At 30.9% G+C, this 60948-nt stretch overlaps 1 pseudogene across 1 annotated transcript; it reads left to right on the plus strand.

Annotated features, from left to right (window-relative positions):
• The first annotated feature begins 12814 nt into the window (after positions 1-12814).
• LOC143242317 (dual 3',5'-cyclic-AMP and -GMP phosphodiesterase 11A-like) lies at positions 12815-58011 on the plus strand (annotated as a pseudogene). The gene is made up of 20 exons (XR_013022581.1): positions 12815-12821; positions 13546-14203; positions 15160-15315; positions 18337-18426; positions 19251-19394; positions 22250-22317; positions 24343-24445; positions 27091-27166; positions 27472-27539; positions 30864-30956; positions 31379-31429; positions 35498-35644; positions 44026-44133; positions 45141-45250; positions 45870-45960; positions 46427-46527; positions 50572-50713; positions 51777-51851; positions 55689-55772; positions 57209-58011. The product of XR_013022581.1 is annotated as a dual 3',5'-cyclic-AMP and -GMP phosphodiesterase 11A-like (transcript).
• The last annotated feature ends 2937 nt before the right edge of the window (positions 58012-60948 follow it).

Raw genomic sequence — 60948 nt, forward strand, 5'->3', positions numbered from 1 at the left:
TTATTATTATATCATTTGTTATTTAATATTATTATATCATTTGTTGTTTAATATTATTATATCATTTGTTATTTATTATTATTATCATTTGTTATTTAATATTATTATCTAAGATAAACAAGGTTCTATATAATTTGTATGGTAAGCCTTAAAAGTCACGACCATATGCATGTTTCTTCATTATTAAGGACAAAAGTGCATAATGGGCTATCTGTGCTCTGCCCACTATAGGTATGGAAACACAGTTTCTTGAGTTGCAAATCCGCAGAAATCAGGTCTGCATGAAGATATCTCGTTGATAAATCTCTGTAGTTTGATAACATTTGATTTGTTTAAGTATAAAACAACAAATAAAACACATGCTTGTTTAATGATTTAGCGATTCGTGCAGAGATCACAGATAAGACATCTACATACCAAACATACAAAGTTAATAACTGTTTATTGAAATATTGCATCATTACTCAGAGTGTTTTTTGACTGATATAAACCTTGTTCGAGTTTGATATAAATGTTTTTTTTCTTAGCCGTGATGGACAATCTCCTTGTAGTTTGACGCTCATAGATATGAATGTCCTGTGTTAATGTGTTTTTCCGTTACTATCTGTTTAGGCTTCAATGGTGTTACAAGTTATGAAGGTGTGTTTGTCGTACTTGACTTGAACGGTGTTACAAGTTATGAAGGTGTGTTGGTTTATTGTTTTTAATTTCGAGCAAAGTTACTCGTGGTCTATCAGCGCTAGTTGTCCCTAATTTAACAGAGAGATACAGTATTCAACACTTACTCGTGGTCTATCAGCGCTAGTTGTCCCTAATTTAACAGAGAGATACAGTATTCAACACTTACTCGTGGTCTATCAGCGCTAGTTGTCCCTAATTTAACAGAGAGATACAGTATTCAACACCACCCACTGCCAACTACTTTTACTTTAAACCAACAAATAGTGTAATTGCTCGTCACGGTTGAAAGAACGAGCGTGTTGGGATTCGAACCCGCGACACAGAGTCGAGTGTTCTTAACCACTGAGACATGATGGAGCACATGAAACAGAATTGTTTGTAGTTTAGATTATAGACGGCGATATATTCAACGATGAGACGAGTAACCAGGTAGACTGAACATGGTACAGTCCGTAGTTGTTGTTGTTCAGTTGATTCGCTGATATAAACAGCGCCTTAAACTATACTATGCTGCCGGTTTAATAGTTCCAGTATTAGGAGAAAGGCCTCACCCGCACTGGATATAACACATACAGTGAGGTTTACATATTATTATACGTTCGACTTTACTTTTACTCAATTTTTGATAGTAACTATCGTATAGCCAGTCAAAGATGACAGGATAAGTACCATAACCTCCGACCCAACAGTATGCTCTAACTTCATATTTCATAGCTAACTGAAATTTTGTGAAATCCAGCCTGATCAACAAAAGTGTGACGTAATATTGTTGTTAGTTTATGTACTGAAAGTTTAGAATGAAATACATAGACAACAAAACTGGAACAGTATTTGTTGTTTTGTTTATTTAACGTGTCCATCGATTAAAAGAGATTTTTTTTTTTTATTTATAACATTGGTTATAACATAACTTTGGTTACAACATAACTTAATCCAGAAACGACTTAACTTTAAAATTGAATCGATATTTTTACCTTCATGTTAAATTGTTTACACTTGGTTCAAAGCTAGGTCATCACACACTTCGTCTTTATTTTATACCAACACTCGCAACACTTTCAACTTGTATAGGTTAGATATTCAAAAGACAACTCCTATTAGATGAATCTTTACGTTTCTTTGTACACGTGACACGTATTGATCTCCAACCATAAAAGACATAAATTACTAGTTCTCACAGTTTTGGTTTTGTTGCTCGACGTATCAGTTTCAGTCTAGAGCACAATTTTCTCTCGAGATTTCTTTACTTCGTATATTGTCAAAATCATTCAAATTCATCTCACTAGGCAATATTTCATGTCTTCTTTTGGCTTCATTAACGTCAGTTCCTGAAATAATCTGTTCACTTTTCTGACATTGCTAGGAGGACTTTCTTTTTATTTGTTCTGACTCATGGGCTTCACATATTCTCGTTGCGTGTTCGAAAACATTCGCTCTCTCAGCTGTAACAATGTTATGATGTGCCGGTCTATCCTTTTTTAATTTGCGAAAAGTAGCTCGTGATTTGAAGATGACAAGTTGTTTTCCCTGTACTCTATCACTTCAAAATTAGGAACGGTTAGCACATAACAGGAAGTTAAGAAACGATATCTTACTGTGTTCTGATTTGTCATGAGTACTTTTATGTTTCTTTTAGTCCTACAACAGTTTCTTTTAACAAATTCTTATAACAAATTTTTTATAACAGGTTCTTCTAACAGATTATTGTTACATATTCTTATAACAGATTCTTATAACAAATTTTTATAACAGGTTCTTCTATTAGATTCTTGTTACATATTCTTATAACAAATTTTTATAACAGGTTCTTCTGACAGATTATTGTTACATATTCTTATAACAGATTCTTATAACAAATTTTTATAACAGGTTCTTCTGACAGATTATTGTTACATATTCTTATAACAGATTCTTATAACAAATTTTATAACAGGTTCTTCTAACAGATTATTGTTACATATTCTTATAACAGATTCTTGTTACATATTCTTATAACAGACTCTTATAACAAATTTTTATAACAGGTTCTTCTAACAGATTCTTGCTACATATTCTTATAACAGATTCTTGTTACATATTCTTATAACAAATTTTTATAACAGGTTTTTCTAATAGATTCTTGTTACATATTCATATAACAGGTTCTTGTTACATATTCTTATAACAAATTTTTATAACAGGTTCTTCTAACAGATTCTTGCTACATATTCTTATAACAGATTCTTGTTACATATTCTTATAACAAATTTTTATAACAGGTTTTCTAATAGATTCTTGTTACATATTCATATAACAGGTTCTTGTTACATATTCTTATAACAAATTTTTGTAACAGGTTCTTCTAACAGATTCTTGCTACATATTCTTATAACAGATTCTTGTTACATATTCTTATACCAGATTCTTGTTATATATTTTTATAACAGATTCTTATAACAAATTTTTATAACAGGTTCTTCTAACAGATTCTTGCTACATATTCTTTAACAGATTATTGTTACATATTCTTATAAAAGATTCTTGTTACATATTCTTATAACAAATTTTTATAACAGGTTCTTCAAATAGATTCTTGTTACATATTCGTATAACAGGTTCTTGTTACATATTCTTATAAGAGATTCTTATAACAAATTTTGTAACAGGTTCTTCTAATAGATTCTTGTTGCATATTCTTATAACAGGTTCTTCTAATAGGTTCTTGTTACATATTCTTATAACAGATTCTTATAACAAATTTTTATAACAGGTTCTTCTGACAGATTATTGTTACATATTCTTATAACAGATTCTTATAACAAATTTTTATAACAGGTTCTTCTAACAGATTATTGTTACATATTCTTATAACAGATTCTTGTTACATATTCTTATAACAGACTCTTATAACAAATTTTTATAACAGGTTCTTCTAACAGATTCTTGCTACATATTCTTATAACAGATTCTTGTTACATATTCTTATAACAAATTTTTATAACAGGTTTTTCTAATAGATTCTTGTTACATATTCATATAACAGGTTCTTGTTACATATTCTTATAACAAATTTTATAACAGGTTCTTCTAACAGATTCTTGCTACATATTCTTATAACAGATTCTTGTTACATATTCTTATAACAAATTTTTATAACAGGTTTTTCTAATAGATTCTTGTTACATATTCATATAACAGGTTCTTGTTACATATTCTTATAACAAATTTTTTGTAACAGGTTCTTCTAACAGATTCTTGCTACATATTCTTATAACAGATTCTTGTTACATATTCTTATACCAGATTCTTGTTATATATTTTTATAACAGATTCTTATAACAAATTTTTATAACAGGTTCTTCTAACAGATTCTTGCTACATATTCTTTTAACAGATTATTGTTACATATTCTTATAAAAGATTCTTGTTACATATTCTTATAACAAATTTTTATAACAGGTTCTTCTAATAGATTCTTGTTACATATTCGTATAACAGGTTCTTGTTACATATTCTTATAAGAGATTCTTATAACAAATTTTTGTAACAGGTTCTTCTAATAGATTCTTGTTGCATATTCTTATAACAGGTTCTTCTAATAGGTTCTTGTTACATATTCTTATAACAGATTCTTATAACAAATTTTTTATAACAGGTTCTTCTGACAGATTATTGTTACATATTCTTATAACAGATTCTTATAACAAATTTTTATAACAGGTTCTTCTAACAGATTATTGTTACATATTCTTATAACAGATTCTTGTTACATATTCTTATAACAGACTCTTATAACAAATTTTTATAACAGGTTCTTCTAACAGATTCTTGCTACATATTCTTATAACAGATTCTTGTTACATATTCTTATAACAAATTTTTATAACAGGTTTTTCTAATAGATTCTTGTTACATATTCATATAACAGGTTCTTGTTACATATTCTTATAACAAATTTTTATAACAGGTTCTTCTAACAGATTCTTGCTACATATTCTTATAACAGATTCTTGTTGCATATTCTTATAACAAATTTTTATAACAGGTTCTTCTAACAGATTCTTGCTACATATTCTTATAACAGATTCTTGTTACATATTCTTATAACAAATTTTTATAACAGGTTTTTCTAATAGATTCTTGTTACATATTCTTATAACATATTCTTATAACAAATTTTTATAACAGGTTCTTCTAATAGATTCTTGTTACATATTCTTATAACAGATTCTTATAACAAATTTTTATATCAGGTTCTTCTAATAGATTCTTGTTACATATTCTTATGACAGGTTCTTCTAATAGAATCTTGTTAATACAGTTAATATCTTATATACACAAAACTAATACCGTTAATATCTTATATAGACAAAACTAATACCGTTTGTACTTTATATACACAAAACTAATACCGTTAATATCTTATATAGACAAAACTAATACCGTTTGTACTTTATATACACAAAACTAATACCGTTAATATCTTATATAAACAAAACTAATACCGTTAATATCTTACATACACAAAACTAATACCGTTAATATCTTATATACACAAAACTAATACCGTTAATATCTTATATACACAAAACTAATACCGTTAATATCTTATATACACAAAACTAATACCGTTAATATCTTATATAGACAAAACTAATACCGTTAATATCTTATATACACAAAATTAATACCGTTAATATCTTATATAGACAAAACTAATACCGTTATATCTTATATACACAAAACTAATACCGTTAATATCTTATATACACAAAACTAATACCGTTAATATCTTATATAGGCAAAACTAATACCGTTAATATCTTATATAGACAAAACTAATACCGTTATATCTTATATACACAAAACTAATACCGTTAATATCTTATATACACAAAACTAATACCGTTAATATCTTATATACACAAAACTAATACCGTTAATATCTTATATACACAAAACTAATACCGTTAATATCTTATATACACAAAACTAGTACCGTTAATATCTTATATACACAAAACTAATACCGTTAATATCTTATATACACAAAACAAGTACCGTTAATATCTTATATAAACAAAACTAATACCGTTAATATCTTACATACACAAAACTAATACCGTTAATATCTTATATACACAAAACTAATACCGTTAATATCTTATATACACAAAACTAATACAGTTAATATCTTATATACACAAAACTAATACCGTTAATATCTTATATAGACAAAACTAATACCGTTTGTACTTTATATACACAAAACTAATACCGTTAATATCTTACATACACAAAACTAATACCGTTAATATCTTATATACACAAAACTAATATCGTTCGTACTTTATATACACAAAACTAATACCATTAATATCTTATATACACAAAACTAATACCGTTAATATCTTATATACACAAAACTAATACCGTTAATATCTTATGTACACAAAACTAATGCCGTTATATCTTATATACACAAAACTAATACCGTTAATATCTTATATACACAAAACTAATACCGTTAATATCTTATATACACAAAACTAATACCGTTAATATCTTATATACACAAAACTAATACAGTTAATATCTTATATACACAAAACTAGTACCGTTAATATCTTATATAAACAAAAATAATACCGTTAATATCTTATATAAACAAAACTATTACCGTTAATATCTTATATACACAAAACTAATACCGTTGATATCTTATATACACAAAACTAATATTGTTAATATCTTATATACACAAAACTAGTACCGTTAATATCTTATATAGACAAAACTAATACCGTTAATATCTTATATACACAAAACTAATACCGTTAATATCTTATATAGACAAAACTAATACCGTTATATCTTATATACACAAAACTAATACCGTTAATATCTTATATACACAAAACTAATACCGTTAATATCTTATATAGACAAAACTAATACCGTTATATCTTATATACACAAAACTAATACCGTTAATATCTTATATACACAAAACTAATACCGTTAATATCTTATATACACAAAACTAATACCGTTAATATCTTATATAAACAAAACTAATACAGTTAATATCTTATATACACAAAACTAATATCGTTCGTTCTTTATATACACAAAACTAATACCGTTATATCTTACATACACAAAACTAATACAGTTAATATCTTATATACACAAAACTAATACCGTTAATATCTTATATACACAAAACTAATACCGTTAATATCTTATATACACAAAACTAATACCGTTAATATCTTATATACACAAAAACTAATACCGTTAATATCTTATATAAACAAAAATAATACCGTTAATATCTTACATACACAAAACTATTACCGTTAATATCTTATATACACAAAACTAATACCGTTGATATCTTATATACACAAAACTAATATTGTTAATATCTTATATACACAAAACTAGTACCGTTAATATCTTATATAGACAAAACTAATACCGTTAATATCTTATATAGACAAAACTAATACCGTTATATCTTATATACACAAAACTAATACCGTTAATATCTTATATACACAAAACTAATACCGTTAATATCTTATATAGACAAAACTAATACCGTTATATCTTATATACACAAAACTAATACCGTTAATATCTTATATACACAAAACTAATACCGTTAATATCTTATATACACAAACTAATACCGTTAATATCTTATATACACAAAACTAATACCGTTAATATCTTATATAAACAAAACTAATACAGTTAATATCTTATATACACAAAACTAATATCGTTCGTTCTTTATATACAAAAAACTAATACAGTTAATATCTTATGTACACAAAACTAATACCGTTATATCTTACATACACAAAAACTAATACAGTTAATATCTTATATACACAAAACTAATACCGTTAATATCTTATATACACAAAACTAATATCGTTAATATCTTATATACACAAAACTAATACCGTTAATATCTTATATACACAAAACTAATACCGTTAATATCTTATATACACAAAACTAATACAGTTAATATCTTATATACACAAAACTAGTACCGTTAATATCTTATATAAACAAAAATAATACCGTTAATATCTTACATACACAAAACTATTACCGTTAATATCTTATATACACAAAACTAACACCGTTGATATCTTATATACACAAAACTAATATCGTTCGTACTTTATATACACAAAACTAATACAGTTAATATCTTATGTACACAAAACTAATACGGTTATATCTTACATACACAAAACTAATACAGTTAATATCTTATATACACAAAACTAATACCGTTAATATCTTATATAGACAAAACTAATACCGTTTGTACTTTATATACACAAAACTAATACCGTTAATATCTTATATAAACAAAACTAATACCGTTAATATCTTACATACACAAAACTAATACCGTTAATATCTTATATACACAAAACTAATACCGTTAATATCTTATATACACAAAACTAATATTATTAATATCTTATATACACAAAACTAATATCGTTCGTACTTCATATACACAAAACTAATACAGTTAATATCTTATGTACACAAAACTAATACCGTTATATCTTACATACACAAAACTAATACTGTTAATATCTTATATACACAAAACTAATATCGTTCGTACTTTATATACACAAAACTAATACCGTTAATATCTTATATACACAAAACTAATATCGTTAATATCTTATATACACAAAACTAATGCCGTTAATATCTTTTATACACAAAACTAATATCGTTAATATTTTATATAAACAAAACCGTTACTGTTAGTACCTAATATAAACAAAACCGTTGTTGTTGGTACCTAATATAAAATAAAACGGTTATTGTTAGTACCTAATATAAACAAAACCATTACTGTTAGTACCTTATATAAACAAAACCGTTACTGTTAGTACCTAATATAAACAAAACCGTTATTGTTAGTACCTTATATAAACACAATCGTTACTGTTAGTACCTAATATAAACAAAACCGTTATTGTTAGTACATAATATAAACAAAACCGTTATTGTTAGTACCTTATATAAACAAAACCATTATTGTTAGTACCTAATATAAACAAAACCGTTATTGTTAGTACCTTATATAAACAAAACCGTTACTGTTAGTACCTAATATAAACAAAACCGTTGTTGTTGGTACCTAATATAAACAAAACCGTTATTGTTAGTACCTTATATAAACAAAACCGTTATTGTTAGTACATAATATAAACAAAACCGTTATTGTTAGTACCTTATATAAACAAAACCATTATTGTTAGTACCTAATATAAACAAAACCGTTATTGTTAGTACCTTATATAAACAAAACCGTTACTGTTAGTACCTAATATAAACAAAACCGTTGTTGTTGGTACCTACTATAAACAAAACCGTTATTGTTAGTACCTTATATAAACAAAACCGTTACTGTTAGTACCTAATATAAACAAAACCGTTGTTGTTGGTACCTAATATAAACAAAACCGTTATTGTTAGTACCTTATATAAAACAAAACCGTTATTGTTAGTACATAATATAAACAAAACCGTTATTGTTAGTACCTTATATAAACAAAACCATTATTGTTAGTACCTAATATAAACAAAACCGTTATTGTTAGTACCTTATATAAACAAAACCGTTACTGTTAGTACCTAATATAAACAAAACCGTTGTTGTTGGTACCTACTATAAACAAAACCGTTATTGTTAGTACCTTATATAAACAAAACCGTTATTGTTAGTACATAATATAAACAAAACCGTTATTGTTAGTACCTTATATAAACAAAACCATTATTGTTAGTACCTAATATAAACAAAACCGTTATTGTTAGTACCTTATATAAACAAAACCGTTATTGTTAGTACCTTATATAAACAAAACTGTTACTACCTACTATAAACAAAACCATTATTGTTAGTACCTAATATAAACAAAACCGTTATTGTTAGTACCTTATATAAACAAAACCGTTATTGTTAGTACCTTATATAAACAAAACCGTTATTGTTAGTACCTTATATAAACAAAACCAATCCATTATAACACTTCATTTTTAAAGTGTTTATTTTACGAACAACCAGGTAACATCTTCTAGAAACATGGTACACCAAACACAGAAAACCCTTTTAAAGTTTCTTACAGACAATCAGAACACTTTTTTGTACAAACGCAGGAGACTTTTCTAAAGATTCTATTTTACAAAAACAAAGATTTTAGAAAGTTAAATTGTATGGAAGCTTCACTCATTAACGAAAAGAATCCAAACACTAACAGACACAATTGGTGGAACGTATAACTGAACTGCCAATCACTAGTACACCTGGCATTATTACCTTCAGTTTAACACTTGTTGTAGTTATCATTATTTTTATATCTCATAAAATAATTAAATATATAATATTATAGTACATGTATATACTTAGTATTACAACTATATTATGACAGTAAAATAATGAGATAATATTTATATATTATCACACGGCAGACTCAAGAACTAGAATATCACAAGTAGTTCTATAATCTACCAAATATTATTATATCAAACAGGTGTGTGTACTAATTCTGACAATGGTGGTTAAAATATTAAAATGTTGTATATATATCTGTTGTATATATATAAGTTTTTTAAAACTTTTTATTAACATTTTAAAGTAGGGGCTTGAATGAACTATTATTTTTAATGTCAAGATGACATTTAGAAACCTTCAATTTGTGTTGTTTTTTTTTATCTTTCACAAACCAATCGCCCGTACACAGTCCTAGTGGCTAGGAGGCAAGGTTTACAATACGGATAGCCCAACTGTGTTGCTCGGGGCTAAACAAAGAAACAGAATAAGCTTCATTAGAACACACACGAGAATATCCCAACCTTTCATTCAATGACTAATACGATTTACTACATACACATACCTGGTTCACCAAGTGTGTAATATATACATATAGGTAGTTCACCAAGTGTGTAATATATACATATAGGTAGTTCACCAAGTGTGTAATATATACATATAGGTAGTTCACCAAGTGTGTAATATATACATATAGGTAGTTCACCAAGTGTAATATATACATATAGGTAGTTCACCAAGTGTGTAATATATACATATAGGTAGTTCACCAAGTGTGTAATATATACATATAGGTAGTTCACCAAGTGTGTAATATATACATATAGGTAGTTCACCAAGTGTGTAATATATACATATAGGTAGTTCACCAAGTGTGCAATGTATATATATAGGTAGTTCACCAAGTGTGTAATGTATACACATACCTGGTTCACCAAGTGTGTAATGTATACACATATCTGGTTCACCAAGTGTGCAATGTATATATATAGGTAGTTCACCAAGTGTGTAATGTATACACATATCTGGTTCACCAAGTGTGCAATGTATATATATAGGTAGTTCACCAAGTGTGTAATGTATACACATATCTGGTTCACCAAGTGTGCAATGTATATATATAGGTAGTTCACCAAGTGTGTAATGTATACACATACCTGGTTCACCAAGTGTGTAATGTATACATATAGGTAGTTCACCAAGTGTGCAATGTATATATAGGGTAGTTCACCAAGTGTGTAATATATACATATAGGTAGTTCACCAAGTGTGTAATATATACATATAGGTAGTTCACCAAGTGTGCAATGTATATATATAGGTAGTTCACCAAGTGTGTAATGTATACACATACCTGGTTCACCAAGTGTGTAATGTATACACATATCTGGTTCACCAAGTGTGCAATGTATATATATAGGTAGTTCACCAAGTGTGCAATGTATAAACATATCTGATACACCAAGTGTGCAATGTATACACATATCTGGTTCACCAAGTGTGTAATGTATACACATATCTGGTTCACCAAGTGTGCAATGTATATATATAGGTAGTTCACCAAGTGCAATGTATATATATAGGTAGTTCACCAAGTGTGTAATGTATACACATATCTGGTTCACCAAGTGTGCAATGTATATATATAGGTAGTTCACCAAGTGTGTAATGTATACACATACCTGGTTCACCAAGTGTGCAATGTATACATATAGGTAGTTCACCAAGTGTGTAATGTATACACATATCTGGTTCACCAAGTGTGCAATGTATATATATAGGTAGTTCACCAAGTGTGTAATGTATACACATATCTGGTTCACCAAGTGTGTAATGTATACATATAGGTAGTTCACCAAGTGTAAATGTATACACATATCTGGTTCACCAAGTGTGTAATGTATACATATAGGTAGTTCACCAAGTGTGTAATGTATAAACATATCTGGTACACCAAGTGTGCAATGTATACACATATCTGGTTCACCAAGTGTGTAATGTATACATATAGGTAGTTCACCAAGTGTGTAATGTATACACATATCTGGTTCACCAAGTGTGTAATGTATACATATAGGTAGTTCACCAAGTGTGCAATGTATAAACATATCTGGTACACCAAGTGTGCAATGTATACACATATCTGGTTCACCAAGTGTGTAATGTATACATATAGGTAGTTCACCAAGTGTGTAATGTATACATATAGGTGGTTCACCAAGTGTGTAATGTATACATATAGGTGGTTCACCAAGTGTGCAATGTATACACATAGGTAGTTCACCAAGTGTGCAATGTATAAACATATCTGGTTCACCAAGTGTGTAATGTGTACATATAGGTAGTTCACCAAGTGTGCAATGTATATACATATCTGGTTCAATAAGTGTCTAGTGCATACATATATATATATATAGGTGGTGAATCAATGTTCTTAAATTATGTATATCCTAAAGAAACTGTAGACCAAAATTTGTTTTATTTGCCATTGTAAATTTGTGTGTGTGGTTGAATGAATATAAGACTAGAAACCTAAACAAAGGCTAACCCTAACTTGTCCTAACTGTACTTTGTAAATTACTTATTATCACTGTTGAAAGATTAACATTTTGTTTAGTTATATTTACTTCCATGGTAATGTGCTTCCATCTTCCATCGAAGGTTTGTTCTTATATCAAACCATGACACACACATTTATGAACAAACTTCTGTTAACAAAGCACTAAAACACGTGCTCAAATGACATAGTTCAGGCACGCTCTTAACATGTCACGTAAGAAACTTTCTTATGTCCAATGAAGTTCTAGACCTCTGGAGTAATTACTGATTCATAAAATGAGTTTAGCGATTCTAAGTACGTTCGTACAATTACATAACACTTTTTCCATGCGAACTAGAATATGTTATTCATATGATCGAATATTAGGGTTAAGTTTTGTGCTACGTAGCAGCACTCTTTTGGTCTTCTTAGTTTGTACTTTGTTATTAGTAATGGAATCCGCACATATTTATTAGTAATGGAGTTTACACGTATTTGTTTGTTAATTAAGTCCATTAATTAGGTTTAATTGAGTAACTTATTACGAATTTCTCAACACGTTTCTGGTAGCTTTTAGTTATGTGTGTGAGTATTATGTTTCACATATTTATTTCTCTATCTTATAATTATCGTTACAGCAGTAACATGATTACCACCTAGCAAATCATCTTTACCGTAGTTGAGAAAATTATTTGTACGTCTTGACTGAAAAACTTGCGAAATAAATGACCTCAATGCCATCGTGGCGGGTCGAGGTCACGTGTGACGATGGCCAGGTGTTAAATGACGGACATATATCGGATAAAACGGACACGAACCTGTCCTTCTCACAGGTGGAAGAGTGGTTGGATGACCATCAAGAAAATGCAGTGGACTATTTCCTTCGAAAAATGGATATTACGTTTATAAACCGTTGGCTAATGATCCACGGATTTTTGTCTATCCGGGAATACGTCAGTTCTCGGCGAAATTCGGAGACATTGGCCAATAGTGACGAGCCGTCCCCCGTCGAAAGAGCTTCAGGCTACTTCAGCGACGGGCCAGACACAACCTCCAACAGGCGGACAAATTCAAAAAATATTTACGTCAAAATTTGCTCGATCAAAGAAGATTGGCAAACAATATAAGTGCGAGAAGATAAGTCAGAGCGCCGACAGTCCCACCCACGTCCGGAGAAGCAGTTTACGGGACTTACGGAGGTTTCTCTCTCTACCTTCCCGATCTATTTACATGTTGAATCTCCTCACTGAATCCAAGGTTCGAATACCGCGATTACCCTCAAAAGGTTTGGACTCGAAACGCGAGCTTCGATTTTTAAACGAAAGACAGTTCTTTCTGGAGAGTGTTCAGGAGATAGCCCATGACCTAAATGTCACGAGCTTAACCCACAAAATTACCACCAATTTGGCTGTATTTGTGGACTCAGACTGTGCTTCACTGTTCCTCGTCGAAGGGACAAAGGACAGGCGACTGCTCGTCTCCAGGAGGGACAGCGGGATAGGCAGTCTTATGATTAACTCAGGAAAAACAACCAAATCAAAGTTCCTTTGGGAGCAGGGATTACGGGTCACGTGGCCACTACTGGCGAATCAGTGAACTTAATCGATGCTTATGAGGTACTGTAATAAACTAAGTAATGCATATATAATACCTGTCTATTTACAGTTTCAATATATGTAAACATACTTCACATAAACTAATGGAACTAATACTTTATTATATAGTAATAAGAATATACGTTACATAAACTAATACTTTATTATTTAGTAACGTAAACATACATTACATAAACTAATAAAACTAATACTTTATTATAAGTAATAAGAATATACGTTACATAAACTAATACTTTATTATTTAGTAACGTAAACATACATTACATAAACTAATAAAACTAATACTTTATTATATAGTAATAAGAATATACGTGACATAAACTAATACTTTATTATTTAGTAACGTAAACATACATTACATAAACTAATAAAACTAATACTTTATTATAAGTAATAAGAATAATCGTTACATAAATTAATACTTTATTATTTAGTAACGTAAACATACATTACATAAACTAATAAAACTAATACTTTATTATAAGTAATAAGAATATACGTTACATAAACTAATACTTTATTATTTAGTAACGTAAATATACATTACATATACTAATAAAACTAATACTTTATTATATAGTAATAAGAATAATCGTTACATAAATTAATACTTTATTATTTAGTAACGTAAATATACATCACATAAACTAATAAATCTAATACTTTATTATAAGTAATAAGAATATACGTTACATAAACTAATACTTTATTATTTAGTAACGTAAATATACATTACATATACTAATAAAACTAATACTTTATTATATAGTAATAAGAATATACGTGACATAAACTAATACTTTATTATTTAGTAAACATACTGTAATATATTTAATTTACTCCTATATAATTAAATTTAACGGTAGTAATTTAAAGAAGACGACATGTAACTGGTTTCATATTTTACTAAGATATAAATGTGTCTATCATACAATCAAGTTAATGTTAATCCACAGGACCCAAGGTACAGTGATGAAGTCGATAGAATTTATGGCCATAAGACAGCATCGTTTCTATGTATGCCCGTTCGGAATGCTGATGACGAGATTATAGGTGTTGCTCAAGCGATAAACAAAAGTGGCAAGCAGCAGTTTACGGCGGAAGATCAAAAGGTTGGCTAAATTAAAAAAATCCCGTTTTAACTTTTCTGTGTAATTTGTGTTTAGAAAAATAATAACTTATAACTGATTTGTTAAAATTGTTTCAAACAAAAATAAAGAATTATAAACAGTGTAATTTGTGTTTAGAAAAACAATAACTTATAACTGATTTGTTAAAATTGTTTTAAACAAAAATAAAGAATTATAAACAGTGTAATTTGTGTTTAGAAAACAATAACTTATAACTGATTTGTTAAAATTGTTTTAAACAAAAATAAAGAATTATAAACAGTGTAATTTGTGTTTAGAAAAACAATAACTTATAACTGATTTGTTAAAATTGTTTTAAACAAAAATAAAGAATTATAAACAGTGTAATTTGTGTTTAGAAAAATAATAACTTTTAACTGGTTTGGTAAAATTGTTTTAAACAAAAATAAAGAATTATAAACAGATACAAAGAAGAACAATTTATGTACAGAAGTTTCTGTTTCATTTGAGCACATTGTTGAGGATTTCATTGTTAGTTGAGGTGACAGAGCTAAGTTCATTAGTAAGCAGTACAAACCTTTAGCAAGCAGTACAAACGTCTACAACTTCCAATTTCACTATTTCTTTTGTCACTGGACGTTTATTTTTCGCTGTCTCTATGGAAACTTAAAATACTAATTAAGTGATGTAATAATAACTTCTGCACATAACCATCACACACGTTTTGTTTCTCATTTTAAAAAAGGTGCCTTAGCTTTTGTATTCCAAGAATCAATATTGTTCAGAAACATGAATGGAGATCTTAACTTAATCATGTGGATTACAGTTTGGAAGACAGTCAAATAAAAACATCCACAGATATATTAAAGGTATGAAGTCAACGTAGTAAGATACACCCACAGATATAACATGGGTATATATAAAGTCAACGTAATAAGATACACCCACAGATATAACATGGGTATATATAAAGTCAACGTAATAAGATACACCTACAGATATATTAAGGGTATGAAGTCAACGTAATAAGATACGCCCACAGATATATTAAGGGTATGAAGACAACGTAATAAGATACACCCACAGATATAACATGGGTATATATAAAGTCAACGTAATAAGATACACCTACAGATATATTAAGGGTATGAAGTCAACGTAATAAGATACACCCACAGATACAACATGGGTATATATAAAGTCAACGTAATAAGATACACCAACAGATATATTAAGGGTATAAAGTCAATGTAGTAACATATACTTACAGATATATTATGGGTATATATAAAGTCAACATTATAAGATACACCTACAGATTTAAGGTGGATACGTAGGAGAAAACTGTATTGAGTGATTTGATAGACTTGTTATCACGTTAATATTTGACTCGTTAGATTGGATCTCAGATTAATTAGTGACTTAACAGGGTGGATTTTACATTAATAAGTGACTTGATAGACTAGATTTCACATCAAAAACTTACTTGATAGACTGAATGTCACTTTAATAAGTTAATTGACGGACTGGATGCCACATTAATAAGTAACTTGATACACTAGATTTGACATTAATAAGTAACTTGATACACTAGATTTGACATTAATAAGTGACTTATTAGACTGGATACCACATTAATAAGTGACTTGATAGACTAGATTTGACATTAATAAGTGACTTATTAGCCTGGATACCACATTAATAAACGACTTGATAGACTAGATTTGACATTAATAAGTGACTTATTAGACTGGATGCCACATTAATAAGTTAATTGATACACTAGATTTGACATTAATAAGTGACTTATTAGCCTGGATGCCACATTAATGAATGACTTGATACACTGGGTTTGACACTAATAAGTGACTTATTAGACTGGATGCCACATTAATGAATGATTTGATAGACTAGATTTGACATTAATAAGTGACTTATTAGCCTGGATGCCAAATTAATAAATGACTTGATAGACTAGATTTGACATTAATAAGTAACTTATTAGCCTGGATACCACATTAATGAATGATTTGATAGACTAGATTTGACATTAATAAGTAAGTGACTTATTAGCCTGGATGCCAAATTAATAAGTGACTTGATAGACTAGATTTGACATTAATAAGTAACTTATTAGCCTGGATACCACATTAATGAATGATTTGATAGACTAGATTTGACATTAATAAGTGACTTATTAGCCTGGATGCCAAATTAATAAGTGACTTGATAGACTAGATTTGACATTAATAAGTAACTTATTAGCCTGGATGCCACATTAATGAACCATTTGATAGACTAGATTTGACATTAATAAGTGACTTATTAGTCTGGATGCCACATTAATAGATGACTTGATACACTGGGTTTGACATTAATAAGTGACTTATTAGTCTGGATGCCACATTAATAGATGACTTGATACACTGGGTTTGACATTAATAAGTCACTTATTAGACTGGATACCACATTAATAAGTAACTTGATAGACTATATTTGACATTAATAAGTCACTTATTAGACTGGATACCACATTAATAAGTGACTTATTAGCCTGGATGCCACATTAATAAAGGACTTGATACACTAGATATGACATTAATAATTAGTGATTTGATAGTGCTTAACATTTTATACAGTTTATAGGCTAAATAATTCATTCACAATAATAAATTATCAGCCTATCAATACATGTGGTTGAAATTTCTATATAAAGATATTGTGGGTTTTTTTAGTTATGGAACAGACAAAGAAAATGTAAGACCACTAAAACACCACTACATCTCTTTGTGCTCATCACCTCGTGGCCTGGATAGGGCGTATCCTCTCATTGGTCACCAACCTCTACTGGCTGAAATGAACTGGCCTTAAGATAATAATAACACTGATTAGATGTCTTCACAGTAAAAATTCTTGTTAAAGGTTTATGAATATTTTTTAGTGAATTGCTATTTCTGATTCTACTATTCTAGAAATAAAACAGTTGAGTTTTGTTAACCGTGATATACAGTAGTTAACTTGTCTCATATTTCATATTTCTAGCTTGCCAAAACCTACCTAGAGTTCTGTGGTATTGCTTTAACAAACGCCAAGCTTTTCGAAATGTCTCAAAAAGAGTACGAAAGAAATAGGGTAAGAAACAGGGTGCTTGTTTTCTGTTATGCTAACCCTAATAAGAAACACGGTAAGATTGTATATTATATGGTGTGTTTGTTTTCTGTTATGCTAACCTTAACAAGAAACACGGTAAGATTGTATATTATATGGTGTGTTTGTTTTCTGTTATGCTAACCTTAACAAGAAACACGGTAAGATTGTATATTACATGGTGTGTTTGTTTTCTGTTAGGCTAACCCTAACAAGAAACACGGTAAGATTGTATATTATATGGTGTGTTTGTTTTGTGTTATGCTAACTTTAACAAGAAATAAGCTGAGATCGTATGTTATACATATATGTTCTACTAACCTTGACAAGAAACAAGGTTTTATTCTGTCTACAGATATTTCTTAAACTCAACAAAGTATATATTTGACTTTATTTCGTATACAGTATCACTATAATTACAAGTGATGAAAACATTCTAAAAACTTTCCATATTTATTCTACTAAAATCTTCCAAAACTGTATTATTCATGAAATACTTCTTAAACTTTAAAACTTCACGAGTCACGCTTTTATAGAATCGGAAACTTGGTCTTAGCTTTATATTATATGTTCATAAAATGTTTAAATTTGAAAATATAGGAAGTTACGTTATGTAATTATTGAATATTATGTTGTGAATAACGAACATTATTAAGTAACTTTCAACGTGAATTCTCGTATTTGTATTAATAGAAATAACTGATATTGTTCCTCAACTCACTAGAAAGGCTACACCATCATCGTATGTTAAGTTATCACATGGTTTAATGTTTGTGGTAAGTAATTTTCTATTTATAAAATATCTACAGTCGCTGCTAGAGGTTGTCCATGATTTATTCGAAGAACAAACGTCACTAGAGAAAGTTATCCTTAAAATTATGCAGAGGGCGCAACGGTTGCTGAAGTGCGAACGAGCAGCTGTTTTACTTCTTGTCGAGGGCTCTGACAACGAGGTTAGGCCTTTTTACGAAGTAAATTTGTATTAGTAGTAATTATTTCCTGATTTAGCTTGATGATAAAAGTGTGGAGATCGAAAAGTAACTTATATTTATGTGTTCAACTTTTATACTGTATTTTAAAATATTATATTCTCACCTCATTCATAAGGACTGAAAACTTCGAATCTTTATTATTTTTATCTTTAAGATTTTTCTTTATTAATACTGAAAAAATTATAATTCATCACAATAATAATAAAAATCGTGCGAACAATTTTTATAAAATAATTCTGACACAAAAGTACGTCATAAAAGGCAACAAGAATTATTAGATATTCAAAATAATTTGTATTTCTGTATGACTGAATTAATTATAACGTAATGACTAGAAATATATAAAACCATTGCTTTCATTACACCTATACTTAGATAAATCAACCAATACATTGAAATAAACTCGTTCGGAATATATTGAATCTTACCATGTAAATTAACTATTTTGTTTCAGAATTCAACCACTATTACCATGTAAAGGAATAACTAATTTTATTGTCGTCAGAAGAACTAGAACATTCTTCCAAACACATTTTAAGTTACTACATTATAGTGTCGTTTTCCGAGACACATTTTCTGACATCAAATATTGTCGAAAGCAAAGCATATTTTTACTTTATTGGGACGTCATAGGATTAGTTCCCAAGAAACGTGTTTTTAGAAGAATTACATTGTGGAGAAAACGTCTTCTGAATTTCAAAAAACAACAATTGGTAACCTTGTCCTTGAACCAAAATCACTGAAAGTGAATGTGTTATAAAACTACAGGGCTGAGTACGTTATCTTGTTAAAACCGTTTTGAATATTCAAGTCATTTGACAACGATATAACCGCCTTCTAGAAAGACACGTTTCATAACTGATTATTAACAATGATAATGTAATAATAAAAGTTAGGTGCGAATATTGTACTTGTAACCCAATTTATATTGTATTCTATTGTCTTCTATTTATATATATATATATATTATATCGTAGGGTATTTATAATTTGATTTGTACTGAATAATATTATAATTATCCCTTACTGGTGGTATTTATAGTGAGAAACTTCTAATTTTAAAAAACAAAACAAAACGTTTATCATTTCGTAAGTAGTTTTAACCGAACGTAATCAATCTTTGTATATATCTAATAAGCAAAATATGTAAAATGTTTTCTTACTTATATGATAACGTTATTTTGAAATGATTTTGGAATCTGACGAAGTTGTTACAGTCCATGTCACCTCGTTTTGTCTTCTTCTTTATAATGACTGTACTCTTAATAATAGCCCTGTAGCCTAGTTTTATACCGCAGAAAAGCTCCATCATAAAGCTGTCATGTCCAAAGCACCCCTCTTCTATCTGCTACTTTCCATAATCTATGTTGTGTACGAGGAGAATGGCTTTCTAGCGGGCGTTTTAACAGTTCGATCGTAACAAACGTCCTAGGAGTTGGATACAGACTTGACCGATATGTCTTCTTATTTAATAGCACGTTTCACTTTCTAGTTGCTTGGATAATGGGACGGTATATCGTGGTATAACTTGTGGAAGGAGATTCTTCTTATATAAGTTGCATTCTCTTAACCAAGACACATGGACGGATTTTGTCACTGACTGATGTTTGTGTCCATAAATCCTAATCTTTTTACAAGATGCCGCACTTTGCTTACTACGGCTTGGTACGACTTGTTGCAAGTCTTTTTCTGTATGAAACTGACACCTTAAGTTAATCCATATTCATTTGTTTTCCAGTTCCATTAAGCACAAGATATATCAACGTCTTGGAAACTGTAAACTTGAGATCTGAACAGATGTTTATGATCTAAGTGTTTGAATCTAAAAAAAGATTTTATATACTGTCCCCCAAAACGCTGACTTTTCGATTGCTTACTTTAATAACGCCCCCAGTGTCAAAATATTGTTCTAGTACATTTTGTTCCACACAACATTATATCGCCATGCTATTTGTTGATTCAAGTATTCAAAATTGATTTAATCCGTGATGACGAGAAAACCCACTTGTAGAGAAAAATATATATGTAGAAACGGCTGGTATGGGCTGAGAAAATATTTTATGTAGAGGAGCGAACAACAAAGAAGGTCTAAACGTTGTTTGCTCCTCAACTTAAAAAATTTCTCAACTCATACCAGCCGTTTTACATGTATATAAAATCGCTTTAATATAATGTACTCAACATTTTGAATACAAAATGTTAGAAAGCAAGAAAAAAACGTTTCTTATCTGGTTAATGAAGCTCTAACAAAGTTGTCAACTTATTTATTTCAATAACCAGAAAGTCCCCACATGTATCAGCGCTACGTTCATGGATTTACAATTCGATTCCCGGAGGTGGACAAGGCAGATAGCCCAATGTGGCTTTGCTATAAAACGATTAACAATAAGATAACAAGAATAACATGTTTTATATATACTATTTCATAACCAGTTTTAAACCAGAACAACATGTTTTATAGATACTCTTTCATAACCAGTTCTAAACCAGAACAACATGTTTTATAGATACTCTTTCATCACCAGTTTTAAACCAGAACAACATGTTTTATAGATACTCTTTCATAACCAGTTTTAAACCAGAACAACGTGTTTTATAGATACTCTTTCATAACCAGTTTTAAACTAGAATTACAAGTTTATTTAATAACTCCTGACGACCTTTTCTTAAAGCAGAGTGTATAAAAATAATATTATTTGATACTTAGTTTTGACTAACAGCACTTTGTATATACTTTGTTATAGGACTATCTGTTTAGGATTAATACATCCATGTTATTAATATTTTTTAAGTTAAAACAACTGAAGTATTTTACAGAATGTGAAATTTTCAAAGACATTTGAGCTATCATCTCCACCCCTCGCTCCAATGTCCCCCGACACAAGGTAAGGTAAAGATATGTATCCTTCACTATATTCTAACTTTAACCTGAGTACATCACTTTAATTTACTAAACATAATTCATGTTCAAGACCTAAAAACTTTGAAATATTTTTTAACTTTTTCCTTTTCTTTTCGTTAGTGTAAAGATGATGCCAAGTTATGTCTCAACCTCTATAAATTATAGATGATGCCAAGTTATGTCTCAACCTCTATTAAATTATAGATGATGCAAAGTTATGTCTCAACCTCTATAAATTATAGATGATGCCAAGTTATGTCTCAACCTCTATTAAATTATAGATGATGCAAAGTTATGTCTCAACCTCTATAAATTATAGATGATGCCAAGTTACGTCTCAACCTCTATAAATTATAGATGATGCCAAGTTATGTCTCAACCTCTATTAAATTATAGATGATGCAAAGTTATGTCTCAACCTCTATAAATTATAGATAATGCCAAGTTATGTCTCAACCTCTATAAATTATAAATGATGCCAAGTTATGTCTCAACCTCTATAAACTATAGATGATGCCAAGTTATGTCTCAACCTCTATTCAATTATAGATGATGCCAAGTTGTGTCTCAACCTCTATTAAATTATAAATGATGCCAAATTATGTCTCAACCTCTATTAAATTATAGATGATGCCAAGTTATGTCTCAACCTCTATAAATTATAGATGATGCCAAGTTATGTCTCAACCTCTATAAATTATAGATGATGCCAAGTTATGTCTCAACCTCTATTAAATTATAGATGATGCAAAGTTATGTCTCAACCTCTATTAAATTATAGATGATGCCAAGTTGTGTCTCAACCTCTATTAAATTATAGATGATGCCAAGTTATGTCTCAACCTCTATAAATTATAGATGATGCCAAGTTATGTCTCAACCTCTATTAAATTATAGATGATGCCAAGTTATGTCTCAACCTCTATTAAATTATAGATGATGCCAAGTTGTGTCTCAACCTCTATTAAATTATAGATGATGCCAAGTTATGTCTCAACCTCTATAAATTATAGATGATGCCAAGTTATGTCTCAACCTCTATTAAATTATAGATGATGCCAAGTTATGTCTCAACCTCTATTAAATTATAGATGATGCCAAGTTGTGTCTCAACCTCTATAAATTATAGATGATGCAAAGTTATGTCTCAACCTCTATAAATATCTTAAGATAATCAAAGGGAAATCTGAGAATTTAGTTAGAATACGTGTAACTTTTAGATTACATTGGTTTCAAAAACAAACTACATTCAGTTCCTTTTGGTTTCATAGTTCATAAGAAACTAAATTTAGTTCCTCTTGGTATCATAAGTTTATAAGAAACTAAATTCACTTTCTTTTGGTGTCATAAGTTTAAAAAAAAACTAACTTCACTTTCTTTGGTGTCATAAGTTTATAAGAAACTAAATTCAACTTCTTTTTGTTTCACAAGTTTCATAATAAACTAAATTCACTTTATTTTGGTTTCGTAGTTCATAAGAAACTAAATTCGCTTTTTTTTGGTTTCATAAGTTCCATAAGAAACTAAATTCACTTTCTCATGCTGTCATAAGTTTATAAAAAACTAAATTCAACTTTTTCTGGTTTCATAGTTCATAAGAAACTAAATTCACTTTATTTTGATTTCATAAATCATGGTATTTATTTTCAGTTCCTTTAGGTCACAAACTTGATAAGAAACCTATTGCTGTTTCTCTAAGTCTCATGTTTATTAACAAATTCAATATTAGATTCCACGACTTTAGGAAAGAAGTAATCACGACCTTTTTGGATTATGTTGTCACTGAAAACATTTACAATATGTACCATGTAAGAAAGTGTATTCCAGTGTTCCGTAATTTCGGGAATTTTTTATCTTGTGAAGACAAAAGCATTATGGTGAAAGAAATTTCCGTTATTTTCTCTAACTAACTAGTTACAGTGTCAAGCTTTCACCAATACCGTTTTTTTTTGTAATATTTTAACATTAACATGAACTCGTTTTTATAATATAAATATTTAATTTTCAGTTTCACTCCAGAACCACAGTCAGAAACGTCCACAGAACTTCTTCGTTTTGCTAAACGAGTTGCTTCCACAGGAGAGGTACTGAATGTTAGCGATCCCATCAAGGTTAGTGCAGGGTAACATTAAAATATTAGCCTTGAAAGTGTTTCTTCCACTGGTATTACTGAGTATAGTAATACAGTAAAACAGTAATTACATTTACTGTATAGTAATACTCAGTAAAAAGTGTCGTCTGTTCTATACACGTACTTGTATCTCCGACTGAAGTGTCGTCTGTTCTATGCACGTACTTGTATCTCTGACTGAAGTGTCTTCTGGTCTATACACGTACTTGTATCTCTGACTGAAGTGTCTTCTGTTCTATACACGTACTTGTATCTCGGACTAAAGTGTCTTCTGGTCTATACACGTACTTGTATCTCGGACTGAAGTGTCTTCTGTTCTATACACGTACTTGTATCTCTGACTGAAGTGTCTTCTGGTCTATACACGTACTTGTATCTTTGACTGAAGTGTCTTCTGTTCTATACACGTACTTGTATCTCTGACTGAAGTGTCTTCTGTTCTATACACGTACTTGTATCTCCGACTGAAGTGTCTTCTGTTCTATACACGTACTTGTATCTCCGACTGAAGTGTCCTCTGTTCTATACACGTACTTGTATCTCCGACTGAAGTGTCTTCTGGTCTATACACGTACTTGTATCTCCGACTGAAGTGTCTTCTGGTCTATACACGTACTTGTATCTCCGACTGAAGTGTCTTCTGTTCTATACACGTACTTGTATCTTCGACTGTAGTGTCTTCTGTTCTATACACGTACTTGTATCTCCGACTGAAGTGTCTTCTGTTCTATACACGTACTTGTATCTCTGACTGAAGTGTCTTCTGTTCTATACACGTACTTGTATCTTCGACTGTAGTGTCTTCTGTTCTATACACGTACTTGTATATTTGATTGGAGTGTTTTTAAGGTATTTATTGTTTGAGAAATTATTAACAGAAATATCCTTACCTCTTGAAAAATACGCCATTTTTATCCAAACAGAGAATAATACTTTGAATAATATATTTAATGTTAAAACACAGTTGATTATTTGTTTAATAACCAAATGGGGAAGAAGAACATTATTAACTTGACATATACTGTTTTCTTTTAATAGCCTTAAATACCTTCCAGTTTCATTACGAAGAACAAAAGCTACGTGGCTACCAAGTTGTCTAAATAGCTATTTTGATTGTTTAGAATACGGTAAAATTAAGTTATACTAATAAACTATGTTTTAGAAAGGTATTTGGTACTTTGTTTCACAATACATCTTTCGTAATTTTTGTCTTTCATTGTTTTTTGGAAAGTTTAGTGTGCAATTTCGCTCAAAGTTACGCGAGAGCTATCTGTCTAGTCGTCCCTAATTTAGTATTGAGTTACGTGAGAGCTATCTGCCTAGTCGTCCCTAATTTAGTATTGAGTCACGCCAGAGCTATCTGCCTAGTCGTCCCTAATTTAGTATTGAGTCACGCCAGAGCTATCTGCCTAGTCGTCCCTAATTTAGTATTGAGTTACGTGAGAGCTATCTGCCTAGTCGTCCCTAATTTAGTATTGAGTCACGCCAGAGCTATCTGCCTAGTCGTCCCTAATTTAGTATTGAGTTACGTGAGAGCAATCTGTCTAGTCGTCCCTAATTTAGTATTGAGACACGCCAGAGCTATCTGCCTAGTCGTCCCTAATTTAGTATTGAGTTACGTGAGAGCTATCTGCCTAGTCGTCCCTAATTTAGTATTGAGTCACGCCAGAGCTATCTGCCTAGTCGTCCCTAATTTAGTATTGAGTTACGTGAGAGCTATCTGCCTAGTCGTCCCTAATTTAGTATTGAGTTACGTGAGAGCTATCTGCCTAGTCGTCCCTAATTTAGTATTGAGTCACGCCAGAGCTATCTGCCTAGTCGTCCCTAATTTAGTATTGAGTTACGTGAGAGCTATCTGCCTAGTCGTCCCTAATTTAGTATTGAGTTACGTGAGAGCTATCTGCCTAGTCGTCCCTAATTTAGTATTGAGTCACGCCAGAGCTATCTGCCTAGTCGTCCCTAATTTAGTATTGAGTTACGTGAGAGCTATCTGCCTAGTCGTCCCTAATTTAGTATTGAGTCACGCCAGAGCTATCTGCCTAGTCGTCCCTAATTTAGTATTGAGTTACGTGAGAGCTATCTGTCTAGTCGTTCCTAATTTAGTATTGAGTCACGCCAGAGCTATCTGCCTAGTCGTCCCTAATTTAGTATTGAGTTACGCCAGAGCTGTCTGCCTAGTCGTCCCTAATTTAGTATTGCAAGACTTGAGGTTATGTCATCACCACCCACTGCCAACATTTGGGCTACCCTTTTACCAACGAGTGGTGGGATCGACTGTCACATTATAACCTGAAAGATCGAGCATGTTTGGTGCGACGAGAAAGAATGTTCGTCCGACAACATCTGGTGTTTAACTTCCGCTGACAGTGACTTGTTTTAGATACAATATTTAAACCAGTCGTGTTAGAACGAATGTTAACAAGTGTGTGTGTGTGTTTTAAACGTAAAGCTAATAAATAATTGTATGTCTAGCAGTTTCGCAGTAACCTTGAATTTTTATTTTATATTCAGTGATTAAAAATGTATTTTCATTGTTAAGTCTGGTAGCAAATAAATAAACGTTCGGCATATGATTCTTATGGTCATCAGATGTGCAGTTTTAGTGACAGTTTTTACTCATTTCAGATACCGGAAGACTCGGGTCGTCATATCCGGTCACTGTTATGTATGCCAGTCAGAGAAAGAAATTACAAAATAATTGGTAAATGTCATTTTAATGTCAGCACAAAAATTTGTTCATCACCTAATTCGATAATTTATCTTAATAATAATATTAATTATAATAGCTATTTGAAAAAGTTTTACCTATTATGGTGTTTAGAGTTTTAGAAGTATTTCAAATATTAAGAAATTACTTTATAGTTTAATAATTAATACTTAATCAAATGTATGCAAATGACAGTTTTAAAGTTGTAGTTATGTTCTTATTTTATCTTTTTTAGTTTAATAGAAATCCATTCGATAATTTTTTAAATGCAAAATTTTAAAAACATTTTCGTTTTCCAGGTGTCGCCACCATTATTAATCGAACAGACGGTCTTCTCTTCGACGAGAACGACGAACAACTATTTGAGGTTAATATTAATTGTCATTTTAAATAACCCGGATAAAGTTTTACAGCGGATACACGCTAGCAGTGTTTGCAAGTGTATTATTGGTAAAGATGTTAATAATAATTGTCATTTAAAATAACCCGGATCAAGTTTTACAGTGGATACACGCTAGCAGTGTATGTTAGAATTTACGAGGAATACCAGGGACTATAACGAAATATTTGGTATTAAAAGTTATATCAGTTTTGGCTGACACATTGTTGGACCATATCACCTGGTTAAAATATCATGGATTATCTTCCTATTTCCCTGTTTGTGTATTAAAGATATTTATTTGGCGTAAGATTATTTCCCTCAGGATCATTTGTACGAATTTCTACAAAGCCTTTTAATAACAGTCACGATTTTTCATATATTAACTGCTATAAAAAGGCTTATTTTGGTGTCACTAGAAAAAAAAACTTCCCATTAAGTGATTCTACGTAAAATAGAAAGAACGAACGCACGTGTTTCTGTTTCAATATTATTTTACACGAATGTTTTGCGCAGTCATGGACTATTTTGTATTAAAATCATCACGTATTTCTTGTTTATAAATTATCTTCGTACGTAAGTTTAATCGTGTTGAAATAAGGACCACGAGTTCTATTAGAATTCTATACAATGAAATTATAAAGTTAGTTAAGATGATAGCTCACGTACGAAGTTTAAAGGTTTGCGTTTTTCTTGGCTAAACCGATGGCTGACGAAGAAAAATTAAAATTAATAGTGTTATCTATATTAAACCGATATCTCACCAAACTTACATGTTTTTCACATAGACTGATAGCTAACGCACTTTAATGTTAGTGTTCAGCAATTAGAAGTGTATATTTCTCTCTTCGATTCGAACTTAATCCCATCTAGTTCTGCGATCGGCCGCTTGGTGATTTTGTGTTAACGAAGTATTTTTTCATTCGTATGGCTTCATCTGACAGTAGCTGATCATAAAGGGTAATCATATTGGGTGAGAGGGACTTTTAACCTACGACCTAGTTAATAGGTCGTGTCAGTCCTAGAGAAAGCCATAAGTACGTATTGCATAGAATGACATTTAGAAGCTATGAATTCTTCTCCAGTATAAACGAACATTACACGTGTGCGACAACACGCATCGAGTAAAAGTGATTTATCTGCTATACGTTGTTAGTTTTATTGAAGATAAAACTATATTTATGTACGACGTCAAACCTCGAGAGGTCCATGTAAAAGTTATTTATCTGCTATACGTTGTTAGTTTTATTGAAGATAAAACTATATTTATGTACGACGTCAAACCTCGAGAGGTCCATGTAAAAGCGATTTATCTGCTATACGTTGTTAGTTTTATTAAAGATAAAACTATATTTATGTACGACGTCAAACCTCGAGAGGTCCATGTAAAAGTTATTTATCTGCTATACGTTGTTAGTTTTATTGAAGATAAAACTATATTTATGTACGACGTCAAACCTCGAGAGGTCCATGTAAAAGTTATTTATCTGCTATACGTTGTTAGTTTTATTGAAGATAAAACTATATTTATGTACGACGTCAAACCTCGAGAGGTCCATGTAAAAGCGATTTATCTGCTATACGTTGTTAGTTTTATTAAAGATAAAACTATATTTATGTACGACGTCAAACCTCGAGAGGTCCATGTAAAGTTATTTATCTGCTATACGTTGTTAGTTTTATTGAAGATAAAACTATATTTATGTACGACGTCAAACCTCGAGAGGTCCATGTAAAAGTTATTTATCTGCTATACGTTGTTAGTTTTATTGAAGATAAAACTATATTTATGTACGACGTCAAACCTCAAGAGGTCCATGTAAAAGTTATTTATCTGCTATACGTTGTTAGTTTTAATGAAGATAAAACTATATTTATGTACGACGTCAAACCTCGAGAGGTCCATGTAAAAGTTATTTATCTGCTATACGTTGTTAGTTTTATTGGAGATGAAACTATATTTATGTACGACGTCAAATCTTGAGAGGTCCATGCAAAAGTGATTTATCTGCTATACGTTATAAGTTTTAGTGGAGATGAAACTATATTTTATCTACGACGTCAAACCTCGAGAGGTCCATGTAAAAGTGAATTCTCTGCTATACGTTGTTAGTTTCATTGGAGATGAAACCATATTTCAAGTACGACCCAAACTTTGAGTAGCCCCTGTAAAAGTGATTTCTTTGCTCTGCTTGTTCAGGTGGTGAAAAGGGAAATAAATTAACCTGGATGTTTTAAACTTACTTTAGTGAATAGAATTGTTCAGAATCAGTTCTGCATGTAAGTACCGACTGTCACCAAGATTACCATGATTTAGTTTATCAGTTCTGCATGTAAGTACCGACCATCACCAAGATTACCATGATTCAGTTTATCAGTTTTGCATGTAAGTACCGACTGTCACCAAGATCACCATGATTTAGTTTATCAATTCTGCATGTAAGTACCGACTGTCACCAAGATTACCATGATTTAGTCCATCAGTTCTGCATGTAAGTACCGACTGTCACCAAGATTACTATGATTTAGTTTATGAGTTCTGCATGTAAGTACCGACTGTCACCAAGATTACCATGATTTAGTTTATCAGTTCTGCATGTAAGTACCGACTGTCACCAAGATTACCATGATATTGTTTATCAGTTCTGCATGTAAGTACCGGCTGTCACCAAGATTACCATGATTTAGTTTATCAGTTCTGCATGTAAGTACCGACTGTCACCAAGATTACCATGATTCAGTTTATCAGTTCTGCATGCAAGTACCGACTGTCACCAAGATTACCATGATTTAGTCCATCAGTTCTACATGTAAGTACCGACTGTCACCAAGATTACTATGATTTAGTTTATGAGTTCTGCATGTAAGTACCGACTGTCACCAAGATTACCATGATTTAGTTTATCAGTTCTGCATGTAAGTACCGACTGTCACCAAGATTACCATGATATTGTTTATCAGTTCTGCATGTAAGTACCGGCTGTCACCAAGATTACCATGATTTAGTTTATCAGTTCTGCATGTAAGTACCGACTGTTACCAAGATTACCATGATTTAGTTTATTAGTTCTGCATGTAAGTACCGACTGTCACCAAGATTACCATGATTTAGTCTCTCAGAGTTTGTCGAACATTATGTTTTTAAATATTAATTAATTAATTAATTCCACACATTCTGTGGCTTCAATTGACACTATTAACGGAGACTTACTGACAAGGAATGATAAAACTGTGTTACAGAATAGTTTCCTTTCACATATTTTTGTGCTAAATTCTCTTTGTGATTAATTTCACCTAAAACATTGTTTCTAGGCCTTTACGTTATTCTGTGGACTTGGGATCAACAACACCCTCATGTATAGTGAGCTGGAAAAAGCTATGGCTCGTCAGAAAGTTGCGATTGAGGTGAGTGTTAATGATTTCTATTTGTGGTATATATAGTTTTTGTCAAATATTTAAACGTTTACCCTCTGTAAAACCTAGCTTACCTATTTTAAGTTATCTCTTATCGTGCTGGTGTATTCCCCAAAGATATCAAGATAATTATTTTCATTAAGCCTAACTTGATTATTCTGTTACAGGTTATCCCTTATCATGCTACTATATTCTCAGATAATATTAAGATAGTTTGTTATTAAGCCTAACGTGATTATTCTGTTGCAGGTTATCTCTTATCATGCTACTATATCCTCAGATAATATTAAGATAGTTTGGTATTAAGCCTAACTTGATTATTCTGTTACAGGTTATCTCTTATCATGCTACTTTATCCTCCGATAATATCAAGATAGTTTGTTATTAAGCCTAACTTGAGTATTCTGTTACAGGTTATTTCTTATCATGCTACGGCAACTCCCAAAGATATCAAGAAATACTTGGTAAGATTAAGCGTATTTCTTTACGTTTCCATTCAGTAATAACATGCACATTGAGGTTTTTGAAGTAAACTTGTGTCACAATATTATTGATTGTCAACAGAATATGAAATAACTTTAAAATGAGAGTAATATTTGTTTCTGTGTATATGAGACGTTAGAATGTAGATGTCAAGAAATAACTAAAGTAGTAGAACAAATGTTTTACATTTCACTCAAACGGTGAAACTCGTCTTTATTACCATATTATTGTTGTTTAAAGTTCTATAGGAAAGCTGAGGAGAGAGGTATAAGAGACAAATGGTACATAAAAGGTATCACTTATTCGTATCAAAGTTAATTTCAACGGAGTTACAGTTACATGTTGATATCTTGCACCGTAAAGTACAAGCAGGAAAACTATGCCCAGTAGTGGTAGTGTTGTTTCAGTCATGGTTCTCAAGAGTGAAATATCTTCGAGGACAAGCGTGTAGAAATCAGAGTTTTGTCTGGCCAAGGATATTCCATGGGAAAATATTGTGGCAATACTTTTGGTAAGAACTTTTTTAAGACTTTCAAACTGGCGCTGCCATTAATAGAAGTGGTCAAAGTGGAATACTGGAACTCTTCTAAAGCAAACTGAAGTATCTAAGGATGTGTTATTTACTGGATAGACAAAGGTCTAGTTTAGATACTGCCTACAACCTCATTGTAAATACTGGTGTAAATGTTATATGGAGTAGAACAAATTACCTATTAGCATGAAATGGTCTCACTTTGTGTATAACTGCTCGAAAACCCTGATGAGAAGAGGTAAGTGAGACAAAAGGTTGAAATGGACATTGGATAAATTAATCCACTCGTAATCAATGTACAACATCTATAGTGAAACATGATGGAGAATTAATACAAGTCTGACATTATCGGTGATCTAACAAAATTGATAGCACACTAGCTGCTGATGGGTACAGGTAGATTCTAATCTCAAGAAGCACTGTTCATCAGATGAGAATTCACGTTCCAGGAATAAGGTGATTTCAAGCATACAGTAAATGTGGTGAAACAATATCTTAGTCTGTACAAAGCCCTGATATAAACATTCTTAGGGATACACGGATTTATGTAAAAGTGGGAAAAGTAATTAAGTCAACCGGTAGAAATATGAGATGTACTACAAGGCGTGAGGAACAATATATGAGATGTACTACAAGGCGTGAGGAACAACATATGAGATGTACTACAAGGCGTGAGGAACAATATATGAGATGTACTACAAGGCGTGAGGAACAATATATGAGATGTACCACAAGGCGTGAGGAACAATGTATGAGATGTACTACAAGGCGTGAGGAACAATGTATGAGATGTACTACAAGGCGTGAGGAACAATATATGAGATGTACTACAAGGCGTGAGGAACAATATATGAGATGTACTACAAGGCGTGAGGGATAATGTATGAAATGTACTACAAGGCGTGAGGAACAATGTATGAAATGTACTACAAGGCGTGAGGAACAATATATGAGATGTACTACAAGGCGTGAGGAACAATATATGAGATGTACTACAAGGCGTGAGGAACAATATATGAGATGTACTACAAGGAGTGAGGGACAATGTATGAAATGTACTACAAGGCGTGAGGAACAATATATGAGATGTACTACAAGGCGTGAGGAACAATATATGAGATGTACTACAAGGCGTGAGGAACAATATATGAGATGTACTACAAGGCGTGAGGGACAATGTATGAAATGTACTACAAGGCGTGAGGAACAATATATGAGATGTACTACAAGGCGTGAGGAACAATATATGAGATGTACTACAAGGCGTGAGGAACAATATATAAGATGTACTACAAGGCGTGAGGAACAATATATGAGATGTACTACAAGGCGTGAGGAACAATGTATGAGATGTACTACAAGGCGTGAGGAACAATATATGAGATGTACTACAAGACGTGAGGAACAATATATGAGATGTACTACAAGGCATGAGGAACAATATATGAGATGTACTACAAGGCGTGAGAAACAATATATGAGATGTACTACAAGGCGTGAGGAACAATATATGAGATGTACTACAAGGCGTGAGGGACAATGTATGAAATGTACTACAAGGCGTGAGGAACAATATATGAGATGTACTACAAGGCGTGAGGAACAATATATGAGATGTACTACAAGGCGTGAGGAACAATATATGAGATGTACTACAAGGCGTGAGGGACAATGTATGAAATGTAGTACAAGACGTGAGGAACAATATATGAGATGTACTACAAGGCATGAGGAACAATATATGAGATGTACTACAAGGCGTGAGGAACAATATATAAGATGTACTACAAGGCGTGAGGAACAATATATGAGATGTACTACAAGGCGTGAGGAACAATGTATGAGATGTACTACAAGGCGTGAGGAACAATATATGAGATGTACTACAAGGCGTGAGAAACATTGTATGAGATGTACTACAAGGCGTGAGGAACAATATATGAGATGTACTACAAGGCGTGAGGAACAATATATTATATGTACTACAAGGCGTGAGAAACAATGTATGAGATGTACTACAAGACGTGATGAACAATATATGAGATGTACTACAAGACGTGATGAACAATATATGAGATGTACTACAAGACGTGATGAACAATATATGAGGTGTACTACAAGACGTGATGAACAATATATGAGATGTACTACAAGACGTGATGAACAATATATGAGATGTACTACAAGACGTGATGAACAATATCGTACATTGTATGGTGGCGTGAAAACTGTTGTGAAACGTTGTTACTTATTCTCCATGATATTGTTTTGTAACATTAATAAATCCATCAGCTAGTTACTCTTAACCATTGTAACACTTGCGTGTTTCAATAATTATTTATATCAGTGTTTATATATTCATAAATATTAAATATCCAGGTTCCAGTTTACAAATATTTTTTTCTAAAAGTTAAACTGTATGTCGCTGAACGATAAATACGACCTAGAAGTAAGTAAATACAAAATCACAGAGTCGGTTGTGTTAAGCCTTGTTTGTTTACCATCCACTGATTTATACCTAAAATTATTAAGCCTAACCGAAAATGAAAGTTACTAACTTCTATCAAGAATGAAAGTCTTGATTTTATGTTTTTAGTTTAGGAAAGAGCAACTTTTTTCAACCAATGTTTTATAAAATTTGTTCTCTCCAGCACAAAACTAATTAAGGTATTATTTGTCGTAAGAAACATTATTAAGGCATTGCAAAGGACTTGCTAAGCCTCATAGCATTTAGTTATCTCAGTGCCTATAAATCCAGTCGACTGCTTAACAGCTTAGAGTTTATTAAAACAAATGTTTTGTAACAGTGGGAGTGTATGATAACATATTTGCACACGAGAGGGTGCTTTAGACACATGCCCTAATTGTGCAACAGCGAATGATTTTGTAAAACAACCTAGTACCAGTGAGGAACATTTGGACGATCAGTGTCAGACGAATTAAAACTTGGGACAGTACGTTTTGTCACGTGTTTTCTCTGGTATGATCAGATATTCTGAATGTATTTTTTACAACTGTTACGAAAACCGAAACACTTCTCATAATGGTCACGTGAATGAAGCCGAAATTGTTTATGACATTAACATAATAAAAAAATCGAAATATAACTGAAACTGTTTGTGATAGTCACGTAACAAAAAAAAAATCATTTTGTATAATAGCCACGTGAATATAGCTGAAATTTTGTTTATGATAGTCACGTGACAAAAATAGTTTATTATAATAATTGTCTATCTTTAACGTAAACTTCTGTTTTATTATTAGACAACACAAAGAAAGTATTATTACAATGGATGTAAAAACTCTCATCACTAACACATGTTATCTAGTTTCAACACTGATGTTTTATTGGTTAGGTTTATTCCTTAAAATAGTCGAAGTTGGTATAGATTAACTGGTTAACCATAAAGATATATACAGTTCATTTTAATGTTGCATTGATTCTAAGCATTAACCGAACCTACTAACGTGTTCTGTGTTATCTAATGAAAATATCACTTTGCCGCTAAATAACCAGGACCGTCAGGTGGCGCAGGTGAGCAGCTGGCAACTGAGAAGTACGAAGTTTGATGACTTCTCTTTGACATCAGATGAGATGGTGATAGCAGCTATCCAGATGTTCGAGGACTTGGATCTCTTATCAAAGTTCAATATTGACGAGACAGTGAGTGTCAGAACACTAGTAGTTCGATAAAGATAGCCCTTCACTAGTACAGTGGTATGTCTCCGGAATTATAACGCTAAAATCAGAGGTTCGATTCCCCTCAGTGGGCTCAGCAGATAGCCCGATGTGGCTTTGTTATAAGAAAAACACAAACACAAACTCGATAAAGATGAAGTTTTATGTTGTGTGGAATCTAGAAAGCAAAGAAGACAAAAGGAGTTGTGGTTTAGTAACAACTGCTCTGAAAAATGTGAAGTGAAATACTTGCAATTGGGTGTCATTTAATAACTGTTGCAAGGAAATATTCTAATGTAAGGTACTTACAGTTGTGTGTAATCTAATAACTGTTGTTAAGGAACATTGTAATGTCTGATACGTGCAGTTGGGTGTAATTTAAAGCTGTTGTTAAGGAACAGTGTAATGTCAGTTACTTACAGTTTGGTGTAATTTAACAACTGTTATTAAGAAACATTGTAATGTAAGATATTGACAGTAGGGTCTGATGTAATAACTCTTGTTAGAAGACATTGTAATGTCAGTACAGTTTGGTGTAATTTAATAACTGTTATTAAGAAACATTGTAATATAAGATATTGACAGTAGGGTCTGATGTAATAACACTTGTTAGAAGACATTGTAATGTCAGTACAGTTTGGTGTAATTTAATAACTGTTATTAAGAAACATTGTAATGTAAGATATTGACAGTAAAGTCTGATGTAATAACTGTTGTTAGAAGACATTGTAATGTCAGTACAGTTTGGTGTAATTTAATAACTGTTATTAAGAAACATTGTAATATAAGATACTGACAGTAGGGTGTAATGTAATAACTGTTGTTAGAAGACATTGTAATGTCAGATACAGTTTCCTGTAATTTAATAACTGTTATTAAGAAACATTGTAATATAAGATACTGACAGTAAGGTGTAATGTAATAACTGTTGTTAGAAGACATTGTAATTTCAGATACAGTTTGGTTTAATTTAATAACTGTTGTTAGAAGACATTGTAATGTCAGTTACTTACAGTTTGGTGTAATTTAATAACTGTTATTAAGAAACATTGTAATATAAGATACTGACAGTAGGGTGTAATGTAATAACTGTTGTTAGAAGACATTGTAATGTCAGTTACTTATAGTTTGGTGTAATTTAATAACTGTTATTAAGAAACATTGTAATGTAAGATACTGACAGTAGGGTGTAATGTAATAACTGTTGTTAGAAGACACTGTAATGTAAGATACTGACAGTAGGGTGTAATTTAATAACTGTTATTAAGAAACATTGTAATGTAAGATACTGACAGTTGGTTGTAATTTAATAAGTGTTGTTAGAAGACACTGTAATGTCAGTTTGACGTAAGTTAACAAATGTTACTAGGAGACACTCTACTGTTAGTTGGATCTAAGCTAATAACTGTTAGTAGGAGACACTGTTATTTGGATGTAAGTTAACAACTGTTACTAGGAGACACTAATGTTAGTTGGATGTAAGTTAACAACTGTTACTAGGAGACACTGTTAGTTGGATGTAAGTTAACAACTGTTAGTAGGAAACACTCAATGTCAGTTGGATGTAAGTTAATAACTGTTAGTAGGAAACACTCCAATGTCAGTTGGATGTAAGTTAACAACTGTTACTAGGAGACACTCGAATGTTAGTTGGATGTAAGTTAACAACTGTTAGTAGGAAACACTCCAATGTCAGTTGGATGTAAGTTAATAACTGTTAGTAGGAAACACTCCAATGTCAGTTGGATGTAAGTTAATAACTGTTAGTAGGAGACACTCTAATGTTAGTTGGATGTAAGTTAATAACTGTTAGTACGAGACACTCTACTGTTAGATGCATGTAAGTTAATAACTGTTACTAGAAACACTCTGATGTTAGTTGCATGTGTTAATAACTGTAAGTAGAAGACACTATAATGTTAATTGGATGTAAGTTAACAACTGTTATTAGGAGACACTCTAATGTTAGTTGGATGTAAGTTAATAACTGTTAGTACGGAACACTCTACTGTTAGTTGGATGTAAGTTAATAAATGTTATTAGAGACACTATGATGTTAATTGGATGTAAGTTTATAACTGTTACTGGAGACATTCAGATGTTAGTTGGATGTAAGTTAACAACTGTTACTAGGAGACACTCTAATATTAGTTGGATGTAAGTTATTAACTGTTAGTAGGAGACACTCTAATGTTAGTTGGATGTAAGTTAATAACTGTTACTATGGGATACTCTAATGTTAGATGTATGTAAGTTAATAACTGTTACTGGAGACACTCTGGTGTTAGTTGGATGTAAGTTTATGACTGTTACTAGACACTCTGGTGTTAGTTGGATGTAAGTTTATAACTGTTACTGGAGACACTCAGATGTTAGTTGGATGTAAGTTAACAACTGTTACTAGGAGACACTCTAATATTAGTTGGATGTAAGTTAATAACTGTTACTAGAAACACTCTGATGTTAGTTGCATGTAAGTTAATAACTGTTAGTAGGAGACGCTCTAATGTTAGTTGGATGTAAGTTATTAACTGTTAGTAGGAGACACTCTAATGTTAGTTGGATGTAAGTTAATAACTGTTACTATGGGATACTCTAATGTTAGATGTATGTAAGTTAATAACTGTTACTGGAGACACTCTGATGTTAGTTGTATGTAAGTTTATAACTGTTACTATGGGATACTCTAATGTTAGATGTATGTAAGTTAATAACTGTTACTGGAGACACTCTGATGTTAGTTGTATGTAAGTTTATAACTGTTACTGGAGACACTCTGATGTTAGTTGCATGTAAGTTATTAACTGTTACGAGACACTCTTATGTTAGTTGGATGTAAGTTTATAACTGTTACTGGAGACACTGAAGTTAGTTGGATGTAAGTTTATAACTGTTACTGGAGACACTCTGATGTTAGTTGGATGTAAGTATATAACTGTTACTGGAGACACTAATGTTAGTTAAATGTAAGTTTATAACTGTTACTGGAGACACTCTGATGTTAGATGGATGTAAGTTTATAACTGTTACTAGACACTCTGATGTTAGTTGGATGTAAGTTTATAACTGTTAGTGGAGACACTCTGCTGTTAGTTGGATGTAAGTTATAAACTGTTACTAGACACTCTGATGTTAGTTGGATGTAAGTTTATAACTGTTACTAGAGACTCTTATGTTAGTTGGATGTAAGTTTATAACTGTTACTGGAGACACTGAAGTTAGTTGGATGTAAGTTTATAACTGTTACTGGAGACACTCTGATGTTAGTTGGATGTAAGTTTATAACTGTTACTGGAGACACTCTGATGTTAGTTGCATGTAAGTTAATAACTGTTACTGGAGACGCTCTGATGTTAGATGGATGTAAGTTTATAACTGTTACTAGACGCTCTGATGTTAGATGGATGTAAGTTTATAACTGTTACTAGACACTCTGATGTTAGTTGTATGTAAGTTTATAACTGTTACTGGAGACACTCTGATGTTAGTTGCATGTAAGTTATTAACTGTTACGAGACACTCTTATGTTAGTTGGATGTAAGTTTATAACTGTTACTAGAGACTCTTATGTTAGTTGGATGTAAGTTTATAACTGTTACTGGAGACACTGAAGTTAGTTGGATGTAAGTTTATAACTGTTACTTGAGACACTCTGATGTTAGTTGGATGTAAGTATATAACTGTTACTGGAGACACTAATGTTAGTTAAATGTAAGTTTATAACTGTTACTGGAGACACTCTGATGTTAGATGGATGTAAGTTTATAACTGTTACTAGACACTCTGATGTTAGTTGGATGTAAGTTTATAACTGTTAGTGGAGACACTCTGCTGTTAGTTGGATGTAAGTTATAAACTGTTACTAGACACTCTGATGTTAGTTGGATGTAAGTTTATAACTGTTACTAGAGACTCTTATGTTAGTTGGATGTAAGTTTATAACTGTTACTGGAGACACTGAAGTTAGTTGGATGTAAGTTTATAACTGTTACTGGAGACACTCTGATGTTAGTTGGATGTAAGTTTATAACTGTTACTGGAGACGCTCTGATGTTAGATGGATGTAAGTTAATAACTGTTACTGGAGACGCTCTGATGTTAGATGGATGTAAGTTTATAACTGTTACTAGACGCTCTGATGTTAGATGGATGTAAGTTTATAACTGTTACTAGACACTCTGATGTTAGTTGTATGTAAGTTTATAACTGTTACTGGAGACACTCTGATGTTAGTTGCATGTAAGTTATTAACTGTTACGAGACACTCTTATGTTAGTTGGATGTAAGTTTATAACTGTTACTAGAGACTCTTATGTTAGTTGGATGTAAGTTTATAACTGTTAGTGGAGACACTCTGATGTTAGTTGGATGTAAGTTTATAACTGTTACTGGAGACACTCTGATGTTAGTTGCATGTAAGTATATAACTGTTACTGGAGACACTAATGTTAGTTAAATGTAAGTTAATAACTGTTACTGGAGACGCTCTGATGTTAGATGGATGTAAGTTTATAACTGTTACTAGACACTCTGATGTTAGTTGGATGTAAGTTTATAACTGTTAGTGGAGACACTCTGCTGTTAGTTGGATGTAAGTTATAAACTGTTACTAGACACTCTGATGTTAGTTGGATGTAAGTTTATAACTGTTACTAGAGACTCTTATGTTAGTTGGATGTAAGTTTATAACTGTTACTGGAGACACTGAAGTTAGTTGGATGTAAGTTTATAACTGTTACTGGAGACACTCTGATGTTAGTTGGATGTAAGTATATAACTGTTACTGGAGACACTATTGTTAGTTAAATGTAAGTTTATAACTGTTACTGGAGATACTCTGATGTTAGTTGGATGTAAGTTAATAACTGTTACTAGACATTCTGATGTTAGTTGGATGTAAGTTATTAACTGTTACTAGACACTCTGATGTTAGTTGGATGTAAGTTTATAACTGTTACTGGAGACACTCTGAAGTTAGTTGGATGTAAGTTTATAACTGTTACTGGAGATACTCTGGTGTTTGTTGGATGTAAGTTTATAACTGTTACTGAAGACACTCTGGTGTTAGTTGGATGTAGGTTTATAACTGTTACTGGAGACACTTTGGTGTTAGTTGGATGTAAGTTTATAACTGTGACTGGAGACACTCTGGTGTTAGTTGGATGTAAGTTTGTAACTGTTACTAGAAACTCTGATGTTAGTTAGATGTAAGTTTATAACTGTTACTAGAGACTCTGATGTTAGTTGGATGTAAGTTTATAACTGTTACTAGGAGACACTCTGATGTTAGTTGGATGTAAGTTATAAACTGTTACTAGATGCTCTTGTGTTAGTTGGATGTAGGTTTATAACTGTTACTGGAGACACTCTGGTGTTATTTGGATGTAAATTTATGACTGTTACTGGAGGCACTCTGGTGTTAGTTGGATGTAAGTTTATAACTGTTACTGGAGACACTCTGGTGTTAGTTGGATGTAAGTTTATAGCTGTTACTGAAGACACTCTGATATTAGTTGGATGTAAGTTAATAACTGTTACTGGAGACACTGATGTTAGATGGATGTAAGTTTATAACTGTTACTGGAGACACTCTGATGTTATTTGGATGTAAGTTTATAACTGTTACTAGGAGACACTCTAATGTTAGTTGGATGTAAGTTAACAACTGTTGGTAGGAGACACTCTAATGTTTGTTAGATGTAAGTTAATAACTGTTAGTAGGAGACACTGCAATGTTAGTTGGATGTAAGTTAATAACTGTTAGTATGGGATACTCTAATGTTAGATGATGTAAGTTAATAACTGTTACTGGAGACACTCTGGTGTTAGTTGGATGTAAGTTTATAACTGTTAGTGGAGACACTCTGATGTTAGTTGGATATAAGTTTATAACTGTTACTGGAGACACTCTGGTGTTAGTTGGATGTAAGTTATTAACTGTTACTAGACACTCTGATGTTAGTTGGATGGAAGTTTATAACTGTTACTAGACACTCTGATGTTAGTTGGATGGAAGTTTATAACTGTTAGTGGAGACACTCTGATGTTAGTTGGATGTAAGTTTATAACTGTTACTGGAGACACTCTGATGTTAGTTGGATGTAAGTTTATAACTGTTACTGGAGACGCTCTGATGTTAGATGGATGTAAGTTAATAACTGTTACTGAGACGCCTGATGTTAGATGGATGTAAGTTTATAACTGTTACTAGACGCTCTGATGTTAGATGGATGTAAGTTTATAACTGTTACTAGACACTCTGATGTTAGTTGTATGTAAGTTTATAACTGTTACTGGAGACACTCTGATGTTAGTTGCATGTAAGTTATTAACTGTTACGAGACACTCTTATGTTAGTTGGATGTAAGTTTATAACTGTTACTAGAGACTCTTATGTTAGTTGGATGTAAGTTTATAACTGTTACTGGAGACACTGAAGTTAGTTGGATGTAAGTTTATAACTGTTACTGGAGACACTCTGATGTTAGTTGGATGTAAGTATATAACTGTTACTGGAGACACTAATGTTAGTTAAATGTAAGTTAATAACTGTTACTGGAGACGCTCTGATGTTAGATGGATGTAAGTTTATAACTGTTACCAGACACTCTGATGTTAGTTGGATGTAAGTTTATAACTGTTAGTGGAGACACTCTGCTGTTAGTTGGATGTAAGTTATAAACTGTTACTAGACACTCTGATGTTAGTTGGATGTAAGTTTATAACTGTTACTAGAGACTCTTATGTTAGTTGGATGTAAGTTTATAACTGTTACTGGAGACACTGAAATTAGTTGGATGTAAGTTTATAACTGTTACTGGAGACACTCTGATGTTAGTTGGATGTAAGTATATAACTGTTACTGGAGACACTATTGTTAGTTAAATGTAAGTTTATAACTGTTACTGGAGATACTCTGATGTTAGTTGGATGTAAGTTAATAACTGTTACTAGACACTCTGATGTTAGTTGGATGTAAGTTATTAACTGTTACTAGACACCTGATGTTAGTTGGATGTAAGTTTATAACTGTTACTGGAGACACTCTGAAGTTAGTTGGATGTAAGTTTATAACTGTTACTGGAGATACTCTGGTGTTTGTTGGATGTAAGTTTATAACTGTTACTGAAGACACTCTGGTGTTAGTTGGATGTAGGTTTATAACTGTTACTGGAGACACTTTGGTGTTAGTTGGATGTAAGTTTATAACTGTGACTGGAGACACTCTGGTGTTAGTTGGATGTAAGTTTGTAACTGTTACTAGAAACTCTGATGTTAGTTAGATGTAAGTTTATAACTGTTACTAGAGACTCTGATGTTAGTTGGATGTAAGTTTATAACTGTTACTAGGAGACACTCTGATGTTAGTTGGATGTAAGTTATAAACTGTTACTAGATGCTCTGGTGTTAGTTGGATGTAGGTTTATAACTGTTACTGGAGACACTCTGGTGTTATTTGGATGTAAATTTATGACTGTTACTGGAGGCACTCTGGTGTTAGTTGGATGTAAGTTTATAACTGTTACTGGAGACACTCTGGTGTTAGTTGGATGTAAGTTTATAACTGTTACTGAAGACACTCTGATATTAGTTGGATGTAAGTTAATAACTGTTACTGGAGACACTGATGTTAGATGGATGTAAGTTTATAACTGTTACTGGAGACACTCTGATGTTATTTGGATGTAAGTTTATAACTGTTACTAGGAGACACTCTAATGTTAGTTGGATGTAAGTTAACAACTGTTGGTAGGAGACACTCTAATGTTTGTTAGATGTAAGTTAATAACTGTTAGTAGGAGACACTGCAATGTTAGTTGGATGTAAGTTAATAACTGTTAGTATGGGATACTCTAATGTTAGATGTATGTAAGTTAATAACTGTTACTGGAGACACTCTGGTGTTAGTTGGATGTAAGTTTATAACTGTTAGTGGAGACACTCTGATGTTAGTTGGATATAAGTTTATAACTGTTACTGGAGACACTCTGGTGTTAGTTGGATGTAAGTTATTAACTGTTACTAGACACTCTGATGTTAGTTGGATGGAAGTTTATAACTGTTACTAGACACTCTGATGTTAGTTGGATGGAAGTTTATAACTGTTAGTGGAGACACTCTGATGTTAGTTGGATGTAAGTTTATAACTGTTAGTGGAGACACTTTAGTGTTAGTTGGATGTTTTCTACATTTTTAATACCTTGTGTTTTGACCTCCATTAATGAAGAGAAATTTACCATATTTCCATTTAACAGTAAACAAAAATATTTGAGTCACAACATTTATTTTTACATCTTCTCTGGATGTTATTATGATAAAACATGTTCGATACATTACGTGATGTGTGTTTTCACACTGTATTACAGGCACTTTGTCTGTTTCTTACAACTGTGAGAAAGAACTACCGAAATATACCGTACCACAACTGGCGTCATGCCTTCAACGTCGCTCAGGTTTTCTTCTCAATCTTAGTGGTAGGTTTTTTTTTATTTACAAAACCCAAAGTTGCTGATTTACACCATGCAAGTTCTCCAACTCTATAAGTCAGAGCATTCTTTAAATTGTAATTAGTTATATAGAAACTGATATATATAGAAAATAATATATATTATTATTAATTTACGTTTCTACAGTAATACAAATAAATAAATTACGAAGTAGTAAAGTGACTAATTTCATATTCTGACCACTCATTGTCATAATAGGAATCTAATAATAATTACACTGTACCAAGTGTGGTTTATTGAGACATTGTTATGAATTCTATTGCATTGTAAATAGTTGGTATCAACTACTTACCTAATTTCTTTTAACCTCTCACATAGTTCGTACTAACCACTTAATTAGTTTCTAGTAACCTTTCACATAGTTCGTACTAACCACTTAATTAGTTTCTAGTAACCTCTCATATAGTTTGTACTAACCACTTAATTAGTTTCTATTAACCTCTCACATAGTTTGTACCAACCACTTAATTAGTTTCTATTAACCTCTCATATAGTTTGTACTAACCACTTAATTAGTTTCTATTAATCTCTCATATACTTTGTACTAACCACTTAATTAGTTTCTATTAACCTCTCATATAGTTTGTACTAACCACTTAATTAGTTTCTATTAACCTCTCACATAGTTTGTACTAACCACTTAATTAGTTTATATTAACCTGTCACATAGTTTTTACTAATCACTTAATTAATTTCTATTAACCTCTCAAAGAGTTGGTGGTAGGTGGTGATGACTAGCAGCCTTACACTGCTAAATTAGTTACGGCTACGAGATAGCCCTCGAGTAGCTTTGCACGAAATTCAAAACAAACAAACAAGTTTGTACTAACCAATTACTTAGTTTCTATTAATCTCTCTATTAGTTTGTATAAATTTATTACTCAGTTAATATCAGAAAATATTATAGTTTTATTTTCAGTATAAACTAGATTGCAATACTTTTACCTCAACTGGGTCTGTATGTTATATTTCAGAACTGTGGACTCAAGTCTATCCTGACAGAACTGGAAGTACTGGGAATGATGGTTGGTTGTCTGTGTCACGATCTGGACCACAGAGGAACAAATAATGCATTCCAAGAAAAGTGAGAGTTCAATTAGATTTCATTTGACGAATATAATAAACCACATAGAAATTATTGTTGACTTTGCCGTGTATATTATAATTTATTGTTTACTATGCCATCCATATTTTAATTCATTGTTTACTATACCATCTATATTTTAATGCATTGTTCACTTTGCCATCCATATTTTAATTTATTGTTTACTATGCCATCCATATTTTAATTTATTGTTTACCATGCCATCCATATTTTAATTCATTGATTACTACACTGTGCATATTTTAATTTATTGTTTACTGTGCCATTCATAATTTGCTTTATTGTTTACTATGCCATCCATATTTTAATTTATTGTTTACTATACTGTGTATATTTTAATTTATTGTTTACTATACTATGTATATTTTAATTTATTGTTCACTATACTGTGTATATTTTAATTCATTGTTTACTATACTATATATATTTTAATTTATTGTTCACTATACTGTGTATATTTTAATTCATTGTTTACTATACTATATATATTTTAATTTATTATTTACTATGTCATCTATATATTAACTTATTGTTCACTTTGCCATCCATATTTTAATTCATTGTTCACTACACCATCTATATTTATTGCACCATGCAGAAGTGGCTCAGCTTTGGCTCTCCTGTATGGAAATAAAGCAACAATGGAACAACACCACTTTAACCACGCTGTTATGATTTTATCGAGTGAAGTAAGGACTTTTTAATTTAACTATAGCAAATAATAACAAACTTATTTGTCATCACAACAAATATTAAATGTTGCTATAATATATTTATTATGTGAAATGTTATTTTACTTTCAAACCAGTGTTGCTATGGTAAATATTTGTCATAATAGAATATCGTATCCCTGTTATCTGACTTCAAGAACAGCTATAGAATCTTTCTTTTTATATCACATTATTGTTCTGTGACAAAAATAATCTCTTCCAGTGCATGATTTGTTTGTAAACTATAAAAAGTATATGATCAATTATATTGTATTTATCATACGAATGCTACGAACTGCCCTTCATTGGAATATTTTGGGAACAACCTGACAACTTTCGAACACAGTATATTTTGGTTAAATATCATGTAAATGTTTACACTGAAAGCATCAGAAGCTTAAGGATATATTGGAACTTATTTCTTCTTGTGTTTTATTTGTGAAAGGGACACAACATCTTTGAATCTCTGAGTTCTGATGACTACAGCAGAGTTATGAATGTTCTGAAGAATGCCATACTGGCTACAGATCTTTCTACCTACTTCCAGTAAGAAAATCTCAAGTGTGATAGAGAAAAGGATTAGAAACCTTGTCTTTTAGTATAAATATATCTTAATAGATTCTGTTTAATTTATGTAGCAAATAGATATGAAACTAGTACAAGTATAACCATCTTCAGACAGAACAAGACTTGGATATAAAAGCATCATTGCAATGAACACATATCTCACAATTTTGGTTAAAGTTCAATTAGTTTATAAGAAGTTAAACTCTGCCTCTCATACACAGTGTATTTGTTGCTGAGTGCCAACCCCACAGTGGGCTACCTGTACTGTGCCATCATAGGTATCGAAACCTGAATCTTATCATCATAAACCTTACAAGATACAATTTAGTGATGCATATAAAGTAGAAAATATTCCACATTTGGGTAAAAATATAATTTCTCAACAGTATACAATAATTCATATTACACTTATTTTTATATATGTATCACACACCATATTGGTGAAACAACAACACTATACAATATTGTACTACCTTATATACACCTATATAGCACAGGTTACTTGTGTAACAACAACACTATACAATATTGTACTACCTTATATACACCTATATAGCACAGGTTACTTGTGTAACAACAACACTATACAATATTGTACTACCTTATATACACCTATATAGCACAGGTTACTTGTGGAACAACAATACTATACAATATTGTACTAGCTTATATACATATATATAACACAGATTACTTGTGTAACAACAATACTATACAATATTGTAGTACCTTATATACACCTATATAACTCAGATTACTTGTGGAACAACAATACTATACAATATTGTACTACCTTATATACACCTATATAACACAGATTACTTGTGGAACAACAATACTATACAATATTGTACTACCTTATATACACCTATATAGCACAGATTACTTGTGGAACAACAATACTATACAATATTGTACTACCTTATATACACCTATATAACACAGATTACTTGTGGAACAACAATACTATACAATATTGTACTACCTTATATACACCTATATAGCACAGGTTACTTGTGGAACAACAATACTATACAATATTGTACTACCTTATATACACCTATATAGCACAGGTTACTTGTGGAACAACAATACTATACAATATTGTACTAGCTTATATACATATATATAACACAGATTACTTGTGTAACAACAATACTATACAATATTGTACTACCTTATATACACCTATATAACACAGGTTACTTGTGGAACAACAATACTATACAATATTGTACTACCTTATATACACCTATATAGCACAGGTTACTTGTGGAACAACAATACTATACAATATTGTACTACCTTATATACACCTATATAACACAGATTACTTGTGGAACAACAATACTATACAATATTGTACTACCTTATATACACCTATATAACACAGATTACTTGTGGAACAACAATACTATACAATATTGTACCACCTTAGATACACCTATATAGCACAGGTTACTTGTGGAACAACAATACTATACAATATTGTACTGCCTTATATACACCTATATAGCACAGGTTACTTGTGGAACAACAATACTATACAATGTTGTACTACCTTATATACACCTATATAACACAGGTTACTTGTGGAACAACAATACTATACAATGTTGTACTACCTTATATACACCTATATAACACAGGTTACTTGTGGAACAACAATACTATACAATGTTGTACTACCTTATATACACCTATATAACACAGATTACTTGTGGAACAACAATACTATACAATATTGTACTACCTTATATACACCTATGTAATACAGATTACTTGTAGAACAACAATACTATACAATATTGTACTACCTTATATACACCTATATAACACAGGTTACTTGTGGAACAACAATACTATACAATGTTGTACTACCTTATATACACCTATATAACACAGGTTACTTGTGGAACAACAATACTATACAATATTGTACTACCTTATATACACCTATATAACACAGATTACTTGTAGAACAACAATACTATACAATATTGTACTACCTTATATACACCTATATAACACAGGTTACTTGTGGAACAACAATACTATACAATATGGTACTACCTTATATACACCTATATAACACAGATTACTTGTAGAACAACAATACTATACAATATTGTACTACCTTATATACACCTATATAACACAGATTACTTGTGGAACAACAATACTATACAATATGGTACTACCTTATATACACCTATATAACACAGATTACTTGTAGAACAACAATACTATACAATGTTGTACTACCTTATATACACCTATATAACACAGATTACTTGTGGAACAACAATACTATACAATGTTGTACTACCTTATATACACCTATATAACACAGGTTACTTGTGGAACAACAATACTATACAATATTGTACTACCTTATATACACCTATGTAATACAGATTACTTGTAGAACAACAATACTATACAATATTGTACTACCTTATATACACCTATATAACACAGGTTACTTGTGGAACAACAATACTATACAATATGGTACTACCTTATATACACCTATATAACACAGATTACTTGTGGAACAACAATACTATACAATATGGTACTACCTTATATACACCTATATAACACAGGTTACTTGTGGAACAACAATACTATACAATATTGTACTACCTTATATACACCTATATAACACAGATTACTTGTCAAACAACAATACTATACAATATTGTACTACCTTATATACACCTATATAACACAGATTACTTGTAGAACAACAATACTATACAATATGGTACTACCTTATATACACCTATATAACACAGATTACTTGTAGAACAACAATACTATACAATATTGTACTACCTTATATACACCTATATAACACAGGTTACTTGTGGAACAACAATACTATACAATATGGTACTACCTTATATACACCTATATAACACAGATTACTTGTCAAACAACAATACTATACAATATTGTACTACCTTATATACACCTATATAACACAGATTACTTGTAGAACAACAATACTATACAATGTTGTACTACCTTATATACACCTATATAGCACAGATTACTTGTCGAACAACAATACTATACAATATTGTACTACCTTATATACACCTATATAACACAGATTACTTGTAGAACAACAATACTATACAATATTGTACTACCTTATATACACCTATATAACACAGGTTACTTGTGGAACAACAATACTATACAATATTGTACTACCTTATATACACCTATATAACACAGATTACTTGTGGAACAACAATACTATACAATATTGTACTACCTTATATACACCTATATAACACAGGTTACTTGTGGAACAACAATACTATACAATATTGTACTACCTTATATACACCTATATAACACAGGTTACTTGTGGAACAACAATACTATACAATATTGTACTACCTTATATACACCTATATAACACAGGTTTCTTGTGGAACAACAATACTATACAATATTGTACTACCTTATATACACCTATATAACACAGATTACTTGTGGAACAACAATACTATACAATATTGTACTACCTTATATACACCTATATAACACAGGTTACTTGTGGAACAACAATACTATACAATATTGTACTACCTTATATACACCTATATAACACAGGTTACTTGTAGAACAACAATACTATACAATATTGTACTACCTTATATACACCTATATAACACAGATTACTTGTAGAACAACAATACTATACAATATTGTACTACCTTATATACACCTATATAACACAGGTTACTTGTAGAACAACAATACTATACAATATTGTACTACCTTATATACACCTATATAACACAGGTTACTTGTAGAACAACAATACTATACAATATTGTACTACCTTATATACACCTATATAACACAGGTTACTTGTGGAACAACAATACTATACAATATTGTACTACCTTATATACACCTATATAACACAGGTTACTTACCAACATTTCAACTTTGTTTTTGCTCATTATTAATTATTCTTACCAAAATTTTTTCCCCCAGACTACGAAGCAAGTTTTTTACTCTGATAGACATTGGAGAACTTGAGTGGGAAGAAGAGGAGAAACGGGACATACTGAAGAGCATGTTGATGACAGCCTGTGACCTGGGAGCCTGTACTAAACCCTGGCCAATCCAGCACAGGGTAACCAGTGGTCATTTACATGCATTGTTACAGTCGTTAAACTATGGTGATAATGTAGTATAAAGTATTGTTACAGTTGTTAAATTATGATGATAATGTACTATAAAATATTGTTAAAGTTGTTAAACTATGATGGTAATGTAATACTAAGTATCGTTAGAGTTGTTAAACTATGGTGATAATGTACTATCAAGTATTGTTACAGTTGTTAAACTATGGTGATAATGTACTATAAAATATTGTTACAGTTGTTAAACTATGATGGTAATGTAATATTAAGTATCGTTAGAGTTGTTAAACTATGGTGATAATGTACTTTAAAATATTGTTACAGTTGTTAAACCATGATGGTAATGTAATATTAAGCATCATTAGAGTTGTTAAACCATGGTGATAATGTACCATCAAGTATTGTTAGAGTTGTTAAACCATGGTGATAATGTACTATAAAATATTGTTACAGTTGTTAAACCATGATGGTAATGTAATATTAAGCATCGTTAGAGTTGTTAAACCATGGTGATAATGTATGATAAAGTATTGTTACAGTTGTTAAACTATGGTGATAATGTACTATCAAGTATTGTTACAGTTGTTAAACTATGGTGATAATGTACTATCAAGTATTGTTAGAGTTGTTAAACCATGGTGATAATGTACTATAAAATATTGTTACAGTTGTTTAACTATAATGATAATGCATTATCAAGCATTGTTACAGTTGTTAAACTGTGATGATAATGTACTATCAAGTATTTTTACAGCTGTTAAACTATGGTGATAACCTACTATTTTGTGTTCTTTATGTTAGTGTTCTGTGTGCAGTACAGTGTGTAATGAAACTTAACCTACACATCTAGATTTATGGATACTAAAGATACAAATAGTTTTATAAACAACTTTATAGTTTCAGAATTAAAATATTATAAACACAGTCTTTAAAACAGAAGCCTTTTTATGAGGAACAAGTGCCTAAAGCCAGTTCAGGTAATGTGAATATATGAAACAATCATTAAGTGAATCAATTGTTTGCTAAAATGTAATATTTTGTTTTGAATTTTAGGTGGCGAAACTAGTAACTGACGAATTTTTTGATCAAGGTGACAAAGAGAAGCAACAATTGAAGATTCAGCCACAGGTTGGTTTTATGAGAAGACAGACAAAACTACATAAACCACAAGTCTTGCATGTTAAGAAAACTACAAATTTACATAAATTACAAATCTTGTATGTAAAGAAAACTACATATACCACATGCCTTCTATGTTAGGAAAACTATATAAAGCACAAGTCTTGTATGTTAATAAAACTAGAAAATTATATAAACCACAAGTCTTGTATGTTAGGAAAATTACATAAATCACAAGTGTTTATGTTAAGAAAAGTACATAAATCAAGTCTTGTATGTATACAAAACTACATAAACCACAAGTTCCTTATCTTAAGAAACCTTTAAGACAACATAAACCACAAATCTTGTAGGTTAAAAAACCGACAAAACTATATGAACCACAAGTCATGTATGTTAATAAAACTACAAAACTACATAAACTACAAATCTTTTATGTTAAGAAAACTACAAACCTACAAAAAAACCACAAGTCTTTTTATTAAGAAAACTACAAAACTACTGAAACCGCAAGTTGTTTTATTAAGAAAACTACACAAACCACAAGTCTTGTATGTTAAGAAAACTACAGAACTACATAAACCACAAGTCTTGTGTATTAAGAAAACTAGAAAACTACATAAATCACAAGTCTTGTATGTTAGGAAAACTATAAAACTAAATAACCTACAGATTTCATTAGGTAACAAAGTCAAAGTCAGGTATCATAACACAACAAAGTTAATGTCACAAGTCATTAGGTAAGAAAGTTAATGTTTGGTATCATTAGGTAAGAAAGTTAATGTTTGCGTCATTAGGTAAGAAAGTTAATGTTTGGTATCATTAGGTATGAAAGTTAATGTTTAGTGTCATTAGGTAAGAAAGTTAATGTTTGGTATCATTAGGTAAGAAAGTTAATGTTTGGTATCATTAGGTAAGAAAGTTTATGTTTGGTATCATTAGGTAAGAAAGTTAATGTTTGGTATCATTAGGTAAGAAGGTTTATGTTTGGTATCATTAGGTAAGAAAGTTAATGTTTGGTGTCATTAGGTAAGAAAGTTTATGTCTGGTGTCATTAAGTAACAAATTAATCTATGGTGTCATTAGGTAAGAAAGTTTATGTCTGGTGTCATTAAGTAACAAAGTTAATCTATGGTGTCATTAGGTAAGAAAGTTTATGTCTGGTGTCATTAGGTAAGAAAGTTAATCTATGGTGTCATTAGGTAAGAAAGTTAGTCTATGGTGTCATTAGGTAAGAAAGTTAATCTATGGTGTCATTAGGTAAGAAAGTTAATGTTTGATATCATTAGGTAAGAAAGTTAATGTTTGGTGTCATTAGGTAAGAAAGTTTATGTCTGGTATCATTAAGTAACAAAGTTAATCTATGGTGTCATCAGGTAAGAAAGTTAATTAATGTTTGGTGTCATTAGGTAAGAAAGTTTATGTTTGGTGTCATTAGGTAAGAAAGTTTTTGTGTTTGGTGTCATTAAGTAACAAAGTTAATCTATGGTGTCATTAGGTAAGAAAGTTAATGTTTGGTGTCATTACGTAACAAAGTTAATCTATGGTGTCATTAGGTAAGAAAGTTAATTAATGTCTGGTGTCATTAGGTAAGAAAGTTTATGTCTGGTGTCATTAAGTAAGAAAGTTTATGTCTGGTGTCATTAGGTAAGAAAGTTAATCTATGGTGTCATTAGGTAAGAAAGTTAGTCTATGGTGTCATTAGGTAAGAAAGTTAATCTATGGTGTCATTAGGTAAGAAAGTTAATGTTTGATATCATTAGGTAAGAAGTTAATGTTTGGTGTCATTAGGTAAGAAAGTTTATGTCTGGTATCATTAAGTAACAAAGTTAATCTATGGTGTCATCAGGTAAGAAAGTTAATTAATGTTTGGTGTCATTAGGTAAGAAAGTTAATCCATGGTGTCATTAGGTAAGAAAGTTAATGTTCGGTGTCATTAGGTAAGAAAGTTTATGTTTGGTGTCATTAAGTAACAAAGTTAATCTATGGTGTCATTAGGTAAGAAAGTTTATGTTTGGTGTCATTAGGTAAGAAAGTTTATGTCCGGTGTCATTAAGTAACAAAGTTAATCTATGGTGTCATTAGGTAAGAAAGTAAATTAATGTTTGGTATCATTAGGTAAGAAAGTTAATGTTTGGTGTCATTAGGTAAGAAAGTTTATGTTTGGTATCATTAGGTAAGAAAGTTTATGTCTGCTGTCATTAAGTAACAAAGTTAATCTATGGTGTCATTAGGTAAGAAAGTTTATGTTTGGTGTCATTAGGTAAGAAAGTTTATGTCTGGTGTCATTAGGTAACAAAGTTAATCCATGGTGTCATTAGGTAAGAAAGTTAATGTTTGGTGTCATTAGGTAAGAAAGTTTATGTTTGGTATCATTAGGTAAGAAAGTTTATGTCTGGTGTCATTAAGTAACAAAGTTAATCCATGGTGTCATCATGTAAGAAAGTTTATGTTTGGTGTCATTAAGTAACAAAGTTAATCTATGGTGTCATCATGTAAAAAAGTTTATGTTTGGTGTCATTAGGTAAGAACGTTTATGTCTGGTGTCATTAAGTAACAAAGTTAATCTATGGTGTCATTAGGTAAGAAAGTTTATGTCTGGTGTCATTAAGTAACAAAGTTAATCCATGGTGTCATTAGTTAAGAAAGTTAATTAATGTTTGGTGTCATTAGGTAAGAAAGTTAATCCATGGTGTCATTAGGTAAGAAAGTTAATGTTTGGTATCATTAGGTAAGAAAGTTTATGTTTGGTATCATTAGATAACAAAGTTAATGTTTGGTGTCATTAAGTAACAAAGTTAATGTTTGGTGTCATTAGGTAAGAAAGTTAATGTTTGGTGTCATTAGGTAAGAAAGTTAATCTATGGTGTCATTAGGTAAGAAAGTTTATGTTTGGTGTCATTAGGTAAGAAAGTTAATGTTTGGTATCATTAAGTAAGAAAGTTAATGTTTGGCATCATTAGGTAACAAAGTTTATGTTTGGTATCATTAGGTAACAAAGTTAATGTTTGGCGTCATTAGGTAAGAAAATTAATGTTTGCGTCATTAAGTAACAAAGTTAATGTTTGGTGTCATTAGGTAAGAAAGTTAATGTTTGGTGTCATTAGGTAAGAAAGTTTATGTCTGGTATCATTAAGTAACAAAGTTAATCTATGGTGTCATCAGGTAAGAAAGTTAATTAATGTTTGGTGTCATTAGGTAAGAAAGTTAATCTATGGTGTGATTAGGTAAGAAAGTTAATCTATGGTGTCATCAGGTAAGAAAGTTAATTAATGTTTGGTGTCATTAGGTAAGAAAGTTAATCTATGGTGTGATTAGGTAAGAAAGTTAATCTATGGTGTCATTAGGTAAGAAAGTTAATGTTTGGTGTCATTAGGTAAGAAAGTTAATATATGGTGTCATTAGGTAAGAAAGTTAATGTTTGGTGTCATTAAATAAGAAAGTTAATCTATGGTGTCATTCGGTAACAAGTTTAATGTCTCGTATCAGTAAGTAACAAAGTTAATGTCTTGTGTCATTAGGTAAGAAAGTTAATGTCTGGTGTCATTCGTAACAAGTTTAATGTCTCAGATCAGTAAGTAACAAAGTTAATTTTTGGTGTCATTAGGTAAGAAAGTTAATGTCTGGTGACATTCGGTAACAAGTTAGTGTCAATTGTCATCAAGTAATAAAGTTAATCTTGTCAACTAGTTAGATTAAAGTCACATTTTATCAACTGACTACTATGCACAGTCAGCAAAGCTAGGTTGAACACGACCTACAAATCAGACGAACTTAACGCTAGGTAGAACCACTATACCAATGTAATGATGCAAGTTTTCTTACATCAACATCAAATGTTTCCAGGCTCTGATGGATAGAGAAAAGGAACATGAATTACCCCAGCTACAAGTTACCTGGATTGATTCTGTCTGTTTACCATTGTATAAGGTAAGATCACCTAACTACAAGTTACCTGGATTGATTCTGTCTGCTTACCATTGTATAAGGTAAGATCACCTAACTACAAGTTACCTGGATTGATTCTGTCTGTTTACCATTGTATAAGGTAAGATCACCTAACTACAAGTTACCTGGATTGATTCTGTTTGTTTACCATTGTATAAGGTAAGATCACCTAACTACAAGTTACCTGGATTGATTCTGTTTGTTTACCATTGTATAAGGTAAGATCACCTATCTACAAGTTACCTGGATTGATTCTGTTTGTTTACCATTGTATAAGGTAAGATCACCTAACTATAAGTTACCTGGATTGATTCTGTCTGTTTACCATTGTATAAGGTAAGATCACCTAACTACAAGTTACCTGGATTGATTCTGTTTGTTTACCATTGTATAAGGTAAGATCACCTATCTACAAGTTACCTGGATTGATTCTGTCTGTTTACCATTGTATAAGGTAAGATCACCTAACTACAAGTTACCTGGATTGATTCTCTTTGTTTACCATTGTATAAGGTAAGATCACCTAACTACAAGCTACCTGGATTGATTCTGTCTGTTTACCATTGTATAAGGTAAGATCACACTGACATCCCTAACTACAAGTTACCTGGATTGATTCTGTCTGTTTACCATTGTATAAGGTAAGATCACCTAACTACAAGTTACCTGGATTGATTCTGTTTGTTTACCATTGTATAAGGTAAGATCACACTGGCATCCCTAACTACAAGTTACCTGGATTGATTCTGTCTGTTTACCATTGTATAAGGTAAGATCACCTAACTACAAGCTACCTGGATTGATTTTGTCTGTTTACCATTGTATAAGGTAAGATCACCTAACTACAAGTTACCTGGATTGATTCTGTCTGTTTACCATTGTATAAGGTAAGATCACCTAACTACAACTTACCTGGATTGATTCTGTCTGTTTACCATTGTATAAGGTAAGATCACCTAACTACAAGTTACCTGGATTGATTCTGTTTGTTTATCATTGTATAAGGTAAGATCACACTAACATCCCTAACTACAATTTACGTGGATTGATTCTGTATGTTTACAGTTGTATATGGTAAGAACACACTAACCTCCCTAGCTACAAGTTACCTGGATTGATTCTGTCTGTTTACAGTTGTATAAGGTAATATGACATTAACTTTTCTGATTCTGTCTTCTACCACTTAGTATATTCAATACTGTTGAATGTTCATGTATTTAATTAATCATCATTTTTAATTATTAATTTACACAACCAAGACATCTCACTCATCCCTCTACATCATGAAGTGTGTTAGAGATTAGTTTCTTTTCATTGTAATTTAGACATATTTAAATTTGAATATGGCTGAAGAGGGAATTTTTTCTTCTAGAACTAGTGTTGAAATGTGTTTTCATAGTGAGATCTTTCATTTTTAGGCATTGTCAAAGGTCAACAATGGATTTATTGAAATGGCTATGGAAGCTGCTTCCAACAGAGACAAGTGGAAAATTCTTGCATCTCGATGAACAAGCCTAACGAATGGCAGTAGTAGTTTGTATGGACAGGACACTAGTGCCTCATAAGGTTCTACCAAATTGTCACTGTGAATTTTTCCTTTATTTCTCATCTATATTATTATCTTTTCCTGGTTGATGTTTAATAACGTTGTAATAATACGTAATTTCAATATATCAACTGATTTGAATAAGATGGCATTGAAGAAAAACTTTTATCATTGAAAGCCACCAATTGCTAGTTAAAGCAGTTTGTATTAGAAGCCAATGAGAGAAATTATGTGTTGTAAAACCAACCAATAAGAATACTGGTATCTTGCAAAGCCATCCAATGAGAGTACTTGTAAGATAAATCGGTAAGAATGTTTTTGTGATATGATAAACCATAACTGAAGAATTGTTATTATAACTTGACATCGCTTTCTGCTTTTCTTAATATGGCTTCTCTGATTCACTTAGACTGACTTTCAGTGTGTTTTGCACTTCATTTGAGTGTATCTGTTTTCTTGTCATGAATTTTAATATTTAATACCTTAAATGACAGACATTTAGTCTCCTCTCAGTGTATAGCTGTAAACTGAATTATTCTCTCAAGTACAGGAATTAATAAAATATTCACACTGTTGCCTGACTTAAGATGAATATTTTTCTATTCTGATGTGTACTTTTTACAGTTTAACAGCAAGAGTGAGTTGACGAGATTTCTAATAAATTACTTTATGAAACTACGTTTTTTTCATAGTCTTCACCAGTAGTTTATAAAGAAAGGGAACTGTTACTCAGACACAGAATATTAATTTATCATACATAATACACCTCATAAGGGGGATAATTCCCCTAATTAATATGGAATAAAAATACGTTGGTTTTGCAGTGTGTCTGTACTCCAAAGAGGGGAACAATGCACATTTTGTGAAAATGGATGTTTTGAGTGATAAGTGTTGAGTATCAATGTCCACTTGTTTGGCTTATAACAAGGATACAGACATGATACTGTCCACAGGCAGGTCATAACCTAATAGTTTTGGATTAGCTCTAGACCATTGCTGTTTTGTTTTATGTACAACCAGTCAGTTGATTCTGTAGAGAGGTGTGAACATTAATATATATGTCAGAACTCTTATTATAAAATTCTAGTATTAAATACTCTTATAAATTCTGCTGTTGGTTAAAACCACAAAATAAACTTTTATAATTCTACTGTTTGTTAGAACCAGAAAAAACGTCTCATAATTCTACTGTTTGTTAGAACCAGAAAATAAATTTCCATAATTCCACTGTTTATTAGAACAAGAAAATAGTCTCATAAATTGACTGTTTGTTAGAACCAAAAAATTAATATTATAATTCTACTGTTTCTTAGAACCAAAAAATTAGTATTATAATTCTACTGTTTGTTAGAACCAAAAAATAAACTTTCATAATTATACTGTTAGAACCAGAAAATTAATATTATAATTCTACTGTTTGTTAGTACCAGAAAATAAACTTTCATAATTCTACTGTTAGAACCAAAAAATTAATATTATAATTCTACTGTTTGTTAGAACCAGAAAATAAACTTTTATAATTTTACTGTTTGTTAGAACTAGGAAATAGTCTCATAATTCTACTGTTTGTTAGAACCACAAAATAAACTTTCATAATTCTACTGTTTGTTAGAACCAGAAAAAACGTCTTATAATTCTACTGTTTGTTAGAACCAGAAAATAAATTTCCATAATTCCACTGTTTATTAGAACAAGAAAATAGTCTCATAAATTGACTGTTTGTTAGAACCAAAAAATTAGTATTATAATTCTACTGTTTGTTAGAACCAGAAAATAAACTTTCATAATTCTACTGTTAGAACCAAAAAATTAATATTATAATTCTAATGTTTGTTAGAACCAAAAAATTAATATTATAATTCTAATGTTTCTTAGAACCAGAAAATTAATATTATAATTCTACTGTTTGTTAGAACCAAAAAATTAATATTATAATTCTACTGTTTGTTAGAACCAGAAAATAAACTTTCATAATTCTACTGTTAGAACCAAAAAATTAATATTATAATTCTAATGTTTGTTAGAACCAGAAAATAAACTTTCATAATTCTACTGTTAGAACCAAAAAATTAATATTATAATTCTACTGTTTGTTAGAACCAGAAAATAAACTTTTGTAATTCTAGTGTTTGTTTGAACAAAAAAATAAACTTTCATAATTCTACTGTTAGAACCAGAAAATTAATATTATAATTCTACTGTTTGTTAGAATCAGAAAATTAATATTACAATTGTAATGTTTGTTAGAACCAGAAAATAAATTTTCATAATTTTACTGTTTGTTAGAACCACAAAATAAACTTTTATAATTCTACTGTTTGTTAGAACCAAAAAATTAGTATTATAATTCTACTGTTTGTTCGAACTAGAAAATAAACTTTCATAATTCTAGTGTTTGTTTGAACAAGAAAATAAACTTTCATAATTCTACTGTTAGAACCAGAAAATAGTCTCATAAATCAACTGTTTGTTAGAACCAAAAAATTAATATTACAATTGTACTGTTTGTTAGAACCAGAAAATAAAGTCTCATAATTCCACTGTTTGTCAGAACCACAAAATAAACGTTTATAATTCTACTGTTTGTTAGAACCAGAAAATAAACATTCATAATTCTAGTGTTTGTTTGAACAAGAAAATAAACTTTCATAATTCTACTGTTAGAACCAGAAAATTAATATTATAATTCTACTGTTTGTTACAACCAGAAAATAGTCTCATAAATCAACTGTTTGTTAGAACCAAAAAATTAATATTATAATTCTACTGTTTGTTAAAATCAGAAAATTAATATTACAATTGTAATGTTTGTTAGAACCATAATATAAATTTTCATAATTCTACTGTTTGTTAGAACCAGAAAATAAATTTTCACAATTCTACTGTTAGAACCAAAAAATTAATATTATAATTCTACTGTTTGTTAGAACCAGAAAATAAACCTTTGTAATTCTAGTGTTTGTTTGAACAAGAAAATAAACTTTCATAATTCTACTGTTAGAACCAGAAAATTAATATTATAATTCTACTGTTTGTTACAACCAGAAAATAAACTTTTATAATTATACTGTTAGAACCAGGAAATTAATATTATAATTCTACTGTTTGTTAGAATCAGAAAATTAATATTACAATTTTAATGTTTGTTAGAACCAGAAAATAAATTTTCATAATTCTATTGTTTGTTAGAACCAGAAAATAAACTTTCATAATTCTACTGTTAGAACCAAAAAATTAATATTATAATTCTACTGTTTGTTAGAACCAGAAAATAAACTTTCATAATTCTACTGTTAGAACCAAAAAATTAATATTATAATTCTACTGTTTGTTAGAACCAGAAAATAAACTTTCATAATTCTACTGTTAGAACCAAAAAATTAATATTATAATTCTACTGTTTGTTAGAACCAGAAAATAAACTTTTGTAATTCTAATGTTTGTTTGAACAAGAAAATAAACTTTCATAATTCTACTGTTAGAACCAGAAAATTAATATTATAATTCTACTGTTTGTTAGAATCAGAAAATTAATATTACAATTGTAATGTTTGTTAGAACCAGAAAATAAATTTTCATAATTTTACTGTTTGTTAGAACCACAAAATAAAC

This window comes from Tachypleus tridentatus, unplaced genomic scaffold, assembly GCF_004210375.1.
Source record: "Tachypleus tridentatus isolate NWPU-2018 unplaced genomic scaffold, ASM421037v1 Hic_cluster_2, whole genome shotgun sequence".
NCBI classification, from domain to species: domain Eukaryota; kingdom Metazoa; phylum Arthropoda; class Merostomata; order Xiphosura; family Limulidae; genus Tachypleus; species Tachypleus tridentatus.